Consider the following 71693-nt stretch of genomic DNA (forward strand, 5'->3'; position numbering starts at 1 on the left):
TGTACCCACTGAATTCAACTCAAAGAATAGATGAGCTAGCTGTACCTGTAACTTTGGGAAAGCATTATCTTTTGTTTGGTTGTCTGGAGCCTATGTAAAGATAAATGTTATTTTAGTGACTAAGAGAAAATACTTTTTGATTTGATAATGCTAGTTTGCCCATTAAAAAACAAATAAAATTTCTCTTTGAGACGATGAGTGGGAAAACTTGATGACTTTTAAAATTTCTTTTGTGTAAGTAATGTTTACCAAAACCTAAATGCCCTAGTAAATTTTAACGATCATAATGTGAGGTACTTATAAAACAAAAATATTTTACCCTTCCAGTTTTACTTTTAAGAAGGCAATATAATGACAACAAAGTCCAAAGTGTACACAATACAAATATGCCATTAACTCGTTAAAGATATTTTCTAATGTGTGAAATTGAAACAAAAGTGAACAAAATTCAGCAGATCAAATATTATTGAATAATTTTTGGCATGATTACACGGTCAATTGTTTTATTGTACTGAAGAGTGTGCAAGATCCCTCACAGATCAGATAAATGAAAGCATGCAAAAAGCTTGTCACTAAATTTCACAGAGGGCAAGATGAGAAGACAGAACTGCAGGCTTGCTGAGTTAAAGGATTAGAAAAGGTTGTATTAATAAGTTCATATGAGTATTCAGCAAAGTCTGGCCACAGAATGATTGAACTGCTATTTTGGGGCGCAAATAAAAATGTTGTGGCTGAGTACCTCCCTGGTGAATGGCAGAGAGGTGGGTTTTAAAGTCCATTTGGGATGGGAATGCATGCTTAGACACAGTGTATCTCTGAGCCAAAGCTTTGTCTGCCAGCAGCCTGGGAGGATTGGGTCCTTCTCCATTGCATGAGATGCCCTCGCTGTAAAAAGTTATCGGATCCAATTCAGGGCTGGCTGTATTACTCAGGAGTGAATTACACATTTCATCCCAAACCTGTGCCAGTGAATCCTCTGAATCTGAATTGCCAAGAGGTAGTCTAATGGCAAAACTGACATATACTTGATAGCTGTAACCTTATTTACATTGACTCTGACAGAACTCATCACATTATAGAGCAATATTAATGAAGTGTTAATTGAACTACTAAATACCATCAGCAATTAAAATTACCAGTTGTTGCTGTAATCCACTCATAGAATATTTACTGAAAACTAAAGGAAGAAATTATTTTGCTTAAAATACTGGTAAAAAAGCTGAAAGAATAAAATTAAGTTGACCTTTTGATAGATGTCTGTTTATTGATTTAAATTCACCATTTTATGAACAATGTCAAAGAGCTCTGTTAGAATAGAAGCATGTATAATAACATGAGCTAAACAATTTTTATTTCTTTGTGTGTCATTACAGAGAGATTGAAGCAAGCTTCACCTAAGTGTAGTGATGCAAAAAAAATAATAATACCCAGTCTGGATGTGAAAAAGCAGAGGAAAACAAGAGCTTCATATTAAAGTGCCTTCTAGGTAGCTGACATGACGCATCTAGTCAGACGTAAATAATGACAGACGGAAACTATCATGAGGTCTGTGAAGCATCAACATGCTGCCATCATTTTCTTTCTAACCTTGCTTTGCTAGCAGCTCTCAGACTTACAGGCTGAGAGATCATTTAAAAAGCAAATCCTAATGATGCTGCCCACTGTAGCAACAGCCAGTGAGACTGGCATCAACTTAGCTCAGTTTGGGAGCTGGGGGTTGCAGCCATTGCTGGCTCCCGACACCCCAAATGGGAGCTGTCCCTCACTCCCTCCCTGGCTCCCCACAGTTTCATGTGCATCTTGCTGAAAATGATCCACTTGTATGGGCAAGGGGAAGAGCAGGCACTCCTCCTTCACCCACCTCCTGGCAAATAAGCCCTTCAGTTATTTTCTTTATTGGATTAGGTGTATTTGGGTGCAGGACATCCAGAATGATTTTTGTTGTACACATTTTATTTGTAGCACGTGTGTCTGGGAAAAGAGAGGAAGTAATGTGCTGGTATCCCTGTAGCTTCAGCAGAGCTGTGTTGTGGTTCAGATAAACACATCTGTACATGGCTGCCACAATCAATGTGGAATTGCAGAGCAGTTTTGCAACTGCAGCTTAAGGGGGGAAGAAAGGCAAAACATAAAAACCTCATAACAGGTCACCAGTCTTGTCCAGCTCAGTAGACTCTATTCATCAGAACAATGTCCAATAAACCAGTTGCACATTTAATTTAAGCTGGTGACTGCATTGCAAACCATTGGGAAACAAAGCTGGTGTGAGATAACGTAGTGGCATTATCACTTTGCAAATCATCATGTGGCTTTGCTTGGGTGCTAGCAGGGCATGAGGGCTCGAAGACAGATGACAACATGAGAAAAGAAGTAGCTCAGACTGCTTGTTTTTGATTGTAAACATTATTTTCATATACAACAATGAATTTCATCCTGTTTGGTAAACCTGACCTCAGGCTGTATAAATGTATTTCCATTGTTTCTATGTAAATTAAAACATGATAAAAAAAAAAATCCTTCTCAACACTCCCCATCAGAAGGCTATTTATGCTTCACGGATCTTTCCAGTATTTTAAGCACAGCTAAGCAGCTATCTCAGGTAAAGAAGATGCTATTTTTCCAAGGAAGCATTTAAAAATATTTCCCCACACACACTCCTGAATGTTCTAAATACTAATGCAGAATTCGTGACTCTCAAAGTAAATAGATGGCACTTAATTATGCTGGTGATGTCAGGTATTGTATAGGTTGATTTCCCAAGGCGTAAGTGAAAAATGTACTATTTGGTCTTAAATTTAGACTTAATAAATAGCTAATTTAGGATCTTGCTCTATATGCAAGGATATAATCACAAGGCATTCATTTTTAAAAGGTTTCATTTATTCTTGTGAGCTTAATTATTGCAAGGAAACTGTGAGCAATTTGTTTTTTTTACCAGTGTCTGATTTCTGAGAATGGTTATTAAATATTAAATGGATGCATAATTCAGGCAATTAAGAAAGTAATCACACAAAGTAATGTAATGGAAGTTAATTATTACTGCATAAGCAAATAGTTCATTAATGCTAGTAGTTGCTATGGCTGCATTCTTAATACATGCAGAACTGAAGCATGAATCCTCTGTGTATTCAGAGGTACCAGAAGTATGGTACTGCAGAAAGAGTGCTCCTAATGAAAGGCCCAGGCAAATAAGGTCATATTGACCCCTGACTTTTCTGAATGCTGCAGGATCATCATTACTTAAGAGAGTTTTATCAAAACCATGGCTACTTTAGATGCTTATAATACCTTCTGTTTGTAATACAGACCGTGGCTTAAATCAAGGAAGAACTTGGGGAATTCAGCTGTTTTAAAATAAATTAATAAATTGCCAATCCCGCTTCTCTTGTTAAAATTCTACCCAGTGGTGCTCCTCTTGTTAAAAGGCTATAAAATCATTATATGTAACTTAAAAGGGTTGTACAATTTTTCAGTACAAAAGCATAATAGCTGACAACCACCTTGTTAGATTTTGTTCTTCAACGACGAGAGCAAAATCTGACATTCCTTTGCTACCATTATTTCCCTAAAGCAAAGCCTTTCATAAAGACTATTTTAAGTCAAGAGACACTCGTGCAGCTACATTCCATCTAGTAGGCTGTGATGCAGTAATATTACCCTTACTGCTGCATGATTTAGCCAGGGATGGGAGGATCTGTGACTGAGGGGTGAATGGTGCAAAATGGTGCAATGGTTCTCATTGGAACATTAAAGGTGTGAAGACAGGACAGTTGCTTCCTTCATATGTGTCCTTAGAGAGGAACAGAATGTCATTTGTCCATTTTAGGCTATGTGTTTCTTTAAAAGGGGAAGAACAGGACAAGGCAGCAATTACCATCCTGGAGAACCCCTGCAGGTCATCACATGCCTGCTCCTGCCAGCTGCTGGTTCTCACATCCTCCTCCTCCCTCAAAATGCTGCCATGTTAGATAAAAGAAGGTGGATTTTGTCACTAATTGTGCACTGCAGCTAGGCAAGAAGTGCACTCGTGTTAGTTCTGGATAAAGACTGCTGTGAACTGCCTGGGCTATCTGTAGAACCAAATGACCATTTGACAGCCCAGAACACTGAGGTTCACAGTTTCTAATAACCTGCTCTCCTCTCTTCAGTGCATCCCACAAAAGGACAGGAAGCAAATGAGTGTGTAGAATCTAGCTCTTGCTAGTTCAGTACTTTCTGAGTTCTCTGGAGAAATCTTCAAATGATTGCTTTATGCTCCCAAGAGATCTCGGATTTGTGCAGACTGGGGGACCTAAGGAGGGAGTGGGGGGAAAACAGTGTGGTGGCAGCTTAGCATTGCACTCTGGTCTTCCCAAGGAATAGCAATCAGCTAGAATACTGATATGATGAATCTGGAAATAAAACTCTTGTAAACCCTTGTGACTGGCTAGGGGAGAAAAGAGGTTAGACCTTTGGATTGAAAATATGCCCATGCACACATGCACAATGACATGGTTTAATTTGTTTTAGGGCCATTCAGTCTATGAAATTGTTCATTATTTTGAAATACTTGATGCTGTTTCAGAATGAAAACAAATGTTGAAGGATAGGAAATTCCTGTGGGACATAAATTGTGTTTTTTACCAGCTCTAATAACCACCATTGCAACAGCATGAGCAGTCAATCAAACAGGAATTGAGCCAGCACAACCCCAGGAAAGTTCCTTTCATCCCTTCTTTATTTGAGAAGCAAACCCTTAGTCTTTTTGCAAGCCCTATTAAAAGTACAGCTTTTGCAGAATGTCTGGGGGGGCATGAGAGTTGTCTGCTTGGAGCTGGGTGTGAGGGAAAAGTACCAGACTTTCCCAAGCCCCACAAACAACACCTTGCAAATGGTGTTGTCATGTGAAGCTTTCTATGTTGAGTGCCTCTCCTGGAAGTGTCACATAGGAGGGTGGTGAGCCTCTCTGCTCAGCCACCTGGAGACCTCCTGTGGTACCCATGGCTGATAGCTGGATCCTCAGGTCTTTCTCAGTGTTACCCACACCAGATTTGGAGCTCTCCTGTCATCTGCTCTTGACAAAATGTCTTACTGCATAGATTGCTGAGTCAGGTGCAGCTTTGCACCCGGACTGGTTTCAGGGTACAGCCCTTTGCAGAGGGCAATGCAGCCATCCAGAGGGAAAACACATGGCAAAGGTGGCTACTGTGGTAGCCACTGTGGCTACTTGTGGGTAATGACCAAAAGGATGTCTAGGTGTGTCATACTGCCCTTCCTGCCCACTCCTGCTAGGAGGTGAAATCAAGAGGGAGTCTTTAATGATCAGGGTGATAGTGAGGTTGGCCAGATGTGATAGGACTTCCATATTACCCAGAAAATTATTAAGCAGCACAGGCTGTTCTGTTAGAAATGTCCTCTGCTGGTCTGCAGCCAGACCTCAGCTCCTGCCAATTCCTGATGCCCTCCAGCAGCTGTGGCTGGGATGGGCAAGCAATGCATCAGCACTCACAGCTTCCCAACACGAGTCTGCCCTCTAGTTCTGTCTGACGGCACTGGGACTGCCTCTGGGTGCTCTGTTGGTCTTCTCATTTTGGTGGGGTTCTATACCTAGTGTCTACATCTTTGGGTGCCTGCATCAGAAGTTTTGATAACTGCATTGACCGAAGTTTTATTTCTCAATATGCTGCTTTGTTTTTTGGCAGATGAATGTGTGCTAAGTGCACTTAAAGGTTTTCCTTGGAATGAAAACTTATTATATACAGAGAGATGTACCTAAATAATTCCTAATAATAATTTTATTTTCTTGCATCCCAATGACACTACTAAGAAAGTAAATTTTCTAGAAACAATTACACAAATAGAAAATATCCTATTAAAATTATAGTCCTCAGAAATTAAAGAGTAGTTCTGAATACAAAATTTAGTAACAATTTTCTTAATCCTATGCTTTTAGTATGCTGTATCTTTCTAATCAAGTAATTGTAATCATTTTCAGCTACAAATTTGAATTCTCATTTTCTGTCGTTTATTACAGAAATAACCCTCAAAACATAATAATTTAACAACGGTATTGACACTAAATATTTTTTCTTTTACTGAAACAACTGAGTCTTTTGTGAAAAAAAAATAATCAAGCAAAACCAAATACAAAAGCTGATTTTTATTTTAAACCACATTTTTGTAGCTCCAGGTTCTGGCTTAATGTGAATAATTGGCAGATATTTTGTTTTAATTTATATAGTAAAAATGAATGCTGAGAACAGGCCAAGACACTGACCTGGGTTCATAATCATACTTCTCTAGCTGGGGATATGTTGAAATTAAAATACTGGTAATGGCCACGTATTTTTACTTAGCTGCATAAATTTAAAATCTGAAGTAAAAAAAAGATAACTTTAAAATTCTACCTGTCTCTCAGTCTTGCCTATAAATTTATCAATTTCTAGGCTCAAGCAAAGCATGAAAAATCTAAATGCTTTGGCAGATGTCCCCTGTGTGAACAACTCCCTCTTGGCTTCCTATCTATACAGAACATGAGTGTTCCTTATTCTGCTTCCAAATGTGGCTTTGCATGGCAGGAAAGACTTATACCCTTGCTTTGTTCAGGAGGCAGAATCTTCACAGGAAATATTTTGGGATATTTTTTCTTAACTAGTTCTAAGAAGCTATATTGGGGCATCTTATTTTGAGTGATTTCTCCCTATTTCTGTAATAGTCCTGTTGATTTAAGTCAATATAGTCAAACAATAAACATTTCAATAACCAGGTCAGCATGTAGTATTCATAAATTCTTGCAGAGCTGCTCTATATCCATCATGCAGTATAGTAAAGGTTGAACACCACAGCCTTATCCTATTTTTCATTTTCCTTAAAAATATGCACATCCTTTAAAAAATCTTACCACACTGTTATTCATAGGTTCTGGGAAGCTGTCACAAAACATAACAAAAAGAAGTGTACGTATAATTGTAAGGACTCTAGCAGAGATAACAAGGAAAAGTTGAAGTTTCAAGTACTCATTCAAGTCCTGGTTAAGGAAAATTATTTCTGTTTCTCTTTGGTCTTTGGCACACAAGCATCGAAGTAAGGAGTGCCCAGCTGTCCGATGTCTGTCTGTGTAAGCATGGTGATGTTACTGTTATCAGTTATTCTTGCAGTGTCTGTTCACATTATGTTTGTTCTCATTGTGATAGGATTCCATGTAGGGATTCAGAATAGCTAAAGTGCTTCCACCTAAGTTTTAAGAGAGAATGCAATCAACTTGAAATGGGTGTGGGATGAAAAGTTTGAACAAAAGCTGAGAAAATTATATGCTTGTGATGGTTCAGAAACATTTGCTTATTTTGTGTGCAGCATGTTTTTTTTTTTTTTTTTTAATTCAGAAATTCTTCATTAAAGTATGACTTAATTTTCCTTCAGTGTTTTTTTTAACTCTGCTAGCTTGGGAGTTTCACTGGGTATGATGACTAACAGAAACCATTTTTGTTTCCTGTTGTTTGCCACTTCTTTATTTTTCAGCAAGTTTTGCTTAAGCAACAGGTCAGTTACCTGCTTCCCTTCTTGTATATATTGTCCTGGTTCCCATGGTACAGAGAATTGTTCCTCTCTCTCTCTCAGACAAAGATATCCTGGGAGAAAGTGGGCTTTGGCTGGGAAGCAAACAAGCTGATCTTATGGCACGTAGGTTGTGCAGGTTCTGGCCACCAGTCACCTCCCAGTTTCCTAGATGTCACTTAGAGCCAAAGGCCCCCCACCCCAATGCAAGGGGTTGGTTTGTGTGACAATGCTGTGTGCAGACACCGTGTGAGAGAGAGAGGTGCTGTTATATTGCAGTGATCTGGGAGAGGAAGGCTGAGTGTTATTCCTCACCAGACCTGCCACACAGAGGGCAGGCTCTGCTCCTCCCGTGCCAGCCCCAGCAGCTGCTCCTGCTGCTGGCAGCTGCTCTGCTCCCCAAGGGTCCCTTTGCTGGGGGTGCTGCGTGACCCCGTACGCTGCATGGGCTCCCTGGTTGCATGGATTGCCTCTGCTTTGAGGGAATGTTTGGTCCACTCAACGGAGTTACAACTGGAAGTTCAAAGGAAAGAAAGAATGAAACTGTACAAAAGTACAAACCAAAGGTGCTAAGCAGAAAGAAATGTCACAGACATTTCAGCTGAAGCTGAATGTGAGCAGGGTACTTGTTGGATGCTGGTGGGGTTGCAGTGGTGGGTTTGCATTTGTATAGTGGGAAGACATTCATGGCTGTAGAAATTTGGATGATGTTAATCTCACATCTCAATTAGCATTATTAGCATTACTTTAAGTTTATAAAATTGGCTAATGGGATGAGAGTAGAGCTGTGCTGGATAATTATCTCGCTTCCTAGTACCCCTATTCCAAATACAGCTAGAAATGCCTTGGTATTATCCTATGGATAGATAATGAATTATCAAAATAATTAAAATGTAATTCTTTTTAGTTATTGCTCACTAGCAAAAGGCACTGTGTGCTGTACAACAAACTGTCTGAAAAATTGAAGTGGACACAATAGGGTTCCAGATGAAATCAAAGGATACCCCATTTAATTTTATTTTAGCAATTTTCATTCCCAGTTTCTCTCACAAAAGCCTTGCAGCAGGAGCCAAGTGCCTTGCTATGCCTTTGGAACTGCTTCTCAACTTGGCTCCTTGTGAGCCAGATGTCTGCAAAGTTTGCCTGGTCCATGATACCCACCAGCAACAGTTAATTTCATGTGCAGAGACTAAAAAGGATGATGCTGACCTTGGAAAGGGACAAAGCTCCACTCTACCATTACTTGATTGCTTGCCCCTTCAAGTGGAGGGATTTAGGCAGATAATGATTCACTTTGAACTTGTGTGGACTGGTGCTGACTCCACAGCTGTCCTGCCAAGGGAATACTCTAATGTTACAGGTAATTCAGTGTCATGCTAGTAGGTAACATTTATGTACAAGTTGCCTGGACCATTCTTAGAGGTGGAAAACCTTGGAAAGCATTTTAGGACTTGTACTTGGAATATGCAGGTCAGTTACTGGGTCTCAGAGTTCAAGAGGTGTTTTATCTGTTTTGTGGATGGCACTATAAGTTTCCATAGGAAGTGTTTGCTAGATCCAGAACTCATTAGTGAGCTGTTAATGGTTCATCTCAGTGTTTGGCCCCGAACTGAGATGCTGATGGGCTGCCAAGGCTTGTTCAACAAAATGCTTCCAGAGGAATTCTCAGGAGTACGAGATCAGTATGCACTTCTTCCCCCATCTCCGTAAAAATATAAAAACTATTTCAAGGCATCTGATGCTAGAATCTGTTACTAAAATAAAAACAGTACAGGATTTTTTCCCACTCTCTAGATCCAGCCCTCCTTTTTGCAATTACTTGCTTTTCCAGAACAGTTCAGCTTCATATCTATGGCACCTAGCAGCCATGCAATTACTCTAGGACTATTCATACAAAGGAAAGATGTAGCTGAGCATTAATATTTTTAATAATATAAACAAACAGTTGCTGCAAGCCAAGTTTTCTGTCACTCCTCTTAATTGAAAAATTGACATTGAGGCAGATTCTTATTTTCAGTAGGGAATTAAATAGTTCAGGACAGCTTTTAAAAAGCCTTTCACATAAAATTTCAGTAGTGTCACTGAACAGAGGAAAAGAGCTATAAGATGTTTTTCCTCTCTGGACAGCAAGTCTCAAGTCAACTAGGACACAGAGAATTGTTTTACTCTTTTATAAAACAGTCATTAAAGTATCCAGGAGTGACTGAATCCACATGTTTTGGGTCACTCTTAATGCTTTGTAGATAAGGAGCAAAGGACAGCTGAAAATATGGAGGAGGTGACAGAAAAGCAAGGCTTAAAAATGCATTGATATGATCCAGCAGATGATCTTGGATAACTCTTGCAGATGAGAAACACAGGTGTCACTTAAGAGTCTGAGCAGCTACAAGCTTTGGTGAGAGGAAATTAAATGTAAGATTAAGAGCAGTAGTGGATCACAATGTTCTACAGGAGCATAAACAAGCAAAGGTGGTCCCTGCAAGATGCTGAGTGCCAGGAGAGATGTACAGGGTGTTCTCTTTTAAACACCTGTGAAGGGGTAGAATTAAATTTTTTGCCTCTAAAGCAAGCACAGGTCTTGGCAGAAGTGCAGGTCATGTCCTTGCCCATCCTGACCCTAATCTTGAACTCAGTGCAAGCAAAGGAAGATGATTCCTGTCAGCTTCAGAGCACTTTGGGTCAGATCTGCTGCATAGTACTTGGCAAGAACCAGGTACCACTGCTCTGATCTTTGCTCCAGCCAGCTACAGTGTTCAAATTAATTTGAGAACCACATAACCGGTGTGTTGCCATTGCTGCTTAGGGATAATAGCTTGTCCCTGCAAAGACAATAAGTGTGAAAGTCTCTGCAGATGCTGTCTGGGGCATTCCTAGGCAGGAGAGAGAGCTTGGCGCCATTTTTATAGTTATGCCTGTTAAGATTTAATGGATGGAAAGTTTCATTAGTCAACTGTGTTGCAATTAACTTGAAGGAGGTTCCAGCTTACTGTGTGCAGTCCTTCCTCAGAGAAAGTTATTTACATTTCCTTTTGGAAATTATTGGCTCTTCAGCACTTGATTGTTAGTGAATAGCAAAGGCTGTGATTTAACAAAAACCCACCAACAATACAACATGATTTTCTCATTACTCCAGCAGAAGATTGGGTCAGTTGTATAATTTTTTATTCCTTTGTGAACACCCCAGTTGCTGAAAGTCAAAACTGAGTTGATCCAAGGGCAAGGGATAACACAGAAATGCAAATATCCTAGAAAGGTTTCCTCCTTGGTAACATCTGTAATGAGGATTAATGGAGTAGTGACCTGGTTTTTGTTTGTTTTTTTTTACCAGTCCACCCTGAGGCCAGATCCTGCATGCTTCATGCAATAATTTCATTGCAAAATAGATTAGGATTTAGGCCTGCTCCGTCTTGTGGGTGACCTGCCATGAGAGAAGAGGCACACAATTCCTACCACCTTTAGAGCTGCTGCAGATGGATTTTAGTGCGCTTATGGGGATTTGCCCTGCGTGAATCCATTTGAAAGAGGAATATGTGGCTGCATGAACCTGATTGATGTTCATAATAACTGAAGATCATGTTCTTTGAACCTTCTGGGTCTTCTTGAGAAGAGCTGTATCAGAGCAAGCAGCGGCTGAGCCCAGCCCTGATGAGCTCACCCTCTGCCAGCACCCAGCTTGGCTGCAGCACAGAGCCCTTGCTGCCCTTGTGAGCCACGAGCTGGTGCTGATGAGATTTCTGGGAGAGGCTTCCCCCTTTGAGAGGCTCTGAGCATGCTTTTGCTGGCACTCATAAACATGAAGTGTAGGCAGACTGCTCTGAAAAATTTTTCTTGATTCAGAAAAAACTTCCTCCAAATTCTATGAGAGACCTTGTCCAAAGAAAGAAATTGATAGAGCCCATTTGGACAAGTGTAATGCTAGCAAAATAGGGAAACAGAGATCATGTACTTGACCATGAAGTTGTGGTGACCTGAATGAGGTCTGTGTGATGGCAGTTCAGAGCACCATAACTGGTGGTTACTCTTGTTTTCACTGTACAGACATTTCTTCTCCGTGTGAGATAAGGCAGAGCTGAAAAACTGGTGTCAACAGGATCTGGAAGGTTTTTGCATTGCTTATTGAAATGGGAAATCTCTGTGTGATGTCTAGTGTGTGATGTGTGACTTGTTCTAGGCCTGGTATCATAGCTTGAAAATGAATGAACAGAAATAAGGAAGATATTACACTATTTTATGCTAAATTAACCTATCTGTAGAGTATTAAATATCTGTCTCTGGAGAGATGTTATAAACCTAAGTATTTCCACTGTAACAGTGGTATTATAAGTATTTAATGTTTTCCTGCCAGGATGTAAAATTACTAACCAGTATTAAAAAAAAAAAAAAAAAAGAGGAAAATAGGAAAATGTGAATGAATCAAATGCATTTAATTTTGTTTTTAGTGAAAATTTCAGTAATTGTTTCATTTAGCACCAAAGATATATTTTTTTTTCTTTTAACATATTCTTGTGAAGGGCAAAAGCAGATTCATCACAGCTTAAATACTCTGTAGGAGCAGAGTGGCCTGTCTGAACTCTGCTGTGGACAAGGTTTGCAGGGCTGAGGGTGGAAAGCTCTGTCAGAGTGGACACAGTCAGGCTTATCAAATGGCCCATGTGAGCACTCACTCTGGACCACGTGGGCCTAGGTCAGGGCTGGAAAGTGCAAATTGCTCTTTCTGCCATTGCTAATCCAGCCAAGTGTCTTTTTCAGAATGAGTGCCTCCACCTGCAATGTCACAGATGAACCATTTTGTATTAAAGATTTAGGGAGGGCTGAGAATGGAGCAGCATAAATTACCTTTTAGTCTTACCTCAGGGACTGATTTATGAGAAGGGAAACTGGAGAGTCAGAAATGGGTGCAAGTAACCTCATATATCGGGTTATTGCTCCATGAACCCGTCTGTCTACTGGGAGACGCTTTCTCTTCCCTTTTCCTTCTCTCATGGTGACTTATTTTGGGAGGTCTTAGTATTCTTGAGGAAAATCTGAAAAGAAAAGAAAAATCCTGCCCTGCTTCATATTTGATTGCAGTTGAGAAGGTTAAAGGAAAAGTTTTGGACATGTACAGATAATCCTTTACTTCTTATTTTGATGGCTTTAGAGTGAAAAAGAAAGGATGAAGTGCTATACAGAGGAAGTGGATGTGGATGTGAGAGACAGGGCAAGGTGTATCCATTCAGAAAAACAAGTTGTGATTGCCATGACACATTGGCTGCATCACTATGATCCTGTGCAAGAGCAGGACATGGCAAAAGGGCACACATGCCCACACACACTGCCACCACACCTTAACAGGGAGGGACATGCCAGATTTTCCTCAATTTTGGATGTCACTACTTCATTTAATAAATGGGATATTGTTAATTAACACTAAAATTCCTAAGAGTTAGAGTAAGTTGAAGTGTACTGTGAGGAAAGAGGCAGACCCTGGTCAGTGTGAATAGGATGAAGAGCTTCTCCACAGTGGTCCCCAACACAAATGTTGAATCTGGAGCTATCCTGAGGCATGTGCTAAGGTGGTGCCCTCACTGTGGTGGGCTTTGTCACCAAATGTGTTTGAGGCTGAGTCAATGCAGTTGAGGCTGCAGAGCTGTTGTGGCTGCAGCTCAGTGGGACAGCAGTGCACTAACCCACAGCATGGGAGAACCTTCCAGCCTTCCCTGCCTCCACCAAATTATTGATAGTATTTGAGTAATCTTAGAAACAATACTTCCAAAGGCTTAAAAGACATGTCATGTAACCTTTATTTGTTTATCGCTACAGCAGAGACACCTCCAACTTGCTTTGATTTAGTGACACAACTTGTGGTTAAAAGCTTTAGGAGAGGCCACACACATGCAACAGTGACTAGTGATTTGGATAATTAGTAAGAATGGCAGAGCCCTGTCTCTTTACATGAAAGGTAGCAATGATAAGCAATTAAAAATGAGCTGTAAAAGGTAAAATCATGTGGCAATATGCAATAGACCAGGTTGAGTAAAGCAACATTACAGCTGCACCAAAAAAAGATAGGCGAATGAAAGGAAAATGCACTAATTTTGAGTGTTGTTTTCCATGAAATTGTTTCTAAAAGTGGAATGTGGGAGAATCATCAGCTTTTCTGACATCATGGGTAGGTCCATCACAACAGCAAGTGTCCTGATGCTTGCAGGATTTGTTTTCTCATAATATTTATAAGATGTTAATGGAGCACCTTGATGGTATAAAAAAAAACCCAAAAACACCACAATTAATCAGAAAAGTGTGAGGCACAACTAATGATTTCTCTTACAATTATTTTTCTACCTCATAGCTCTTGCTCTCTACTTGGCCCTACCACCTACTGCCTTTGCATTGGGAAGGTTTCAAAGTGGCCCCAGCATTATTTGCTTTGACAAATTTGGGCTGTATACCCTTTTCCTGCCTGTCTACTCCTCATTTGCCTTCTGAAAGTGGATTTCTGACACAGTACCATTTCCTTGGCAATAGCCTTCCAGTTATATATAGTGTCAGAGAAAACATGAGAATAGTTATCAAGTATTTATAAATGTTTGGCTCTATCATAGTACAGAAGTTGTGATCAGTAGAAGAAATTAGAGTATGATATGGATGCATTTGGAACTTCTTTTTGAGGGAAATATTTCTGTGGAAATGAGGATTGATGTGTGTGTATGATTTAGAATCTTATCTGGAAAACAAAAAAGATCATCAACTGTGTGTTGAGAAACAAGGAATTCAAATACTTCAAAAGTTTCAGAAAGATTTGGTATAGGGTTGGTTGGTCAGAAATAGTTTGAGACTTGCAGTTTTGTCATTCTCAGCTCTCTGGAACATTGATTGAATCATGCAGGGCAGAACAAAATTGCAGACTGCAGCAGGACTGTTAAATAGCATAGCTGGAAAAAATCCAAACATGCTCACACATCTAAAATCTGTTATTTTGAGTGAAAACCTTACCCAACAGTTTACATGTTGTGCTAGCTTCAAGGAAATACTGTATCAGTTTGATTGTAATGTGGCTCATAGAGCAGTATTATTCAGTGCACAACAAAGTTGGGTTTTCAGGGATCATTTCCTGATTTTCAGGATGTCTGCTGAGATCCGTGGCACAGAGTGTGAGGAGGGAACTCTTGTAAACCTTTCTCTGGTTGACACAAAGTGTTCTGAGAGCTTGTGTTAGAGAGCATTGCATGGCACTTTGGTCAATGGGAGTCCAATTCTATGTCTCAAACACTGGGGTGTTGCTGCTAAGATAATAGCTACAATCTTGGCTTATGGGCCTGGAAAAACTTGTTGAATCAGTCATTCAGATTTTTTGGATGATATGAATTCCTTAAAATGAGTTACCTGCCTCTGGTTTAGATATTTTGTTTTTAATGAATGGTCAAACAATAGTATAGGCGAGAGTTAATGTGAGAGTGAATCTAAACTTGCAGCCAGAAAGCCCTCTGGGATTTTCCCCTGTTTGCAATGGGTGCATCCAGACACCTCTCTCTTGGAAAGAGCACAGCTGTGGTCGGTGTCAAGGAGTAACGGCTGCTCTGAGATTGCAGTGATTACTTGATTTGCATCTTCAGTTGAAAGGAAATTCTAGCTAATCAATGGACTCAGCTACACTTGTTTCAATTTAAATAAGCAAGTCTAAAAGCCTTCTCTGCACCCTTGTTTGTTTAAGTTGGCTTTGTCTCTTTGATCTCATGTTAACATACCTTAATGACAGGTAATGATTGATAATGGTGTATTGTAAAGTTCAGGTAATAAATAGTGTTTTACTCATAATAATGCTGAATAATGTACTTTTTATGACCCAGTTTGATGGAAAATTTCCTTGTCAACTCTGCCTAATTGTCCAAACAAACCACCCATTACTTAAAGAGATACATGTCTAAACTAGACACATTAATTAGGGTCATGACTGAGCTACACAAAGGAATATAGTAACACTTCAGTTATCTTTAACTATGATCTTTGGACAGCAGTCCTAATGTTTAACTGAAGTTTAATGGGAAGCTATTGTTTACACTATCCTTTTGTAGCTCACAGACGTGTTGGAATCAATCCATAGTGGCTGGGTGATGGGAAAAGTGACATCTCCCTGAAGGTCTTTAAAGGTCATAAGCAATATTAGTTTGAACACCAAAAATGACAAAATTGAGTAAGACTGGGTGAAAAAGGAGGAAAAAATGATTTCTGGGTTTTATCCATTCAGCAGCTGAAGTCAGTAAACATCACATTCTATTGAGCTGAATGTTTAAAAAGGGCTGTTTTTTAGGTGTCAGCCTTCTGGAATACTGTACTTCTGAGAGCTGTGCCAAGCCCTCTGTGAGTGCTGGCACTGCCAGTGTCCCGTAGCCATTGAAGTTTTGGTAATGTAGTGAGGCCTCAGAAGGACCAGGGCAGACTTTAAATAAATGCCAAACTTCAAAAAACTTTATGCATAGTGAATCACCCCAAATTCTAAAGAGCAATGAAATTCTAATTCTATGAAAACATCAGCTTCCAAGAGTAGACTGGCCTGTAGGACCAAATAATTTTCTAATGAAGGGTTTCTTTGATGAGTTCTGGTCCCTTTAAATAAACAATGCTCACTTTCATAAGTACCATACAAACAAGTGTGAGATACTGCTGGTAGAAGAGAATTTGTATTCTCTGTCACTGCCCCCATGCAGCAGAGCATTTGCTGGGCATCGAAAGCAGCAGCTTCTGTGCAAGACTGTGTCAGTGTGCTTGGAATGAAATGAAAAACTCCTACCTGTCCCTTTCCTACTTCTGTTGTTTCCATTCAGTATAAAAAGTGTAGAAGATGTTATGCCAGAAGGGATTTGTCCTTTTTATCTAGGAAGAGAAATATTTTTGCTATTTGCATTTCTGAATTGCTTAGCTGCCCAAGCATGCTTTATGTGTGCTGCTTGAAATGTGTCATCAGATCACGTGTCCACTGTTCTCTGGCTGATGTTGGACTTTCTCCAACAAATATGGATTATGTTAAAGCAGGTTCTGAATTGACGAGAATATGTTAATAACTCCCAGATGGGCATCTTTGTGCAGGGAAATACAAGCAGGCTATGGCAGGAGCTAGTGTTTGGCAGGTCCATCATTCCGTCATTAAAGGCCACATTATTACTCCCAACTCTGCTTGCATGACAATTGCTTGCATAAACTCAGTCTCCCAAAACCAAATAGACACAATTTACTTTTAGAAGTACTTTATTCTAGCAAGGAATCTTTTTATGCCAGCCGGTGCTTCCTCTAGTTTATAATATGGATTTTTATAATTAAAGAATAGGGTGAAATAAACACTTATGTTCCACAAATGCACACCTAAGGTCATTTTTCCAGATGTGTGATATAAATATAAGTTCAGAATACTTATACTACCACTGTGAAGACTGTATTATTCAATGATGTGTTTATCTAAGTTTTGCTTGGAGTTACAATTGGATATGCTATTTTAAAAAATCATGCTCTTAAAAGGGTTTGAAATCTTCCTATGACTTGATAAAAATAATATTGCTTTCCACTTACTTGCATGGATCAGAAGGAGCTGTTAAAACTAGATAAATGCATAAACAGTATATGCAAGTGTGAATATCTGATAAACGTATCTTGATCACCACACTCATTCCTCATCTATTAATCCATTTTACCAAAATATTCCAAACTCTGTCCATCCAGCAAGCATTTACAAAGCATTTACAAATGGGTGGAAAACATTATTTTCTTCTCCATCCAACAGTTTTCCTCAAACTTAACCCACCAATTATTGAGTTGTGAACTTACAAACAAATGCAAAAGCCATGTTAGGCTTTTTGTGATGTCTAAAAACATATAAATTGTTAACAGATTATATATTTTGGTGCTAGCTGGAAGTGAAGCGATTCTGGGAATGGGAAACTTAGAGATTATTGGTTCTTGGTCTTCAGTTCTAGAGCCACGTATCCAGGAGTTGAATCCTACAAAGCATTGCCTATACTGAAAATCTGAGGAGTAGCTACCAGGTTAACACTTAAACACCTTCTGAAAATAGTAATACATTTTTTTGTGCAAGGACCCAATGATAAAATCACTGAATTTTCTAGATTATTCCACCACAAAGTCAGTGATCTCTATACCCTATTTAATGTAGTCTCAAAAGCCCATATATATATTTTCTCATGCACCTATATTTAAACATGGATTTTGACTGACACATCCATGATAATGATGACTTTATTGCTCTTAACAATAAAGAAGGTAAAGTATACATTTTGAAATAACATATTTAAGTCAGCTGATGAAAATTTACATTTTTCAGCACATTCTAGGGAATACTACTGTGTTGGGGCAGTATTTTCTGATGATAACCCAGAATGTCACTACTATCAAATATTTGGATCTGATGAAAGCATCAAATACGTCATGAGGGGTCCTCTTAGTTTTGTGCTTCTCTAGTCTTGTTCTGCATGTTCTGATATTATTACTCTCAAACTGGCACTTAATTTTCTTGGCTCTTAAAATGAGTGTTGTAAGAGTAGTTGAATATAATATGTGGTATTTTAATATTGTGACTCTTAATGCTACATAAAACCTTTGTTTCCTACAGGTTTATTGAGCTGGTGTATTAGATTTCCTGCTGCATGAGCAAGAAGATTATGGTGGCTTACGTCTAAGTATACTTTTGGGAGGCATTTTGTGTTTTCTCTATAAATAGTCTTTCTAAAACACAATTGTGAAACTATTAATGTTTATATCACATTATACATCTCTCTAAGTTTACTGTGATGAGTATACAGGGTGGTAACAAGAGGAAACCTTTTTGCCTAGGAAACGTGCTCAGAATTGTTATTGTTAGAAGCCTACTAAAAGGCAATTGTTTTAATATTTATGTTATCTGTAGGATAGTCTTGCCTTATTACACTGAGTCATCTGTGTTTCCACCAATAGTAAAATTACATCTTTTATGGAGTTAAGCCCTTCAATGGAGCTTGCAAATACACTGCTCTGAGCAGAAATTTGGGTGCTCTGGCTAGTCCTATTTTTGTCAGAAAGCGGTGAAATGAGTCAATTGCAATTATAAGTTCTTCACAAATACAATTTAGGCTTGGGGATGAGAATGTGTGTACAGTAAAACTTGTATTTTGTACTGGATAAATGTTCTTACCTTAAGCAAAATAATGCATTTATTCTGGACTTTTAAGATGCGAACCCTAGAAAGATCCTTCATCTTGACACACATGGAAACTGTTTGTGGGGGGAGGGATGTAGAGGCAGCTGTATTGCTGACTTCCATTCTGTTTCAATGAGCAATTTCTTCACGATTTAGGAGAAAATGCTGCAGGTCTAGTTCTGTGAGCTCCCCTGCAGCCATTTTTTCATCTGTATATGAACAGCCACTTTCATGATATTTTGGAAATGTAACGTGAGTGAAACAAACGGTTGGCGTGTCCCCATCCAGCGAGATGAAGATCGCTGTCTCCAAGCGGAGCCGGCTGTGTGGATGAGCTCCCAGCGAGCCCTCTCGGGCTGGGGAGCGGAGCGAGCTGTGGGTAATCTGCAATTTGCTGGGGGCATCGTTATCGCGCTCTGCCTGCGGGGCAGGATTGCAGGCAGGCCGGGAGCAGCTGCCCGCCGCGCTCCCGGGCAGGTGGGACCCGCAGCTCCCCGCGCTGCCACCGCGGGCTCTGCCGGAGCCTCCGGGGACACCGAGGAGCTATTAGGTCAGATGAGTTACATTAAGTGGCAAGTGATAAATTCAAGATGACAATTCAAAACAGCAGTGTTTCTTCTGGTAATTAATTCCAGTGGTGCCTGAGGCAGTGCTTAGCTGCTACAACCAGTGTGGCCAATGCTGAGCAGCTAATGAGAAAACATTACAGCAAGGATTAGGGGCCGGTGCATTCTGGCAGGATGAGGTCACTATGATTAGAAAATATTAGTTCAGGCTTAATGTGATAAACTGACTATGACAAAGAGACTTTATTTTATCTTGAGTGGTTAAAAGGCAAACATTCTTCTTATTTATTTCTTGTTGTTTTTTTCCCTTCAACCAGCTCTGACTTTCTGCCTATAGTCCAGTGGCACCAAGCGTTGCTTTGGTGCTGTCACAAGCAAACCCTGTCAAGGCTAGTTACCTGCTGCAGTGAGACACAAATTCTTCTCTTTATTTGTTTTAATTGCTTCTGTCAGGTAACAACACTCAGCTTAGAGGAAGGAGCTGTATGGTTGTTACCTATAAGCAGAAAGAATGATGAGAAAGTAACACTGGTACTTTCCTACTGCCTTGGATGAGCGGCACTGATGGAATCACACGGTTTTGTCTCATGAAAGACAATCCCACCTCAAACTGTGATGATGTTGGGGATGTGGAAATGTGATACAAGAACAACCCTCCCCTGCTGGACGGCATGGCTCTGAGGGGTTACTTGTGAAGAAAGAGCTGTGCCCAGTGGCATTTTAAAAAATATTTCTGTGAGTTTTTTCCAGGCTGTTACGCTATTCCCCTGTTATAGTTGCAGGATCTGTGTTATTCATAAAGTATTGGTGCTGTGTGCTGGCCTAATGGAAACCTGTGGGTTATAATGTGCTTGCTAAGCACTTCTACCAATAGAGATGAAACAAAGACCGCAGAGTGAGACTTCTTTCCTATTAATTCCAAGGATATAGATGAGATGAGCTGCTTATTATGGCACTTGGATTCTTTTGTTGTCTAAAGCCTGAAGTAATTTCCACATTTTTGTTTTCCTCTTATCAAATTTATGTAACAATAATTTTTAAACTGAAATCATTATAAGTACTTCAGCATAAATGTTTCCACAGAGCAGATAAAAAGTGTTTAATCACATCAGCAAGACTTCAACTGGTCCCAAGTGTCAAATAACATAATTAATTGGCAAGCTTGTAACCAAATTCTTAAATTATCTCAGAATAGATTGAGCAATCAGGGATGTTCTTAGCCTGTTTCTTATTGGAGTACATACCTTCTTTTTAAAGAAAAACAAAAAGCTTTTGTTTTTTTTAAATTTCATCAAGACGTAAGAGTGTGTTTTCTTCTTTATTTCACCCACCTGACTTGTCTTTTAGAACTACTCCAGTATACTTACTGAAGAAAATATACATTCCATACAATTTTTTATTCTAATTCAATAATTTTTGAACACAATTGAGCTAGTATAGTAAAAAAATATGGTCTCCAAAGCAAAACTTGGAATGGAGTTTGAGTTACAGCAGTAGTTAAAAATATTTGTATCAAATACATTGACTCTTTCAGTAATTTCATAGACTAGCAATGACACTAATATTATTTTTCTGAACAATTAAAGCATCATTATGGGTACTGTGCTGCAATCTGATAAACGACATTTGTTTGCATGGTACTGAAATATTTTTTGACATCCAAGACTATTAAATAAGCAGAAAAAGAAGTATGTTTGCTCAGGTTTTATTAATTTCTTCTCATAGATGCATGTGGAGAATTATTTTGCCTTCATTTTCAGGTAGAAGAAAAAATATACTATAGTTGAACCCTACAACCCTGCCTTAGAATTTCCATTAATTGAAAAGTTGGAAACTATAACTTAAGTATATTATTGTATGCAACAATTATTGTATGCAACAATTGGACTTCAATCTTACTGCCATTTATTTTTAATGTTTGTATTTTCATATAGACAAAGCACCTTAAGAGCAAATGAAACTCTCAAGATAGTTAAAACACATGTAGGTAGGCTTTGGAATTTCTGTAGAGTCCAACAACATCATTCTAAATTGTTTCATTGATACTGATATCAAATAAGATTTCAGTATAACCTCCATACTTCTAAGTATGACCTTTTAGGTAGACATTTAACGTAGTACACAGTAAAAAATCATAACTGGATTTTCAGCATGGCTGTGGGAGGATAGCTAATAAATTTGGATGTTAATCCTGATATAACCATAGAATATCTTGAGCTTGAAGGGACCCACAAGGATCATCAAGTCCAACTCTCAGGGCTTCTCTCATTTAAGTCCTAGTGTGATTTAAATACAGGCTTCCATTTAATCATAGCATCAGAACAAATATTTTATTTCAAAAGTTTGGCCATGGTTTTGACCAGTCTGTGAGGTTTTCTGTCTTCAAAGCAAATGCACAGAGATTTTATAAATAGATTCTTCCTCAGATCCTGGTGCCAATCCTGTGTGGCTGTTAGAAGAGACAGATGCTCAGAAACTTATTGCTTTGCTCTTACTAAACGGAGTATAGTTTATACTCACTAATATCTGCATTTGTGTATTCTTCTGTTCCTGAAGAGCTTTTTAGTGCAACGAGCGTGGAGTTGGCTGAACACACAAACACTGAGAGATGACAGGGTTTTGCTGCAGTTGGAAACTTGGAGAAATATAATTGCATCGTTGTCTCTCACTGTGCTCCCACGTGTAAGTTGCTTAAATGTCATTTGATGCTGCAGGCTCTCACTCTTCCCTTCCCATAACCCTTGTTCACCCCTCGCTCAGCCGTCATGATCGCGACGCCTGGGCCGGAGCGCGCGGCGTTCCGGGGGGATTGCTGAGCAGGCACTGCCGATCATCGACCTGGCTATTGTTGTTTGTGGTACTTACTGGTAAACTTCTGCAATCAATACAACATGAGCCCGCCTAGCTCCTGGGAATGCAAACCTCAAGCAGTGCACTTAATCTTGAGGCTGGCTCTTGCTCCCTGCTCTGCTGCTAAACCGGGTAGTTGGCTTTCGTGATGCGGCATTATTGCTGCAGGGGTCAGGTGTGAGCCGGCTTGGCAAGCGCTGATGAATGGCTGTTTGTGATGGAGCACCTCTCCTGCCAAAGCAGGGACATTTCATAATGATGGACCATAAGTGTGCACGCAAAAAACCTCATAGCTTGGTTGTGAGCTCATACAGTGAAAGCTAAAGAAGTCAATGTGTTAGTTTGGAGCAACTAGTTGGGTAAAAAGAATGAATGAGGAAAGCGATGTCTTATTAAAAGTTAAAGAAACCTTCCCCTTTGTTACAAAATTGGAGGAGTGGCTACAAATACATATATTTTCCTGCCATCCTACCTGCATTGGTTCCTCATTTCCTTGTAGGTTAAAGAAAATCTCTGGCCTTCAAGATTATTTCTTAACACAAATTATCTCTTCAGGAATTTATTTTATTTGAACTGTGTTCTCCAACACAAGGTATTAAATTTTGTTTGAAGCTGATAATATGGGATGAGACTGGGTTCTCAAATACATCTTGCAAATATTTTCTTTTCTCTAGAGAAGAGAGGAATCTTTGTGAATGAAACAAACTACAGAAAAGTTCACCTTAATGCTGGTGAGAGCTTTCCAGTCCTTAAATGGTTTCTTCCTTAAAAAGAAAAAGCTGAAGTAACCAAATAATAATTTCTGGATTTATCTACTCTGTTAGCCTTTGGTTCCATAGGTTTTCCCATCTTCTCCCTGTCTTATGGACGTTGATTATAATGTCCAAACAAAACCCAAAGACAGATCACCCACACAAAGTGCAGCACTGGTTCACCACTAAAACCACAGGCTAGCAAGAGCTCTGAGATGGGCACTATTGCTCTGTTCTACAGCTGGTTCAAAGTCAGATGATTGTGTTTATGGATCCAGATATTCATAACTATGGAATCACTTGTTACAGGTGTAAAACACTCCAGAAAATCGATACAAGAACACCCGTGCATTGTGATTTAAGATACATTAACCAGCCTTGTGTGAGCAGCTGTCGTAAAGTCTGTACTGAGGAGGACCTGAAAGCTGGTAGGGTAAGTCCTTTGTGGTCAAAATCACTCCTTAGCTTGTGGACAAACATCACTCTTGAGAAAAATGTGTGTTCTGCCTTAGAAATTCCAATCCTGCATGCTGATGCTTTACAGTAAAAAATTCAGCTGTACAGTGAAGTGTCCACTTGAACCCTAATGCTCTTTCAATGTGAGTGTTGCACATGTTTGAAAACTGTTCTGTAGAAGGGAAGAGTTTTGCTCCATTTGCCTATTTCCTAAACCAGTCCAATAACTGGATGAGTTGCTGTGCAATCCACAGCAATCTTTCTAAAGACAAATTCAGTGCTGACAGTTTTAAAATAGTATTTGCATGATGTTAGTATTTTTCTAGCCATAGGCCTTTGATTGCTTTGTGATAATTAACACAATGCTCCCCAAAATCTTTCCTTGTCCTTTTTTTCCCCTCAACCCTAAGACATGGAGATGAGATTCTCACTAGACCATTAAATTTTATTACATAAGGCCTGCATTTATATAAATATAGATTTAGGGAAGGATGTATTGGAAGGCAGAGTTAGCTGATGAGAATAAAAACTACCCAAATAAGGCTCGTTGGTTTTAACTGAGTGTAAGACACATTATTCCTGATCATGACTAGACTTCAGAGTTGTGAGTTTCTGGCCTGAGTCCCTAGAGTGTGAGCCACTGTGATGGTGGTTGTGCTGGAACCTTTAGTGCTTGGCTCTTTGATTTTGCTGTGCTGCATGAAGTTGTGTACAGGTTTTGCAATTAAAAAAAGCCTCTTTTGTATATGCAAGCAGCTCCAAACTACTGCTTTTCATTTTCGCAAGGAGCAGCTAGATGCAGTGAGGGATTTTTGTTTCCTGCTGGTTCCATTTTCTTGTACAAAGGCAGTGGAGACCAAGAGAGGTAAGCTAGTGTGTTAGGTCACCCTGGGCAGCCTCAGAGGAATGAGTCCTAATTTTGTGAACTGGTAGCACAAGCTGATATGTTTTTACAGGTAGGGGAGTCAGAAAAAATAGTTTGGACCAAGAAACAAGTAATTTACAAGAAATATTATTGAGGAAGCTGATAATTCAGCAGCCCCTTGTAGTCTTTCATTGCTTGTTCCTCCCACTGCAGTGCTGCCCCTTACTTGTGTGTAGTTAGTCTGAAATGTCTGAAAATGATCTCTTGCGAAAATTTAATTCACTATTTAATTCATAAGAAAACCCCCATCCTGCAAAGAGTGTGGTTTTGTAAAGGAGACCCCACTTATTTTCTTACTGAAATGCTTTTTTCCTTGGTTATAACTGTGGCAGGAGGCAATAGCATGAGGTCAGTATGGAAAGCTGCAAATGGTCCAAGGTACAAGGCAGAGATGAGACATAGCTTTGTACTCAGCCTTTCTCACTGTGCTGGGACTCTGGTGTCCAGCAGCAACAGCTGCAGGTTTTAGACATGATGGCCTTACTGAAGAGCTCTAAATTGTGTTCTAACAGCTAAAGCACCTACATGGGAGAGGGCAGAGTGTGCATTTCCAACTGGTAAAAGAAGTGAAAGGGTGTAATGATTAAGGATGCAGGAAGTAGATATGGTCCTTAGGGTGAATCAAAGAGACCCAATTGTAGTTAAACTAAGTATTAAAAAAAATTAACTAAGTGTAAGGTCTATTAGATTAGGCAGCAATTGTAAAAATAAAAAGTCCTGAAAGCCCCATTCTGAGATTTTTTAAAACCGAGCAAGTCAAGAGACCAGAAAATATACTGTAGGTAGCATTATATAATGATAGGAGGATAGACTCCAATGGATCTATTTAATTTCTAATTCCTCTGAGTCACTTAAGCTATATATGCTTAATTTTACATAGTTATGACTATAGAGTATAATCATCCAAATTGCAATAAAATCCTTATAACAGATTAATAAAAAAAGTGATGTTACATTTTGCTTCAGTGAGCTAACATGACTCAGAAATTAATGACAATCCGTGCTGCTGGGGCAGCAGCAGGGTCACCAGTGATGCATTTAAGTTGTTAAGTCTTATACTCAATTATAATCTTGTATTTTGTTTTTCCAGAAGTAAAAGCCACAAAGCAGAGGATGCCAAGTAAAAGTATGAAAAAAGTAAAAGTAAAAACTACAATAAAAAGCTGTAAAAGTATGAACTACAATATGTACTCCAGAGCTCCTTCCTATTCAGCTCTTAACCCATGAGGAGGTGATGCCCTGGCTTTGGCTCAGTTTTGGGCTGGTGCCCTTAGCCACAAGTCCTGAGTTGTGTGGTGCTTTTTCTGCCTTGTCCCTGTGACTGTTGGGTCACACTTCCTGCGGGAGCAGAGGGCAGCAACCAGGAGCCCCTTGCTTTGCTCCCTGGGTGGGCAGGGATGTGATGAGTGCCTGTGATGTGCCGAAATCCCCAGGCACGGGAGGGAGAAGGGGAAGAGGAGGCTGTGGGCCCAGGCAGGATGGGGGCCACTGTAGGCAGCACCCAGTGCAGACTAGCACCAGGACCAGCATGTGCAGGTACACTCAGTTCTTCATTTGACTCCTAACATACTTGTTTCATGACATGGCTGTTTCCTTGAACATTGTATGACTTGGTTCCGGTATTGTAAAAACAATTTGAACATCAGTATTTCATTTGCACTTTGTCTAACACAACCACTAGAAACTCTTCTTTGGAGTTATGTTTACAGCTATTTGTAGAGAATTATCCTGATGACGTTAGCTTTGGTGCCTGGCTCTGACATTTAGAGCCCATCTCATGGAGGTTTTGTGGTGTTCTCTCCCTGCCCTTCCCTACCCCCCTGTGAAAGTATGTGCTGAATTTTCTATAAGCAAGAATGAGCTGCTAACACTTAGCATGGCAAAAGATGCTCTGAATTCTGCTAAGAACTGTTTTGGTGTTTGTAACTGGCACATTGCATATTTTTAAGTTCTATCTAGCCAATCATACTGATACACAAGTTGTGTCATCCTGTGAACGGTCACTAAACTCAGCACTAGGACACCTGATTGTGACACAGGGAATTTTGAGCACAATAAACGTAAGTTGATTGGAAACATATTTATTCATCACATTTTTTTAAATTAGAATGGAAAGTGATGTGAAAGTTCTATTTTGCAAAAAAAATAGAAACTGTTACCTACTAATGGGTTAAAGATAAACAGAAGCCTTCATATAAAAAAAAAAAAAAGCAAAAGAAACAGAGAGAAACGGTAATGACAGTTTTGAAGTATCCAGTACCTGTTGTGACAGGAATAACAAATTAATTGGGACTATAACGGATTCTTTGTAAAGGTGAAGTAAACACACTTGACTGTATATTTTTCACCATCAGTTAAGTCTCAATTGGTTCTAAAAATAAACAGAAGACATTGAACAGTTTTAATGGATTTTGACACCTAGGTATTATGCTGTCACTCCAGTATAAATGAATCATAACTTTAGACTGCGCCAAGGAATTACTACACATTTGGAGAAAATTTATGGTGCACTGGGCTTTGAATCATGATGTGATATCAAAACTAAAGTCACAAGAGGAAAAAAGTCTGGCATAAATTATTATTTACCCAAGCCACACATATCCATGTGAACGCAACAAGTATGGTTTGCAGGGTTAGTTAGAAATGCCACTATAATTTCTAGGTGTTAACACCTCTCTGAGTGGCTGTTCCGGCAGAGCTCCCGAGGAGCTGCATCCAGAGGGGAGCTGAGCACAAATGCTGGGCAAACCACTGCAGCTGCCAGATGTTTGTTGCTTCTCAGAATTTGACCTAATTAAGAATTTATGAAGAATTAAGAATTTTATGAAGAAGCTAAAAAGAAAGAATTTCAGCATTTGAATTTGCAGTTGTGTTAGGCTTAAGTTTACTTATTTTAATATCTAATGCAGGACTTGCAGATGATCAGTTTCTTACTTTGCGGTCAAAGAGACCTTAAGTTTTTTGTGGTTGTGAACATCTGCAAAGTGATGAGTTGCTGGGTTCAAGCTGGCTGTTTGTGGTCATAGAGGTAGGTAAGCCTTAAAATATACAGACATGCATAATAACATTTGCTGAGTCTTTTTCTTGTAATTTATTTGAAAAACATGGTAGTTTGTGCAGTCACTTAGACAATGAAAACATGCTTTTTAATACTTCTAAAGAAAACAGGTATAGACAGTTATACTTCACAGGAGGCTCAGTTGTGTTCAATGCACAAGTGCAGAATTGTGGTTTTTTTTGAGTCCTCATCAAAATTATCCTGTTTTTAAAAACACTTGTTTTTCAAAGCACAAGACTGGTGGTTGTAAATACTCAATCTACAGTACTTTTACAGCTTCCTCAACAGCTCGTCCTGTTTTTCAAGATATTCTGAACTCATCTTTTCTAGGATTTTGGCTTAAAATCTGACTGTTTCTTCAGAGGTTATTATAAAATACTAAAGAGAAGATATCCAGTTTTAAAGACTCTTTTGAGCAAAAAGGAGTAAATCCAAAAAAAGATTATAAGCAGGTAGAGAAGAGGTTTTGTCCAGAAATCCATAGTGTATTGGTTTATAAAGCTTTCACACATTCTGGCTGTAATGCTTTACAAAAAGTGGATTGATTCACTATTTTTGACCTACTGGGAGGCTAATCATTTGTTTAATGACTTTGGTAATCTTCCCTTCAGGTGGTGGTACGGGTGCTGAACTTGCTGCTCATGGCCGGAAGGCTCGAGGTCAAATCCTTAACTGATACAAATACTCTGTTCCTCCTCAAGCCAAGCCTGGCAGCACCGCCTGCCTGCCTCTCCTGCTCTCGTGTTTGTTTTCCAGGCCCCATCCAGATGTTGCCCTTGTGTGGTGCTGGTGCCAGAGTGGGTGGGCATCCATCACCCTGCTCCACAGCACCAAGAAACTTCCAAGATCTGTCATGTGACTGCAGCTGTAAAAAGTGTCCTGTTTCTGCAGCTGCCACTGCCTCTTGCTGCAGCTATTAATCTCGTAGAAGAGATCAGTGTGATGTTTGAAAGTAACTTAGTATCATCTTTTGTTAACCAGGTGAGTGCCGAGGGGCTGTCTCCAAGAGGAGAGCTATGCAAATGACATAAAGGGTTTGCCCTATTGCTGGACTGGGGGAAAGAAATGGGGAAAGAGAAGACGGTTAGGTTTGTTCCCTGGAAAACAGAAGAAGGAAGAAGCATCCACTGTTGAAAAGTCTAAGATTTTTTTTTTTCCTTCAGTTTAAGACAATTTAATGTACTTTATTCTTTCTTCCTTAGCCTGATATATGTTTCAAAGTAATTTTTAAAATGGGAAAAGCCACTTCCCTCTCCCTGAGGGCAGTGTAAGGATGCAGTTTAGACTTTGCTATGGGGAAATGGTACCACTGGCATTATTGTGCTCCAAAACTCACTTGAGTGGCCTGCTTGATGCACTGACCCTGCCCATTTTCTCTTAAAAATAATCTTGGCAGCTGCTTACTGTCACCTGTTCCCCAGCAGTCACTAAGGTCCTCACATGCTCTTCAGGAGGGGTGCAGAAAAAGTAAAGTGTTCCCTGTGAGAGATGGTGTTTTCCAGGGCTGATGCTGGCCTGGGTGTGTTCACCACGTGCCTGTTGAGAGAAGTCACAACAAAACCTTACCACTCCAGTCTTCTGTAAGTATGTTTTTAAGCCACCTGCTTGGGTGTAGTGGATAGTTTTAAAATGTACAGCAGCTATAATGAATTGGTGAATAAACACTTCTGTGATATCCACCTCTTTCCCCAAAACTGCTGCCAAAGCTTTGCCAAACAGTGGTAGCTGCACACAGCTCTCCCTTGGGAGCTTCAAAGGAGGAAAGTCTCAGCTAATCAGAAATATGGACGTGTATATAAAATATGCATTATTCTAATCTGGGTTGTTATGGGAGACACTGCATCCCACTGTGAACATAGAGTCTCCTCCCTGGTTGCAGCTGGTGTGTGAAAAGCATGTGGAGAAAAACATGGGGAGGATGTTTACTGTTTGCATACTGTGTGGGTTTCAATGCTTCCTCAACCTGTATAGGGAAATTTCCTGGCCAAAGTGGGAGGCCTGTGCGGAGCACCCTGAACTGGGCCGTTGGCAGGACTGCTGTAAGATTCCTGAGTTTTTCTGGTGCTGACAGCATCCATCCTGAAGGGGATACTGCACAGTGGGGGTTGGCATCCAAACATTTTTTATGCGAGTTGTGAGCAAAAGTACTGGTACCTGAGAAGCTTCGAGCACATTCATCTTTATAGCTTATCCAACCAACACAAAATGAAAAGGTGGAAGATACACAACACTTCATGACATATTTTCCCCTTTGCTTGTTTCTAATATGTGCAAATGACATTTTTAAATATTAAAAAATGTTCACCTTGAGTTTAAAATACTTTAATTGTCATCTAATTATATCTTATTTCCTCTGAAATTATGCTAATTATTATAGCAATTTATGAATGCAATTAATTTTATAAGGGTTTTCAAGTTTATTTCCCTGTAAAGAACCCCAAAGCATTCTCACAGCACCATTACTTTAAGGTTCTAATTTTAGGTCGTTGTCACTTTGTTTATTTGCAGTGTGGCAGCATTTCTGTTTTTTCACTGAGTACATTACTTAGGCATTATCAATTAATTCTGCATGAATGTATCAATCTAACAGGTACATTTCTCTGGTTATAGAGATAAACAATTAAGATATTTATCTCATGGGCTTTTTCCTTAAAGGGGCTATTCTAAAAATTTTCTTCTGGTGTTCTGCAAACTCTAAGGTATTTTGTTTTCATAAATTATGAAAGGAAAATGTCACAAGCTATCACTGTTTCTGTGCTCTGCCTTTGCTGACAGCTGTATGATGCTCATTCAGTGCAGCAGATTGGGAGCTGAAAGTTTCATCAATAAATATGACTCTGATGGCTTCATGTCAACGGTCAAGGTAATGGCCTTTTATTATCCTGGAAACACACTTCCACAAGGAGTGTGTATATTTTTCTTAAATTCTTCTGAGGAGATTTTTTTTTTTTTTGCTTTTGCATACAATTTTAGTCATTGTCCTCTATAACTGATATATAAGGCATTTGAATAAAAGAAGAATAATATATTTATTTTTATTTATCACTTTGTGCTGAGGAAGAAAGAAATTAAAAGAATGCTGAATTGTCTTTCTGTAAACTTTATGATGACTGTAGAAGTATTTTATAATATTTTGAAATATTTGAAAAAGGAAACATGCAACTGACCTATTTGTAGAAGTACAAAATGCAGCACTGAGAGGTTTGCAGTGTTAAAAATCACAGAACAGCTTTATTCTGTACTAAATATGGATGAGACATAATTTTGTGTTTCATTGAATTTTAAAATTATTATTATGGTTAAAAATAATAATTTTAAAATGGAATTTTCTAGTCCGTTGTACTACTGAAGAAAATTATTGTGACACATGTATTTACTTCCAGGAATAGTATGCATCCATATGAGAAAGAAATGAGCATTGTAATATTTCAACTTTGCATTGCTCTTTTGTAGATTAAATACTTTGTAATATTTAAAATGTTTTTGAAAGTTTTAGCTTTCCTTAGAGCTTTTTAAAGTGGTCTAGTAAATGTATTTATTGTTAATTAGATTTTAGTAACATGTTTAGATATGTTTCTCTGTCTGGTTAGTTAGATGGTCAATACTTGGCCCTCAAATAATAACTTGTAAAAAAAAAATTTAGGGAAAAAAGATACCTACCTCTACAAAAATATTTCTTATTCAATGGCTGTACTGTGGTTTTATATTTTATCCAAGAGTTTTAACTTATAAGATTTTTAGAATATCTAGCTAGTTTTAAGGGTATATGATTCTCAATTATATCTGATTTGCGAAAACTTCTCATTAAAGCATATATTCCACAAGACAGAAGACCAGCTAATTTTGGTGAATTTCAGCATATCTGGAAGAACTGACAGCTGCCAAGAGATTAACATATTAGTGAAACTATTACTGGGAGATGCTGCTCTGGCCCTAATAATGTGAGGAATGTGGCCCCTTTTCATGTAAAAACTGTGTTCATTTGAGTTTAAAAACAAAAACTTTTCTGCATGGGGTTTTAGCTTCCATCTGTGTTACAGCATTTCATGGACTTTCTTTAATAGAAACTATAGTAAAATCAAGCTGGAATTCCTTCCAGATATTCAAGGAATAAAATAATCTCTACAACTTCCATGAAAACAAGGAATTTTTTATCATGTGTCTTAGTCTCATCTAGTAGTTTGCATATGTAGTTTGCTGAGAAAATAAGCCATCCCAAGTGCTGTAGGTGTGGGGTGCAGTCCCACTGTCCCTGTTGGAGACACGGCCACCAAGCCCTCCTGGCACAGGGCGTGCTCTGCTCGTGGAGGTCCTGGGAGCTCCAGGGAAACTGATGGATCAGCTGCCCTGCCCAGGCTGTGCCACAGGGATGGAGCCCTCAGCCAGTAGTGCTACACAGGAGCTCCATGAAGAATTTGAAAGCACTAATTAAAAGTTGTGCTACTAGCAAGCTGCTGACTCTGGGCACTTAACTGAATTGATGTGGATTGCTGAGGTGGGGAAGAGGACCAGAATTAGGTGATGTGGCCCTGATCTGCAGTAGAGACTTGTCCTTGTTTTGTGGCCTCCTTTTCCTCTGCTCCTGGTAGAACTGCAAACTTAAAATTCTGATCCTTGCATGCTAGATGGCTCCAAAAAAGTAGAGATATGAAGCAAATAAAGCAACATTTTACTGAAAGTTCATTCATCAAAAAGCTGCATATTTTGAAAAGGGTAAAAGTACTACTAGGCCCATCAGGGATAAGTAAAGGCTATATACTATAGATTATTTTAATCCCCTTGCTAGATATAAAAGGGATAATTACATATTTGTGGTTGAAGCCATGTGGTGGAAAAATCAATACAACTTTTTTGTATGACACTTCATTAGTGTGAAAAATTTTAAAAGCTGAAAAGAACTGCCTTGCAATTAAATGCCTCTGCTATTTCAGATTCAGTAATGGGTTTGTATTATTATCTAGTTTATTTGAAATAGTGGTTGCACTATAGCAGTAATTGGAAAACATTGATTATGCACTTGTATATAGAAAACCTGGCAAATCATTACAGGGCATAGCAACAGTTAGTTAGCCTTACTAATGAAGCACTAATTGCTGTAAGTAGGTTAACATGTTAGTGAAACTACAGGGAGATAGAGCTTTGAAATCTTTTGTCTGTTCAGCGTTATGTATCTTTTTTTTTAAATCTTATTTTAAGAAATCTCATTTTGCAAACACAAACCACAAGACTTTCTTGATACGATATTTGGAATAATTTTGTAGATTTGGTTTGTGTGGGTTTTTTCATTTAGATAGAAAGTCTGGCACACTTTAGTCATATCTATGCTACTCCAATCAACATAGTGACTTTAATGTATGTGAATGGTTAGTTGGAGTGAAGGACTGGCTGGCTCAATTGATTTCCTTATTCTAATGCAATTATGTCATCCATGCTATATGCTTCTTGAACATTTTTTTTTTTTATTAGACTGTTCTATGTTTGATGCGGTAGTAGCTAAACTGCTATATGACTACTTGGGATACAATTAAAAAAAAACCCTTCACCCTTTGGAAACCTGAAGGCACCAAATCTCTCTAGTAAAATGTATTAGAAATAGAAATGGATTATTTTATTATAGCTATTGACTAAGAAAGACATATTACGATTTCTTTAATTGATTATGCTACATTAGTACATTTTGCAAGCTTTTGAATCAGAAGTAACTTGAATTTTGCTGTTGCTCTCTGCTTAAGAACACATCTTTAAGGCGTGGCTTAATGAACAGCAGGAGGGATGAAATCATGACCCTTCCTGAAATCCAGGGCATTTGCTGGCCATCCTCCTCACAGCCCTGCCCTCCAGGAGAGGGTGGCATGGCAGCTCTCCCATGTGCAGAGGTGCTCCTGACCCCACAGCAAGGGGGGCCCCTGACTTCCCACTGCCCTTGCCTTGGCCTGCCCCAGACTCCTCCTCAGGAGGGTGAGTGCAGGGGTTGGCTGCATGGGGCAGGTTGCAGAAGCTTCTGCAGCTTTTCTTCTGCCTCCCTCCTTCCCTCCCACCATATGGCACAGCAGCTCCACTGCATTTTGATACTGCCTGGCTGCAAAAGTGCAGGACCAGGATTTCCTTGTTTTAAATAGGTGTTAAATTCTCTCCCAGATTCACAGGAATAAAGCATGACCCCCTAAGAAGTTGCATAATGACCCTGACTTACATTACAGAACATCTTGGAACAATTCTTACATTGAAAAGTAAATGAATAACAACACACAAACTTTACTAACCAAGTGTTAGAAAATGTTAGTTGTGATTCTTACCACATTCCAATTTTTAAAAAATAACCGTGTGTGGTTTTTCAAAAGATTTTAAAGGGTAGGAGGGATGTTTTAAAGGGAAAACTGCTTTCAGTTCAGAGCTAGCCTCAACTAGCTCTGCTTTGACTCAGCTTACTTAACAATATTATACCCCTCTGTTCATAATAAAGAGCTGTTTTGTGCAAAGCAGCTCATTATTATGAATGTAAGGGCATGTTTGGACTAGTAAAGCAAATCATAAAAATTGCTGCCCATGTCACGTTTTTCCTTTGTCAATAAAATATTTTCCTCAGGGTCAGAAACAATTATTGACCAGAGAAAAATCTCAAGTTCTGTTTGGAAATTTTACCTGATGATTCTGGAAGGATGTGAAGTTTTCAAACTAAAAGTATGCGTGGTGAACATTATCTGCAAGGTCTTTTGTGTTAAGGAAATCACGACATCTGCCAATCTTTCAAATTCCAAAGGGTAAAGAATGAGGTCTGTTAGGCTGTCATCGAACATGACAGGCTTAATGTAAAGTTTATAACAGAAAAAGGGCAATCTTATTGTGGTTTATTCAGTTTTATGTTGCTTGTTCAGTAGAAAAGCTCATTTTTTTATCTAATTTATAGTATTTGAAATACCAAACAGATTTTTTTACATATCTCCTGAGCTCTCAGCTCTTCTTGGCTACCCCTTAGTCATTCCTTCAGGGAGCAGTCTTAAATCCTTCCAATTTAGCATCTATGTGAGACCAGACAATTGTTTTACTTGAGCATATCTTTCAGTTGTTATAGAGCTATTTCTAAACTCCAAACATTTTAGTTTAATTACTGCTTAGAATATTTGCTATATTTTTATCTAGGTTGCCTCTCACTTGAGCCCATTGGGCTGAAGAAAGAATTACTCCCCATGCTTTCTGTAGCCTTTCTTGTTCAGATCTGTAATTGGCCCTGTGTTTTTGACTTTTTGCTAATAAGCAGCTTACTTGCTCTCCCACTAGACTCAACCCACCACTTTTGTTTCATGAATTTTACAAAGGATTTTAATAGATGCTTTAGGCTATGCAAAATGTTATATGAAGGAAAGCATTAATGCTCTAGCCTTGACACAAAGGATGTGTGAATGGCTGCTTATCATTACCGTCAGGTATCAGAATTTTCATTAGGAGTTCTGGAGGACAAAAGGGGGAAAAGTGTAGCTATATGAAAGAATATTAACCTATACTGTGCAACCAACCACAATTGCTTAGCATTTTACATTAACTCTCTTCAGACACTGGCTCTCATTATTTTCACACATACATAATAACTGCTTATTATAGCGGTACAGTTCACACTGATATATTGTAGATAAGGTTGTGTCAGCACTTCCATTATAAACCCTATTTTCAGAGGTTTAAAAGGCAGCTGTAAAAATTTACTCCAGACAGAAGATTGGTTTTCCAGGTTTCTGCCTCGAGCAATTTTTTTTAAAACCAATTAAAAACAATTGGCTGTTTTTTAAGCTACAGAAGTAAACAAAACAAATTAAGAGGTTTAAAGCATTTTTGCACTTCTGTAACTCACAAACCTTTATTAAAAAAGAGAGAAAGAAATTTAGAAAGCAATCTGTTAATGTTATACTCACCAGTGCTGCTCTGCAAATGAAATATACACTGGGCATTGCTAAAGAGCTGTAAATCAGGATACTAAAGCTTAAAATTGACTCCTGAGCACAGTAGATGATTCTTAACAAAATAATTTTTTTTAGCTCTAGAATATAAGCCTGGTCCTTGCTGTCACCAAAGAAAGAAATGATTTTTCTGAAGTGCTCACTCCTCCAAGGACTGAAAAGAATTGTTTCCTCTTAGGCTTCTCCTTGAGCTCTTTGGGAAGCCAAGGTGTGATTTTGCCATCCTGTCTGTGGCAGCAGCAATCCCATTCACTGTAGTGTTGGGGTCTCTCCTCAGAGCTTTCCACTCCTACAGGAAGATGATCAGGAAGTGGTAGAGGTTAAGAGAACTTCTGGAGATGAGGTGAGAGCCTTCCTGTTTCTGTGTGTGACCAAGCCTGGCACTGCACCTCCACAGAGACGGTGGAGGTCAGCTCCCTTGCCGCTTTGCATTCCATGGATGCCTGTGGAGGCAGCCCTACTGGTGAACTGCTCCGTGGGGAGAGGCCCACTCATCAGCCCCCAGGTGACCTATGGCTCCAGCCGCTCTGTGACACGCTGGCATGGCACACTTGCCACCAACTGTATTGTGAGTACCCGCAGCCCCTCATCCTGCCCTGCCACAAATTCCCTGAAAGTTCTTGAGCAGAGAAGGGACGTGCCTCCAGTTGAGTTTGAGGGCTTGTCATACAGGAGATGTGATACTTCCTCACCTCACATCTGGAAGGTGAAGGTTGAAGGTGTGGCTGTCATTTGCAGTGCTCTTTCCTTTAGTTAATCCTGTGAGTATTGTCCAGGTGCCAGCATGGACAATGGAACAGCACTGTTGGATTTTGCTCTCTAACTGTACCTGGCAGTGAGAAAGAAAAATAACAACACACCCATGGTTATGGAGGTTACTTGGGAGGTACCCAAATTATTCAGCTTGATGTCCCAACATTTCAGCCCATCTGTTCAAACAGGGATTTATCCACAACTGTGAATTATGCCTTAGTATCTACTGGGTAATATTATACGTTAATTTCTGCAAATAGATTTAGGTATGACATTTCTGACAGTTGTTCAGCTGAAATGAATTAATAATGCATTTTTATGATCTTCTTTTCACTTAAAAATACACTACAGTGCAGTGTATTGAGATAGCTTCTAGTTTTAAAAGAAATATTTAAAATATATTTAAATTCAGTTGGCTCATTTGGGATAGACATGGGCAAAAGAAAAACAACACCCTATGCATGTTCTTGAACCCTTGTCACTAATTTGGAGGTATTTTCTGTCTTTCCCCTTAAACGATTTCACAGGAAAATGTCATGTGCCAGAAACGTGGCTGGGAAATGCCAGTACTCTATCTTTTATGATAAGAACAAAGGACCAAATCCTGAAGTTCTTCCTAGGTATTGTGTTTGTTTGCAATATGGCAAGGCCCCCATCATAGAACTGAGTAAAGTGTCTACAACTTGGGAAGAAGTATAAAGGCACCTGGAACAATGGCAATATTTGGAAATTAAAGCCTATCAGTTGTGTTTTGAGGTGGCAGCTCATACTAATTGGAAAAGGATGTGACAAACACAGCAAGAGTCTGTATTTGGTTGCTTATTTGTTTTTGCTATATATAGTGATAGCAAACCGGAAATCAGTCTGTTAACGAAAGCGGCTTAGTAAGATATTGAACTCCTGACCCTATCAGCTTCCCTCAGTTGCCCTCCTCACAAGCAGACTGCCATTAAGTTCCACACAGATAATTAGCTGTATCCTCGTGGTTGCCACGGCAGCTGCCCACAGGGCAGTACCACCCAGAGAGTGGCTGGCCCGGGGCTCGCCTGTGCCAGCCCTGCTGCTGCTGATCCAGGCTGCCTCGCACCGAGGTGGTGGCACTGGTGTCTGGATGATTCACCTCCTGGCTCCAGAGAGAAAACCATTGCTGCCATTCTCTCTCTCCCGGGAGAATCTGGATGATTCACCACCTGGTTCCAGAGAGAAAAACCATTGCTGCCTGCCTTTCTGAATAGCGAGCTTAGATAAGGTGTGGAGTGTCCATAATCTCATCTGTCTGCCTTGCAAGGCAATAGCTACACGAGCATGAAATGTAATAAGAAAGAAAACACAGAAAAGAAATGTGAAAAGGTAGCAAAGTTCATGCATCATAATGTAGTTTCTATCTAAACAAAAATTCAAATTTAATTGTAAAATTGAAGTGGCCTTGCTTATGGAGGAGCTAATATTATCTCTGTAAAGCTCATTAGGTATAAGCTATCTTATGTTTTAGATTTTACAAAAAAGAAGCAATTTGTGTTTGTAATCTTACAGAAGAATTGCAAATTAAAAATTGAGACAATGGATCAGGCAGGTTTCATTTGGGCAAAATAATTCATGTTGTGTTCCAGTTCTCTGATCTTTCTTGAAAAAGCTGTTTGGTTTGTGCTTATTCAGCAGCTATTGAAGATATCTCATTAGTTTTTTGGGGCAATGCACCCAAGCGTATTGAAACTGCAAGAACCCAAAGAATGAATGTGCAATCAGGAAGAATGGAAATGGGAAGAACAGTGTTTATATATAGTCTGGATACTTTCCATTTTATGTATGCTAAGATATAGGTTACCCCACAGTATTTAGTGTTAATGATGCATCACCACATTTTCTCCACTGCATGGAACTGTTTCCATGAGATTTGTATACAAGGAGATAAAAATATAATGGCTAGGCTTAAATGGCACATTGCAATTATCTTGAAACAAATAACTAAAAATATTGTTGAAGAGTTTGACCCTTTCTACAGAGAAGTTTAGATTTTAAATATAGGCAAGGAACATCTGAGTACAAATTTTGTCGAGCTTTCTGTCTGTGCTTTGATCACAGGATGGGCTCCTAGTCAAATCTTCTTCCCTTCAGTTCTCCATAAGCCTACAGAGGAAGTATTACAGGTAGATGTTTCTCTTTGAAATCTAAGAAGAGAGGGTAAAACCAGTCTTCGTGTTAGCCTAGTTGGCTGAGATCAGCTACAGGCAGAATATAGATGATTTATCCTGGTGAGCCATGGTTAGAATGGAGCTGTAGGATTTGTCCCTTGGGAGGTGTAAGAGCAATGGAACAAGCTCAAGCAAATTAAATCCCTCAAAAGTGAAGACACAGCCAAGAGTGTGAATTTATTTCTGATCCTAAATAATGTAAGTTTTGGTGTGGTTTTTGTTTGGTTTTTTTCCGCTTAATTCTAGTTTATCCTCTAAAAGTAGGAGAAAGGTATGTGTCAACTGTGGAATATGAAACACAGGGCAGGTTCTATAAACAGTTGGTATAATGCACACCACTTTAAATAATTTTAAACTATTCACAGAATTGCATAGTCTGTAACCTTTTGAGAGCAGAACTAAAGAAGCATTGAAAGAGCAGGGTGTTGAGTACATTTAAAATATGTGGAGAAAACTGTAAAAACTCCCCAACACCTTTGACTAAAGGTAGATAGCAATAACCAAAATGCCCCCAAACACAGAGGCATGATTAAAAAAAAAATAATGCTGCTAACTTAGAGACCAGTGAAAATTTATTTTCTCCCCTTATAAATTAGCAACATTTTCTGAAAAACACTTTGACAGTGTTGTCTACAAAAGACAAACCAGGCTGAAAGCGGAGTTGGAGACAAGAACAAAAGTTAGTTTCCTAGCTGGCTGCAACATTGTTTAACTTGAGCATAGAGGATCCACCTTAAGAAAGGTCCAAGGAGCGAGATGGAAACCAAATACAGTCAAAGGAAGTTGGGGATGTGGGTGTCAGGTTGTCAGTAATCTGACAGCTGTGGTAACTACCCTCTAATCCAGCAGCTCCAGCCACGCTCTCGGCTGACACCGCAAGGACTGACTGACAGCTGAAGAGCGGGCACTTTTTACAGGCAAAAGTGACATCCAGTCTATTAAGGCTGACAAGCACAAAGCAGAGATTTGCCCTGAATGGTTTGGTACTGAAGCCTAGTAAAGGGGTTATTTGAAAGGTCTTAGAGAAAGTGTCAGACTCAAGCTCAGATGATAACAATATTGTAATGATAGCACTGGACAATGAAGTGCTATGATTGCCCATACAGGCCAGGAAGATTGCATGTGGATATTGTGCTCCAGAAGCCAGTTTACAGCAGTAGATTCTCAAAGCAAACTTGCAACAGCTGTAAACACACTCTGTGTCAGAAACATAAATATATATATTTTTTTCCAGTGGATGATAACCTACTCGTGCCTTTGTTACTTTTGCTCTAGTGTATAAGGAAAAAAACTAACAGAAGGGTAATTACTGCCCACCCAGTAAAAGAGAGAAATAATGACACACTCAGCATCTTACAGTTTAAATTAAGAGTGTTGTCAATATTGAAAAACTACATTAATAATTGAAATTGCTGTATCCGAGTCCAAATGTTAACTAAAGGAGAAATCTGGGCATGATACTGTAAATTCATACATAGATGTGCTCAACAAAAAGGGCTAATAAGTAAATATAAAAAGGTATAGCATTGTGTAGTAGTTAAGCACCTGACTGGTATTGGGAGGCTCCAGGTGTTACACATGTGACCCTTGGTTATAGCAGGATCTGAATCTGCTATGGACTAGCACTTTTTAATATTCCTTTTACTGTTCCCGAGATGTTCCTTTTTCAGCAAAGCTCTTAAAATTTTCTTCTGCTTTATTTTTCTTGGTTTTCATATAAGATACAATATTTAATCAAATGATGAAGTGAATTTTTCTTGTTTACACAGAAGCTTAATTCTGTAGGCAGCTGCCTCTTCATTCCCACTCTCCCTAGTACTATCCTTCAGATCCCTCATCTGGCACCCACACTTAGCGGGTACTAGAAACCACACGTATTAGCTGGCTTTTCAAGTAGAAACAACATCATTCAACAGTTTAAGGCACCCTGTACCATCTAGTCATTATTAAAAAACCTATGTAATTGTTTTCCCAATATCAAAGTGGTCCTGCAGTTAGGTTTTCTTTTGTGTTTTTTGGGTCTTGTTTTGGTTTTGTTTGTTTTAGTTTTAAGTCTTTTTCCTTGCCGTCTTTTCTTCCAGATACTTTCAGGAAATCGCCTCTTCTTTCCATTAGGTTACTTTATGTAGCTCCTGTCTATGAACTGAAGCTAGCCTAAAAGCTAAGACTGAATTTTATGTCTCTTCTGCTTGTTGACTACATTTTCTGGGGAACAGATATTTACAAGCAAAATTATGGGATCAGGTTTAAAACAACTCAGATTCTAATTTCCAAGGAAAAAGAATGGCCAAATAATGGTCACTGACTGAGGAATGAAGAGTTCACAGGGGAAAAAATCTGCAGGTTTTTTCAGTTTCAAGAGTTTACAATTTTAAAACCTGCACATGGTTTGATTACCAGTAAGTAAATAGTCAAGGCTTGGAGTAATTTTCATCCATTTTTACTCATTGTCCAATTATTGCCTTTAAATAGAATTTTTGTGAGGATGAAATACCGGTGGTGGAAGCACTTCTGTTTGAAGACAGAGGCATGATTGCAGGCTTTGCTCGAGGTCTGTGGAAGAGCTTGTGCCTGTAAATGGCTGTAGGAGTGGGCACTGCTTTCGGCTGAGAAGCCAAGGCAGAATAAATGTGAATGTGGCCAGTCCTGCCCAGCCCAGGGTGCTGTGGACCTCACAGATGGATGTGTTGTATGGGCTGGCTTAATGAGATCTGTGGATTCTGGAGGAGTTTTTGGATGTCATTGTGAACTGACAACATTGTGACCTCTTTGCTGAAGTCCTTTATGCTGCCATGAAATTTAAAAAACATTCTACTCTGACCTGTACAAATAATTGTTTTCATTCCTCCATGTGTTTTGGATTTCTTGAACATTTATGTGACGTAGGTTACAATTTTTTGAGCTGCTGAGACCAATGAGTAGAACTAAATGTGTGAGTTGAAAGTATTCTGTGTGAAGGTCAAACCTCACTGTGTTCAAAAACAGTCAACAGGAAGTAAGTGAAAATTATATGAATATATTAAATGTAGTTAATAATCCTGTAAAATATACCGCATACTTTCCCATTTATTCCATTATATATATGTGCCTGCATATGTATAGATATATGCTGTGTTTTCCACTGTGATTGTTTGGTTAATTTGGGGTGGGAGTGGGTTGATGTTTTTGTGTATGTGGTTTTTTTTTGTTGTTTTTTTTTTTTTTTTGTTTGTTTGTTTTTTTATTGGTAAGCTAGGATCTGATTTTATTTCCTTGCTGCTTAGTGTTTTATTTCAACAACTATTTAACGTGACTTTTTCAGCACACTAGATTTTACTTAGGGCAAACAAACCTGCTTACGGATCTTTGTTTCTAGAAGCATAACACAAATACATAACTTTTGGCAAGAGTTCAGTAGAAAGAATTACCTGAAACTTGGTGCCAATGTATTCCTGTATTTGCTGTTCTAAACTAAAAACCTGATCACTAACTCTGTTGTAGCCATCTGTCATTTACAAAATGACACATCCAATTTAAAACCACTAGGAAACAAAATGTTTAATCAGAATTTTAGGAATACTTGCTAACCATGAATCTTGAAGGCTTAACTACTTAGCTATTACTGTGCAATTTATCTGACAAGGGGTGTCATCTATTGCAGACGATGTACAAGTGCAAGTCAGCATCACCTTGAGCAGGTTACTTTATTTGTCCTTTGCCCCAGTTTTCCAGTCTGTGGAATGGGAAATAGGGATTTTTCCTATTTATAGGAAAGGTATTGACAGGAGAGAAAGTTCAAGTGCGTTTCTTACATACCAGTCTTGCACAAAGTTTTTACTACATGTGTCTGCCAAAGGTATTAGAAAACACTGCAGATGTTTTGGATGTTAGTGTGAAGCTTTATGGTGGAATTATGTGACTGGGGGATTTGATAGGACAGGAAGCCTGTCTTAGTTGTGTGTTTCTAGAACATAACTAAAAGACATGAACACAGAGCACTGAAATGCAAAGTTTAGTGATGAAAATCTGCACAGAAGTTTTATACAGAGGCTGACTCCTCCTGGGTCATCAAACTCCCTCCCTTTGTACATTAAATTTTGTTAGACTTTTTTTACTCACGTTATGCTTGGTTTGTACTACTTTGTAATACTAGCACTATAGATTCTTAAGTTACAGAGTTACCCTGCATAAATATACAAAGCCAAAGAAAACCCCTGTTCTGAGGAGCTCAGCTTTAACAGATGAGACAGATGTGAAATGATTCACCCAGGATCACCCCAGAAACAGGAGGTCAGTCACAAGGAACTCCAGGAAGACTCAAGGTATTAGGCTGCCCTGGCTAATTCTGGCTCTTCCTTGGATTGATGTTCTCCTTCAGGCATTGTCCTGTTTTTCTTCTTTCACATCTCCAAATGGAAATTTAAATGCGTTGCAGAAATGAAATTTTAAATATAAGTTATATTGGGAAATAGAAATGCCCAATGATAAAAACAGAAGCAGCATTTCCTGGGTGTGTTTCAGAAGATGGAGCTCTGACAATGATGTAAGCTCTTTAAACCAGTCATAGAGCCAAGAGAAATTTAAATCTTTATTAGCTTCTGTGCTTTATTATACTTTATTATACGTCATTAACAGTTATTTTAAAAATATGGTAAGTGGATTCATTTTCCATACAGTAGTTGTGAAAGTGTTGCAGATGTAAAGGAAAAAAATTGAGAAAATGACCTCTGAAGACGTGAAAAGAGAAAAATTGGATAATAAATGTTCAATCAGTCTGAGGTATTTTGTAAATCAGACAACTTTTATTTGGATATACTATTGTTTAACAGCCGGTTTAAATTGGGACCAGCATCCTGATTCTGGACAGCATGGCTTTTATTGGAAGTCCCTGCCACTTTTAAACATCTTTAATACATTTTAAAAATAGAACTGTAAAAACCAGTAACCAGACTTCAAAGCGAAGACATGTTGTGCCAGAATTGCGAAGCTGGTGCCGATTTTCACTGGTTGTAAAGCCCTGGGAGCGCCCTGTGGTCTGTCCCGTGGTGACAAACACCAGGAGCGCAGGCGGCTGGCACGGGACACCCGCCGAGGGGGGAGGAGGGAGGGTGGCACACAGGTCACTGGTGTGGGACTCAGAGCCCTGTCCCCCAGCCTCAGCTGTCAGTGGTGCCACTGCAGCATGGCCTGGCATTCAGGAGGGAATCAGGGCTTGGGGCACAGGAAAGCAGCTTATTAATGGTCACCGAGAATGGCCAGGTTCTTCTGGCTGCATTTTGGTGGTACTTAATGGCAAATAGGGGAATTCAAGAGCTACCTGTATGTAGTGCTCTGTGTGGGGCCTGTCCTGTCAGATTGTGCTCATTTTATACCAGCCATTTAAAAAAAGGATTTCTAACATGGTTACATACTTCTCCAGGAGTGGGTGGGTAGTGATAGAACAACTGCCTATATGATGGTGTTGGGAGAAACAGCCAAGAGGGGAAAAAGAAAACGCGTTGATTTTTTTAAAAAATTTTTGGTGTTTCTATTTACCATGTGACACTTTTAATATACTAAGATGAAGGGAGAGGCTCTGCTAGGTTAAACTGCTTCACCATCCTGAGCCAAAGACTGCCCTGGAGCTGGAGTTGGTGTCATTTAGTTGGTGTTTGTGGGGGATTAGACCTGGATGTTTCTCAGACGAGTACTGGCAGAGTGCTGTGGTGCTTCAGCCGCCTTTAATGGGACAAGCAGGTCCCATTAAAGGACCATCATTAATCAGTGTCTTTGCTTAGGAGCTGATCCTGTGGCTACACCTCTCCTCCCAAGAAAAGCACCACAGCAGAGTGCATCCTTTCCTCTGTAGCTTTCTGCAGTATTTCAGAGCTACTAGAGTGCTACAGGAAGGTATTGCCACAATATAGCTCCAGAGATCAGTTTGAGATGAGTAGGCTATGAGAACTGGTTTATTGCCATCTTCAAATAGGCAAAGATGTGAAAGGGATCTCTCCAGTGACATATCTGCAGAGAATGTTCACCTGGGAATAGGCTAATTGAACACTTGATGCCACTGCAAACCTACCTATGCATAACTAAAATGAGCACATATTTGACAACTACACTGCATTTTAAAAGAAATTTTAAAATGCAATGATTATAGAGCCCCAGGATTTGATGTATATTTGCTTAACACAGGAGATTTTATTTATGAAAGATAGGTTCTCTATCAATATTTTGGAAAATTAGGGCCAAAGATATGTTTCACTGAAAATTCAGGGGAAATTCTTCTGGCAGAACATGGATTCAAGACCATGTTATGATTTTCTCTGGCTGTAGCTTCAGCATGAGATCTTTCTGATTTTACTGTTAAGGAAAAATAAAGCTTTTGTTATGTATTAGAATCTTATTTTTAAGTCCGTAAGTGTTTGGCATCCTTTGCAGAAAAAAAAATTTTGGGTAAGTGATCCCTGATATAAGTGAGCTATTTGATATTTACACATAACCATCATTATGGTTTCAGATCCTCTTACAAAACTTAAATAAGGTGTCTGAATACCCTACAGAGGGCTCTTACAGGTCTCTCTTTCTTTAGCTGCCATGTCTAAAGGAAGTCAGGATTGGTTACAGCTGAATTTCTTCTAATATTTAGTTCCCAGCAGTGCTGTATTTGTCTAAGGTTTCTCCATCTTAAGAGTTTTAGAGTTTAGTTAACTCTGATGCTGCTACTGTAATTCTGGAGAGCAAGTTACCAACAGTGCCCAAGAGAGCAGCTCTCCTCCAGATACACTGTGTGATGTTCTCTGCAAGGAAAGAGGACCCAAATTTCCCCACAAAAGGGAATTTTGTTACTGATGGTGCTGACCACACACGCAGCCCTGTCCCTTGCAGGCTCTCCAGCTTACAGCCTGTTAGAGCTGAGTACTGCTGCCACACACAGTCTGCCTAAATCTTGGCAGGGATTAAAAACCCTTGGAAGAGATTGCTGACTGCACACTTAGCAAAGGAGATTTTTTGGGGAGGCAGGTGAACCTCACCAGGTTCCCTCCTGGTTTTCTTCACTCCTACACTGAATTACTCAGGTGTTCTCTATATGGAACTAATCTAGAAAGTAGTGTGGAACCTCTGGCTAATATAAGCAATTGCTGTCTGCCTGCTGAGCAGCTTTTCCTGCTTGTATTGTGAGGAAGACCATGATGCCCTCAAACAGGACATCCAGTGGGAAACAAAGCACCATTGCTAGGTTTCCACATTCAAGAGCAGGGGGCACATTGTGCAGGGTTCTGGCTAAGCTGGTGGCTGTGTGCCAGGGAGGAAGCTCCTTGTGGCAAGGTCTCAGTTGCCAGTGTAGGAGCTGAGGTACTGAGTGTGCAAACCCTACCTGAAAGGAGAGGCAAGGTAGTCAAACTGCTTTGGGGGGTTTTGGCTGCTATCCTGGACATAAAAAGCTTGTTGTTTAGCTAGGATGTGTATAAAGAATAATAAAAATAATGAGAAAGGGCAGATAGGGGACTGTGTGTGATAGTTTTGAATTTCTCTGTTTTTGAGTAACAAATGCTTATTTTTCCATCACATGTTTCTTACAACCCCACTTTATCTAGCTATTGGATTTCTTGTAGGCGTCACAGCATGAGCACAGAATCAGAAACATAGTGAGGACCTCAGGAGAGTGCCTAATCTGACCTTTTGCATAGAGACTAAATCAAGATGCTTGATTGCCTGGCTTGCCCTTCACAATGATACCAGTGCATAGATAGTAGCCCCTGGACTGCCTTCCACACCTGTGGATATGCAGGTTAAGACTCTCTATCGGTTACAAGCAAAGTGTAAAGGGCAGCAGGCTGAACAAGGCGCTTGGGAAGGTCTCTGGAGTTGATGTTTTCACTGGCATCTATTAATAAGTTGGGGCTAAAACCTCTAGTTTGAGGAAGAAGCCAGCAGAGAATTTTATAGCTGTAGACAAATATCTAAAAGGATTTGGTTCATTAAGCATTAGCAAGAAATCACACAGGAATGCCTGAATATATTTTAAAAACAAATAAAGTGTAAGTTAAATACACAGAAGGCTTTCAGAGAGTAAATAAAAATTTTCTCAATTTTTTCTAAAGGTCTTCAAACAGGAGCTTTAATGGAGTTTAGAAGAAGCATCCCAATAAATGTATGCGACCATTTCTTTCACAAGCATTTAATTTCTGACAGGATTCATTGGCTTAAAAATTCAGGAGAGAAATTAATATTTTCCTGGGATCTGTGGGTCATCTCAACTCTTTCCTCAATGCCCCTGAGACTCTGCTACCCATATTTCTGTTTTGTGAAGAAAGTGGTTATATAACAAGTGATAAGCTTGAAATCATTCCAGCCAGTAAGTATTCAGAGTTGAACTGGGAATGATGGGTCTTGGTCTCCTCAGTTTGTTGCCTCTGCCCTTTCTTCTTATAACACTCTCTACTATAAACTTATATTATTACTATATGGCAGAAATCTTACCCTCATTAAACTGAGAGAAGTGTTAAAATTCTCCTCTGATCAGCATCAGAGGAAAATACCTGTTTGAGGAAGAAATGGAATATCTGTATGAATTGTGCTTATATTAGAACAACTAGAACATTGAAGTGGCTTATTCCTGTATATATGTAGTATCTGATATCAGGATGCTTGTTGTCTGGTAGACTTAGAGCTGAAGTTCTCAGCTTTCTCTCAAAAGTTCCCTTTTGAGCTGAAGTTCTCGATTGGTTCAACATCAGGCAAAATTACAAAACAACAAGTCTGTGTATGATATAAATGCTTGGACACCTTTGATGAGCCTGGAGAAAATAAGCAAATAATGCTTAGTACATTTATTCACAGTGCTGCACATTAAAAAAATTAAGAAATGTGCAAATTTAGTTAATTGTAAAAAAATCTGAAGAAAATAACAACAAAAAAGTAGAAAAAAGCACCTCCCTGCAATGCTGTAGTCAATGGAGTTAATGAAGTTCTGCAACTGCATTATAATGTTCGCTTTACAAAAAGAGCATCCCCTATGTTTCTTTTACTTCATTTAGACTATATTTCTTTTATTCTCAGAATAAGAAAGAATTACAGCTTGTATCAGTAAGTGCTACTTATTTACACATTGGATTTAATTATATATTAAATAATCCTTCTGGCTTTAACATGCAGCCTTAGAGGCTGAAAATTTTATCTGTAGACTAGAATATTGCCAGTATAAACTCAGTCAGAAGACTGAGTCTTGGAATGAGTATAAAAGTTACGCTTCTTCTACAGACAAGCACATGAATAAATATGAATGATTTATCTCAGCATCTTGGTTTCTTTATTTTATTAAGAGTTACAGCCCTCTATATTATACTTGCTTTGTTTCAGCAACATTTTCTGGAATGCTGCCTAGCACTGTTTTTCTTACAGCAGATAGAAATTAAAAGAATAAGAAGGTGCCAAAACTAAATAGTATCAATTATTCTTTTTCCAGCAATATAATCCTTTCAACCCCAAACTTTTAATTCCTAGCATCTTTAACCCGTTGGGCTAAGTAGTCTAAACTAAGCTTCTCTTTTATGTGTCAAAAATGAGCTGGAAACTACTAACAAACAGTTTCCTCTCATTTAAATGGTGAGAAACTGCTGACTTGGCTTTTCCATAGAAGAGATCTTGACTTCGAGGAGAAAGTATTTTCATTGCATTTAGGAGGCTCAGATATGATAAAGTTCCTTATGTGGCACATGAAACTGTCACAAGAGAATTAATCAAAGCAGAAGCAATATTAATAACAGCATTGTTATTCCTTTGTTGTGGTATTTATCTCCACACTTAACATTTTACATCCCTTCAGATGCTCATACCAGGGAAAAGACAACCTTTATCTAGGGCAGTTTATCAATCCTTGTTGGTCTGGACTGTAAAGGAAAGCCTTATCCTTATGCCCTTTGTTCTCTTATTTTCTCTTTTTTCTGCTTACATCAAAAATTTGCTAGATTTGATGGTGATATCTTGCTAGCTGGGCAAAGCATAACACAACTGATCAAGAAAAAGGCACAAAAATGAGACCTGAAACACAGTAATGACAGGATATAGTCTTTAATAGGAGTTACCCTATGGGGATAATTCAAGCGAATAAATCAATGAGGAAAAAGAAAATGTAAATAAATGTATAAAACCAGGGAGATTTGTTAATAGAGTATATGAAACCACAGAGTGATACCCTCCTAGCTTCTACTTTGGTCTGCATTTTCTTATATGTTTTAGAGAGGCAGAGAATACTTTAAATAAACTGCTGTTGTCAGTGTGAAAAAAATTGTGTTTTGCCTTTGTTTTGGAGCCTGCTTGGTGAATTTCTGTGAAATCACTGAGGTTTGTGTAGGTCACTAATCTCAGATAATTAGTTTTGGAGGTAAGCCAGCTAAAGTGAAGCTCATCTTCTTCTTAAAGTAAGTGAGCAGTGCAGCATGACAAGGGAGGGAAAGGTCTGGTGATTTGTGCCCTAATGCTTGCTTCTGAGAATTGAATTTTGGATGTGTTATGTGACAAAAGAATATGAGTCAGAACTTGGAATGCAAAGGACAAATGTATTGGGTCTTGCCACTACAGTGGGCTACTGACACTGTCCATAAATTTGGACTGGGATGAATAAGTGTGTAAGAGAAAAGTAGGGGACAAGTTTGAGAAAAACATAGGAAGTTTTTCAGTTTAGCTACATCTAAAATTTAGATACTTAACTGCATAATAGCACAAAGAAGAAAGAAAATTTTACAAAAAGCAGCAATGCTTTATTTTCCAAGATCTGGAAATAGCCTGTAGGAATAACCTGTTTGGAATGGCTCCCATGTCCTTCTGCTTCTGCTCTTGTCTGCAAGTTGTTCATGCATAGGCAGGTAAAGATGAGTCAAATATTCCTCCAGATTTTTCTCAGCAGAAATAGATTCTGATATCTGCAACAGGCTGAAGAAAGAGCAGTTATGCATGTATTGACTTTCATTGCAAAACAGGATATACTTTTGCCAATTTACAGTGGCAAAACTGGTGGTGCCACAGATAAAAGGACACCATCTGCTGAGTGCAGAGGGGAAAAGGAGGCAGCAGCAGGGCCATGGTTGAAGGGAAAAAATATGAAGTCTTAGAACCAAACCAAAAAAAATGCTTGCCTGAGTGAGGTCTTCTGGACCGGGGCCTTTGGGAAATGCACACTGATGAATGCTCACACTTGGTTGTAGAACAAGATCAAGGCTTGTGCTACAGCTTTTATTTGCCCTGTAGTGGATGTACACCATGAGCCTTTTTCTCAATAAAGCATCTGTGATTTTGAGTTTCAGAGTTTGTTTTGACTCTCTTTTCAGAACTACTGTACATCCTTAAATGCCATTAATTTTGGATTAATTTGTACTTATTAAAATCTAAGAATCTCTCAGGAGATGCCAGGTAGATTGCTAGAAAGTGTGTTTCCAAAATAAAACTTTCTTTTTTTTTTTTTTAAAAGACTGCTGAGAGAAGAATGTGTGGTTTTTGTAGAAGTTCCACAGAAAGCCAGTTCACAAATGAAATTGTCATCAGATGCAGTGGATCAAGAAATCATATGTACAGCCTTCTACTGCTGAGCCAGGAAACCTGTTGTTAGTGACAAACTTTAGTGGTAGGCCCATACGACAGGTCTGTCTCAAATTGGTTTACTTACCTTTAGTATGATGGGTGTATTTCAACTGATGGAGGCTCAAAGTTTTTTGTTAATGTTAGTAGTGATACAACATCTGCTGTACCAATCATATTTTCTATGTTATAGAATTTTAAAATATTTTAATTAATATCTTGGCAGAAAATGCAGCATGGAGAGCTTCTGCCACCCAAGGACCCTTGTGGGATTCTGTTAGTTCCCATGCAAACCTAAAAACTAAGCTACAGCCACGATGGGTTCTGGTAGAATAATGCAAGACTGCTTGCCTAAGTAGGCAGGCGAAGCAGCATCCTCTGTGCATCTCTGCTGTAGAGCTCAGAGTCTCTGTTGTATCAAAGTGCAGCTGATGTGCTGGACTTTAAGTCACTATTTTCTTCTTGCAGAAGAGTGTACTCCATGTGCATGGCTATGTGTTTGCTCTCATAGTTGTGGTTTTCTCACTTCCAGTCATTCTGTTTGTGGTAGGCAATCACTTCTCGGTAGCCTGCTGGTGACCCTGGGATAATCACCTTTAACAGTTAATTACTTCGGGGAGCAAACATGGGATCAGGTCATTTGTGAGTGATTAGTGGGTGTGGAAATGCGAGGAAGCCGCTAACTTTGGCCATGTGTGCAAATACACACGTGTGGAAGTGGGCAGTTTGTTCTGCTCCTCTGTATCACCTGTTAAAATGTTTGACATCGCTGTAGTGGAAAGTGGGAGTTTGAGATCAGTGTGATGGGTCAGAGTAGTTGTGATAATGGTTTCAAAAGGAATCGGACTAAAATCACTAAAAATCTAGGTCAGCATCTCAAATCACCTTATGAATATCTCTGCTGCTGTTCAGCAGCTTACAATATCTATTTAGCCCAACCTGAGGTTTATTTAATTAGTGTTTCTTTTAATGGTTTGTAAGTACTAATGGATGTGAATTTTATAAATTTTCTCACATGTGGGTGCATAGAGTGTGCACTTTGTGTGCCTGCCAATGCAGACCCATATGCTATTTTTTAGATTCTTGATTATAGTGCGCTTGCTTCTGCTGCATTACTAAATGATGTTTATTTCTGTATGATCAGCATCACTTTGGGTCTGAATACACAAATATGCAAGTTTAAAATTCAATTTTTTTACCACTTGCTTTCCAAGTAATGTTTAATAAAAAGTCATCAATTAACAAGAGCAGTAGGCATGTTTAGGTTCAAATATGGGACATTTGATGTCATAAAAAGAGTTACAAATGCTCTTTGCATATAATTAGCCTTGTGCTCAGGCCCTAATATTTCAAACACTTGGATACATATTAAATCAACGGAAATATTCATCTATGAAATGTTAAGCAAATGCATAAATGTCTTTGCAGGATTGGGAAGTAATTAAGTGGAACGTTAAAAAATACCATTATGATCTTATCTAATCTAAAAGCATGCAGTATTAATGCTTGCTGTTTTAGCTGGTTGTACAAGCACCACTTCCACAAACGTGTATATGAAACGGGTATTTTCAAGGAAAATACTCAGAGACTGGTTTAATAGATTTTACATTTTTGGCTTTCAGTATTAAAACGTGCTGTTGCCACATTAATTTCCATCTAAGTGAACAGCAGCAACATGCTGCTGTTTCAGTGTGTATAAGCTTGGTGGCAGATTTTTTCATCAGTGGCCAGGAACTATTTCCTTGTTATTACACAAATTAAAAATGTATTAAAAATGAAGCGTCGCTGCTTGCTGTAGAGAGACAGTTTGTCATGCTACCAGTGTTAAGATAGTGTTATTTATTCTGAAGAGCAAGGAATTAAACATTCTGCAAAAGAGGTCTAGGGAAGATGGCCAAAGTTACCCTGTCAATAGCAGCAATATATCCAGGACAGCCGTGCTACTCCACTGATTGGGCTTGCAGAATTTTATCTCCTTTCTCATCTGCTCAAATGTAATTTTTTTCACCTGTTTTAAATTTATTAATAGCATCTACTCCCATTTTTCTATTGTATGATCTTTGGTTAAATAGTGCAATATAAATGCAATCTTGAATTTCAGATGGTAATAGTAAGATTTCTTTTAAATACTTTTTAATTGGCTTCTTGATATATATAAAAAATACTTTTTAAATGGCCACCTTGAGGATGCATCCAGTTGTGTCTGTTAAGTGTAGTAGATCAGCCATTGAAAACACCTCTTCCTGAAAAAGTGCAGCTTTCGAGTTTTAGCAGTGGCCAAGAATTTGGTTTATTTCTTCTGTTTTATTTTGTTAAAAAAAAAAAAAAAAGGTTGCACTGTCTCTTGCTAATTCTGATTCAAAGGGATCGAGCAGAAGTCATGGCCCGATAATTGAAATGCCTATATATTATAGTGTGTACACAGTTGTCTTTCTACTATTAACTGCACATGTTAGAAATATGATATTGCATTTATATAGTTAAAAACAGGATCAAATATTTTCTAAGTGTTCTGTATTCAAAATAAGCTAGCTGATGATTGCAGATTTTACCATCCAATACCTATGACTATCACTGCATGACACATCTACACTTGTTCAAATGAATCATGCCTTTTTAGTTTTAAAAATGTGCCACTTGTGTCTGCATTCCTGCTACTAACAACATCATTAAAGTTTTTTGCAAATCTTGTAATAAGGAAAAAACCAATGTTCAAGATGCATTTCAGATATTCTGTGCTGTATCTTCCTGAAAAAGGCATTATTCCACACAGAGCAGTGTAACTCTTCTGAGGAAGTTTTCCCCTAAATCACAGCAGTAAACACTCCTTTCCATTTCCCATTCCACCAGCACTATTCCATGAGAGCTGGTGGTAAGCCCAGGCTTATTAGGCACTGAGCAGAACTGAAATTTTTCTGAGACACTGCCCATTAGACAAACAGAGCATCTTCCCTGAGAGACATCAGGGTCATGGCAGTAGCTAAAATTCATTCTCTTACTCAACATTATAATTTTTTCTCAATAACGATCTGGTTGACTTCAATAATGTACCTAACTAAAAAAATCTTTTATTCTTTCTGATTTATTCCAAATAAACTCTTTTATTTCAACTAAATTTAAAATAATACAGATGAAAAACAATTTCTAAGGTTCAGTGTCTAAAAAAATATTCAAATTGTGAAAGTTTTCTGGAAGTGTCAGTAAGACTGAAATAGCTAAAATGAAAATTTTCAGCCAGCATGAATTTACTTTATTTACAAAATCTGCAAAAACTAAGATGCAAAGGAATGACTCTCCAGATATCACTTGTACTCAATAGATATATTTACCATTGCTTAACACTGTAAGTACTGATTTGAGAATGCTCAGTATATTAAAAAGGTTGTAACCAAAACCCAAATCCTACAAGGATCTGAGAACCCATATTTAGTATTTTGGTTTTAAGTCCAATTTGCACAAAGGGGAATGTATCCTGAATTGATCAACGTTTGTGTTGTTGACAAAACTGATTTTTCTATCAGAAGTTGACAGGTCATCAAAACAGATTTTTTTGGTTAATAGAAATTTTTCCCTTTGATTAAATGTTGCCAAAAAGATTTTCTATGTATCAAATGGGAAATTAACAGCATTATGAATGAGATGCCCATTTTGGGAGTTAGTTATCAGTTCATGTTTTGAACAACTTGGTTTTTGTTAGGGTTTATTTTAATGTTGAATAGCAAATAGTTTCAAGCCCTCAATATTTTTCACAAAACACTGCTGTTTTTCAGCCCTCTTAAGGTTTGCAAGGCTCTGAGTAAGTGCAAAAGGTATTCTTAAGCTTATAAGACTGGAGTGAATGTGTTTATTGATGCCCTTGAGGATCACATTGTGCAGCAAGGATTGGTGAAGTGAATAATCAAAAAATAGAAACATTTGAATGCATAGACTAAAATCTGCGTACATGTCGTAAGACCTGCTTAAGGATTTGACTTGTAAGTATTGTAAACTAACTAATATTAAATGAAATTTAAACTTGATTGAGTCTCAGCATGGAGATGCCAACATTCAAATTGATTCATTAGCTGACTTGAATTCTCTGATAAAATTTACTAGCAGGCACAGTCAGAGGACTTCTCCTGGATGATGTTCATGTCGTTAACAGGAACTACCACTGGCAGCATACACAATGTCAGCCCACAAAAAAAGAGAAAATAATAGAAAATTTAAAACACTACAGTTATTAAAAAAAAAAAAGAGGCAAATCTGACACATTAATATATTGTTCTTTTTGCTTTACTTATCACTTTACAGCCAGTGTAACAGCCAGACGGCGACACAATGGAAGTTTTTGTGGAGCAGGGCATGCTTGCTTCAAGGAGCTAGTGTGCCAATAGAGGCACACACCAAGTGAAGCTAACATACTGGGTGAATTATGTGTCCCATCACACCAGTGGCTGCAGAGCAATAAAACCACCCTAAGTGTTCTAGTTACAATCAATTACATCATGCTTTAATCACATTTTAATGATGTATTAACCAAGATTTCAACAGCAATTAGTTTAATGGGTGTTTGCTTTTTTAAAACTATTTTAACTGTGGTTATATCCAGTAAGATTAAGAAAAAAATAAAGCATCAATTGTGACCTCCTTCTTCTGCAGCAATTTTGCGTGATGGGACTGAAGAGGGAGATTTTTCAGTTACTGAGTATTCATGACTGTTAAGTTAATAACGTGCTGTGCGATTATATACTGCAAGATTCTTCTCATCCACAACAATGCTGCAAAATATAGCACACTAAACTGGAAATAATTATTGCATTTCACATCCTTTAGGGCAGAAAGTAATACACTGGTTATTGTTATCTAGGCAAAGATAAAAAAAATCAGAGTAAAATTATTAATCATACTAATCTTTAATAGAAGGGTTTAGAAAACTTCTGTGGCTGCCTGTAATTTTCCCATTGATACACATTTTCCATATAGAAAACTGACAAACATCTCTGGGAATCCAGCTCCCCTTAAAGCACTCCTAAGGATATTAACAGATAAAGAAAAGAGATTTCACAGCAAAACCCACATAAAAACCAATATTAGGAATGATACCAAACTTAAAGAATGTTGTAAAATGAGCATGGAAAAATGTACAAAATGAATTCATGCCCATTTACATGCTTTCAGTCAGGCTACCAGATAACAAAGCCTCTGTCTTTGTGTTAACACTGCAGATTAGGTCAAGTTTTTACCCCTCTGAGCTCTTTTCCTGTAAATGACGGGTTTTGATGTGAAACAAGCAACATGTCAAAGCAAGTTGAAAGATGTAGGCATTTTATGCCATGTCACAATGACAGGCCGGTGAATATTTGGGCCATTAGGGGCTTATTAGTGAATAAATGACCAGATGGTTCAGTGATGCACAGAGATGGACAGAACTGGATGCTACTAATCAGCACTGTCTGTACTTGATGTCAAATCACATGACACAGTAACCCATGGATACCGAATAAAAGTTACCATTAGCAAGTCAATTTGATATCTGTGTGGTGTAAACAGACTTATAACTGCACTTCAGAGCTGCCTGTTGTTAAGAAGAAATAATGGTAGGGTATTTAAATAAACACACTCTATCTTATCAAGTTATGATAAATATAAATAGAATTTCAATTCCCAGGACCTCTTTTTTATTTTGAAGAAACTGTGGAAGCATTTACATATTAGCCTATCTCCACAAACAAAAAGGCTGGGCTGGAAATGCTGTAAAAGAAAAGAGGCACATTCTTCAAACACCATGGTTAGCAAGTGATGCTTTGTGCATTTGTGACAGAAATGCAAACTTTGAGAACAGGACCCATTTTCTGGGGGGAGGTTGTTTGTATTTTTGTGCATTCATGCTATCATTTTTTTACTGATATTGATATATATTTGTATGCTGCTACCTTAGATTTTTACCACATGCTTTTTAAAATTTATTTTGACAAACCCTTGTAAGCAATTAATTTCTAAAGCATTGCATCAGGGTTAGAAGCTTTGGGCATTTGGTAAGGACCAGATCCTGAGCTGATCTTGGACCATTCTGTAGAATAAGCAGTGCCAGTCTGAATGGAAGGGGTTGAGCTAAGGCTGGTGTTGGGGGAGGCTTCATTGCTGCACTAAATCTCCATGAGCTTAAACTAAAAGGAAGTTTTCCTCTGAATTTGGGGAAGTATGTTTGAGGATTGTAGAGATTTGGGGTGTATCCTCATCTCCAAGCTCATGACAAACACACCTGTAATGCACTTCTTTGATGTAGAAATACTTGCACATCTGAGGGACGCTTTACGTCTTTCTTATGGCTCTTTATAGCAAATGAGAACCAATGTGCCATTAGGACTGATGATTTTGATGATGTACTAATGTGGTTGAGAAGGTGTTTGGAAATGGTGACTAAAACTTCCTTAATTCTTGTCTGAATTATCAGATGTAAATGTACATGACCCCTTTTCTATGATATTCACATAGGAATTTTACGTAGTGAGTGAAAAATGTAACAATATTTTGTGGCCCTTGTTGTGTTTAACCGTGTGTTTAACTAGGTAAACCTAGTTGTGTTTACCCTTGATCCTGATTTTCTCTCTTGCATATCCTTTGGGAAAGAACATGGGAATAATTTTATGGTAGGAATGGTCATGAAACTTGTTGTTCTCATGATTAAATAAGGAATCAAGTAAGAATTAGGCAAGTCCAATAAAAGAAGTACTTCCATGCAAGCAGCCAGAAATATACTTGCATTTGTGAAAGTACAAAATTTACTAAAAACTTGGATTAGCAAGAAATACAGCAGGATGGCTTAAAATTGTGAAATGTATTGCCTTTTCAAAAAATCCCTGTTGTGGCATGAATGTGTTTTTATATAGAAGGCACAAAGATAATAAGTAGTATAAATAAATTACACAATATTGTCCTTTAGGAACATAATGTTCAAGTGCTTGTATTGCTATTGTAATTGTTGCAATACTGTATAAAACCCTGGTGTTTTTACTGCATCTGGGCCAGTGATGATCTGAGGGTGCCTTGGGTAAAAGTGAAAGGAAACAGGACACACAATGAAGGGATTCATTGGCTGGAATTTAAAGTTTTGTGATGTTACAGAGGCTGAAAACCAAAATGGATGAGAGAAGTTTATGGGAGAGCTCAGCAGCAGTTATTAAGAACAATGGACTAAGGTCATCCTCCAGCTCATGAAATTCCTACACTATCAACTGCTGGAGGCTGGGAAGGACAACCATTCCAAATGTGCTCTTAAGTTGGTCTTGTTCCTTTAATTTTGACCTAAATATGCTCTAGCCATCATGACTTTTGGGGTTTTTTTTAATATTAAATTTGCCACTGATGTAATTTTAAAATCCCTCTATATTTGGAGGAAATGTTTTATACTTTATCTGTTTCTTATTCTTTTTGATACTAGACCTGGAAATAAGATATGCCCGCAAGCTTTACCAAAACTTTGCTAAAGGCAATGGTTTACCCAAAATGTTCAGCTGGCCATCCCTGAAAACTGCATTTCAATCTGAAGAGAATCTTATTGGATCTGGAATAACTTCACTGATCTCAATAGAAACCAGTGCAATCTTAGTAGTTTGAGCACAGACTGAATTAGAGTTTGTGCTCTTCTTTTAATTTAAAGAAAAATCAAAATTGAACTCTGTAGTTAAGAAACTGTACGTGGAGCTAAAAAGGAGTATTATGTAAACTTATGTAAATACTGTTTTAGCAAAATTCATGTATTTCCTGAGGGTTTTATTTCAAAAGTAAATCTGATGCACAGGAGTTACTGATCAGCAGGTACTTGCTGTTAGGGGCTTTCCCATTCCAGTTGTGACAGACGGCTTCCACCAATGTTTCTTTCTCTTCATAGTTGGTTGACTATGAGCTGTTGGTACAATATAACTCTTGGTAGATGCCATGACATTCGGAGAGTCTTCTTTTCCTGAAAATAAGGAGTTTGTCATTGTGTTTTCTTGCTTTGGTGACAACAGCAAAAGAAATGCACCTTCCTTAGAACAGCAATACCTTAGAGAAATACTTCATTTTTAGAAAAATTGGTTTTGGATGGAAAGAATTGTTTAAAGTTAATTTCATGGGAAATCTGCCTGTATTGCTATACATAACATTTGCATGGCAGTAATAAATAATTTTGAGAAGAGACGTAAAACAGTCGTTGTCACTTACGGTGGCTGTCATGCTGGGTAAGGGTTGTTCAGTGGAAATGGTCAAAAACCCTCAGCCAAAGAAAATATATAGAATGTTTATTGCTGCATAGAATGTATTGCTGTAAAATAGTGAGAATCTAAGTGTCTGCAGCCTCACTGCAAAATGTAGTGATCTGACAAACATATTGTAAGAAAGGATTAATGTGGGTTTGCGTGCAAATGTGATTGCACTTTCTACCCTCTCACTTTCACGTTTGAAGGCACATGCTGGTACCTTATTGCTGGCTGGAGATTGTTTAGAGTCTCTGAAAGTTTTCCCCCTAGTGCTCTGTGGTGTCACCTTTCCACCTGACATCTATAGTTCAAACTTGCTCTGTAGCTTGCTGGACCCTGGCAAGGTGATGCAGAGGACACAGGCAGTGCAGGAGAGCAGGTTTTGCCAGGCCTTTGGATCAACACTGCCTTGCTGTTCTTCAGTTTTCTTAACTCACATAACTCAAAGGTAAAATGCATCAAATAGTATATATTTGTAAAAATAAAAAACTTGAAAACATAGTTTACAAATGTTTACGAAAGGCAGAAGTTATGACCGAAAAAAAAAAGAGAAAATTATGTGCAGATTTGCTTAAACTAAGATCACACCTAATGGCTTATCCTTGTCTCTGTGAGATCTGGAACACTGATTCCATGGACAAAGATGAAATTCAGTTCCATGTAATTTTCTACAAATTTTTTTGTTCAGTTGTGACTATTCTGAAGCAACAGGTCTCTGAGCCGTTTGACTGGGGTGAAGGTGAATTCTAGCAACCTTCTGGCTGGTGAGAGGAGGAGGAAGAAAAAGAAAGACTATCCAAAACACACCTCCCAGGAGTCCAACAGTAAAAACACAGCCAAAAAACACCGAGAAGTTGAAGACACCCTCACAAAGCAGTAAGTTCAAAATTCGACTGTATATTTAGCAGTATCTACGTAATAAATGTCCAAAGATTAGATAAATATTTTGGAGGACAAATCTCATGGAACACTAATAGCTCTAGAGAAAGATTATAAAGAATGTATTAAGTAATTGTGTGGAGATGGAGAAAAATCTGCCTGCCTGCTTAATGCCCATTTCTGTTCCTGTTGCAGTCAATTGGAGTTTTGACATTGCCTTTTGTGGAAAAAGCTTGACCCTGTATTTAGTGCATTACATTGAATAATTGCTACATACCTGCAGAATGACAATGAAACAAAAATGGTTTTGACCTGCTGCCTCTGGTGGCTTTGTAAGTTTGCTGAGGATGCAGCAGCTTCATATAAGCTGCTGCTTATTTACTAATTAATTTACCTGTGACTATATGAATAGCTCTTATGCAGTGGTTTCCTAGCAATCCAGTTCTGATATGCATCCTTTGTTTTCTGTGACAGGATGCGTGGGTGACTGGGTGTGCATGACCACAGGCTTCCCTGTCATCAAATGTGGGGATAATTTTCATCATTACCTGTTCTTTTAGCAAATTAATTTGAGCAAGTCTCCTATTTGTCTTATACCTTCAGAGGTTTGGGATTTGAGTCAAACTCCTATCAGAAAAGCAAAGCAGATGATCATTACATCTCTATTCCATATTTGAGTTCATTTTATGAAATTTATAAAGGAAGGATTTTTTAACACTTAAAGAAACATGATGACTTAATTCTACCTTGACAGAGAGGGTATTGGTTAGTATTACTAACTAGCAACCTCTTTCTTCTAACCACCAAATTCTAGTGAGGAAATAATTTCAGCACCAAAATTTGCAAGTGTGTGTCTGTTTTGTAAATGCGCACACGTGGATTAGGTAAACGGCATATAGGGAATTCTACTGGGTTTGTGTGGCAAAGTTTAGGTAGTGGTGGGGGGGGCTACAGGGGTGGCTCCTGTGAGAAGCTGCTAGAACCTTCCCTGTATCCAGTGAAGCCAATGCCAGCTGGCTCTAAGACAGACCCCCCACTGGCCAAGGCTGAGCCCATCCGAGATGGCAGTAGCACCTCTGGGATAACTGATTTGAGGCAGTAGAAGAAGTTATTACTCAGAAGCAATTGCAGCCAGAGAAGAGAGGAGTGAGAGTATGTGAGAGGAGCAGCTCTGCAGGCACCCAGGTCGGCAAAGGAGAGGGAGGAGGTGCTCCAGGCAGGTTGCCCTGCCCCTGGAGGACCCCACCCTGGAGCAGCTGAATTCCCAAAGGAGGCTGTAGGAAGCCCATGCTGGAGCAGGCTCCTGGCAGTACCTGTGGACCAGTGGAGAGAACAGCCAACACAGGAGCAGATGTACTGGCAAGACTTACTGACCTGGTGGGGGACCCATGCTGGAGCAGCCTGTTTCTGAAGGAGTAAGAAGTTTCAATATTAAATTTCACCTAGGCTGGGGCATGAGCAGCTACTTGAAAATACCAATTTTATAGTAAAAGACAAATGAAGTATATAAAAGAACCAAATGGGAAACAAAAAGTTCACTATTTTGTCTTTCTTATTCTGTTGTTTTTCTCTGTCCTGTTCTTCAACCCCTCAGTCTTGAATCTTTCTTCTCAACTGACCAGGAATTATGAGGAAACAAGCCTGACTATGGAAAGGTATCCTTTTTTGCCTTCTTCATGTGAACAGACAAACTGTGACAATCTCTTCTTTTATGACCATGTGCAGGTGAGAACCCAAAGCACTAACAAAACAGACAAAATATTTTTCCATTATTTCCTATTCACGTTGGAGACAAGTTCTTAGTCATCAGCTGGTGAAAGAGAGGAGAGCTGAAGAGACCCTGCTCTCACAGGAGAAGAGGAGAGGGAATTTTTCTCCCTGTTAGCATCAGAGATGCTGTGGCAGTGCCCTTTCTGGGTTGAACACTAACCCTGAAGCAATGCATTAGGGCTTTGTGTAGACAGCTCAGTGCAGGAGAGCAAGAGGCTTACTCAGCTCTTGGTACCAGCTTTCCATCCAAAGGAAAAGTAACAGGCTGTTCTGTAAAGGCTGAAAAATTAGATGTAATATGAGTGTTTCCTTCAAGCATTGCTGCTCTTGAATATGGACTGAGCCAAAAAAGGCTCCTCCCTGTACACTCAATTATATTTTTATTTTGGGTCACACTGCTTTATGATTTTACAGGCACGCCACTTTCAGCAAGCTCTTTAATAAGAGCTTCAGGTGCTTCACTTCTTCCTAAATGTGTTAAACATATGAAAATAAATATTCAGATTATCCCAAAATGTTTAAACATCTCTGAATTTGTTGTAGGTTTGAAATATTCAATATTTGCAATTTGGGAGTAGTATTGATTCCCGCCTTTAAAGCTTAAGCTTAAGCTCCATGGTTTAAAATAATTAACTGTTTCTGAGAAATCTCAAAAAAAAAAAAAGTGAGACTTAATTTCTTATAAAAAACATTTATTTTATATCCAAAGAAATATTCTTTTGCATTAAGTCTTGTGAACTTATAATATTGTTTTCACTGGATATGACTTGGCTCAAGAATATGAGTTGTACCATGTTCAGAAACTAGCCTAAAATTCTGATTTACAATGAGCAAGGCATTTAGATTTTAGGATGGATGCCTGTTGTAATAAATATCTTTAATAGATGACCTATCAAGAAATACAATAAATCTAAAATAAAAAAAGCAGCCACACGTGTAGCAATAACTCATCTTAAATATGTCTAACAGCAGATAACTTCAGCTTTTAAAAAATTGCTTTTGGTTTTCTTATCCAAATGGATGCTTTCATTAGTCTGAGTCGCAAAGAGGTCAAATTATTAGTTTTTCATAGTTGGAGATGTTGCATAGTTAGTACTGCTGGTAAACAATCTTTCCCACAAACTGACTATAACACCTGTGTTTGCAGAAATCTAGACGTGGATTCTGCTGGCAAAGTTTTTTTGTTATTGGGACAGATTGAGAGGAGGAAAAACACCATCTCTTCCACTGATAATGATGATGGTAACATGGAAAACAGAAAATTCATTGAATGTTGTTTTTGCTTAAGTTGCAAGGTATGGTTCCTTTGCCTGAAGTGTCCATTTGTTGTTCCAAATGCATAAAACAAGTATGCTCATAATTCAGAGGAAAGTGCAAAAATTATATTTATGCTACAACATTTTGGAAAGGCAAATCTACATACAGCTGCATATTCCAGTACTCTGTTCAAAGCATCTAGGTTTGTTCAGAGCCCTTTGCAGACCCCAGGCTCTGAGCAGGGAGCCTATCTTCCTGCACAGGTATGCCAACTATCAAAAGAGATGGGAAAAAACCCTCAAGATTGCCCGTGCCAGGGTACTGCTGCAGAACAGGGTTGTGAGCCTTGTCCATGATCCTGGATGATTTTTTTCACTTGACTAAAATGACTGGAAAATAGCAAAGAAATATTGTTAGGAATTAAAATATGTCAAAAATGAAATCATGGTTTTGCTGAAGTGCTAATAAGACTCTTCTACTGTAATGAATTCTGTTTTGTCCTGCAGTCACTTGAACATGAGTGAGTTCTTACAAGTCCTTAAGTTTTCACTTTATTTTTTTTTTTTAGAATCAATAGGTGTTAGCAAAGTTATTTTAACAATATACTTGCCTGGGGTATTTTGGTCAGTCACTGTGGGCAGGCAAATAACACCAAAGATTGTCTCTATGGTAGGAGAAAAAAAATCCCTTCCTGTATCTTTTTTTTTTTTTTAAGAGAAAACATGGAATCTTTTTTAAATTCAGAGGGATTTTGAGACTGAGCTTTAAAATCCTGGGGTATATGTGTGAAATAATCTACCAACTAAAAGCTATGGGCTGGTCAGCTGACCTACAACCCCTGCTACTCTGATACTCTCCAGTGTGCAGTAGTACATGATTCATATGCACTTATATCTGACTGTGTTCATCTTCGAAATAATCACTTCATTCTAGATAAATGTATTCAGTGCTATGACTACTCCATCCATCATATTAGGTAGGGTTGTGCAGCTGAATGCAGCTCTATTCCAAATAATGATGGTCTCTAATATTTTCCTGAAAATGTGGGTAATTTATTATCATAGGCTAATTATGCCCAATACGGCTGCAGGCTGACATTTATTGCAAGAGGTGGGCTGAAGGGAGCCAGGAGGTATTGCATTGTCACCAGAGCAGTTTCTGGGAAGAAATTTAGCTGCTTGTCCAGCATTTCTGTCAGAGCTCTGGGAAGCATTTCTATTCCTGCAGTGTGCTGGATGAACTTGCTTCTCCCCTGCTTCAGGCAGGATTGATGGTTACCCATAGCTTCCCTTGGTTAGGGATCACAAAAGCTCCTTCTCTCCCCACATGTGCTCCTGGTAGGAGAAGCACAGCTGCTTTGTTTCAATGGCAGGCACATTCCTGCCTAAATCAGCCTAAACAGTGACCTGATTTGCAGAGCCCCACTCCTGTGGCCTTGGTTTCTTGTCCAAGTGGCAACATTCAACAATTTCTCTTCCCCATCTCTGAATGCACAGACAGGGACACAAAGCAGTAAACTCTTGGTTTATAGACATCTGCTTCTCATCTGTGAAAAATACAGCTTTCTGTGCCTGTCGAGGAAAGCTCAGATCCAGAAACTTTCTTCAGTATGTGATCTCCCAGGCAGAAAGAAGAAATGTCACCTGTACTTTCTACTGTAATTTAACCATTTCTTTGGGTTGTTTCTCTTTTCCAGTGCTGCTTTTGCTTGGAAATTAATAGCTGAGGAAAACATTTTAATGGCTGTGCAATAAGTTTTTGTTCATCTTGGGAATTTACTGCAGGACAGCTCTACCTCATTCAGATCAATGATAATTACTCATTGACTTCAGTGGACATGAACACTGCCTCTATATTTTATTATCTATGCATGAAATAGTTCTGTTTGTTGTATTCTTCTTTAATTCCATATTTTTGTTTATACTTCTCTTTTTGTGAGTGTCTTGCCACTACGACCGAAGTATCCCTAAGAATGTTATCAGAGCCTTCCCAAAATTGCTAAAATGGCTTTTAGGTTGCACCTGTGGCTGTTATTTTCTAGGCAGAATACCTCAACCTCCCATGGCTTTTCTTACAACTGAGATTTTAGAGACCTGATATCATCTTTGTTGGCCTCTGGTGCACCCTTTGCGAGGCAGTACTGGCTTCTGGCAGCACAGTTCTGCAAACAGGCCTGGGTGAGCTCCACATGGGTTACAGCTATGAAAGATCTTCTTCTGTAGAAAATCAATCACCTCCTGCTTATTGCTGTATTCCCTTGCTAGTGCCACTTGATGTTTGCCTCTGCCTGCTGCGGTGCACTAGGTTGATGGTTCCAGGGATTTTTCTACAATAGCTCCCCAAAATTATCAGCTGTGTTAGGGTGCTTCACCCAGGAATGGACTCAGCCATTTTACCACCAGGAAATTGATGCTGGGTAGTCCTGAGAAATAGGGAAAGCAAATTAGTTAAAGTGCTTTGTGAAAATACTGCTCTTAGTGAAAGCAATCACTGCAGAGTATGCAATGATTCTGAACTACGAAAAGATATTTGAGGCCAGTGAATAAAAAGACATCATTTTAGCCATTCATTTTGTCAAAAACAAAACTATAGAAAGCTTTTCCCTTTATTTTTGTCTTTGTGGAGCCATTCAAAAGCAGCAATAGCATCAGCAGAGTGTACAACTGCGTTATTAGATGTGCTGTTCAGAGGTGTTTGATTTTGAGGTTCACTTAAGGTGAACAGTCAAGACAGTAGAGACCATCCTTTGATCTGTCAGATTGGAGAGATGCTCAGAAAACTACACAATCAGTAACTTCTGTGCCAGTGATTAATTTGCTGAGACTTTAGACAGAACTGTCTGTTCTTTAATTATCTTTGAAGACCAAAATAAGCTTGGGGTTTATGTGTGTTTGGAGTGAATTAAGGGGAAGTGTTCCTCCTTGATTTCATGATTTCTACTGGGAAACAAAAAGCAGATTCACTTTTTAGCCCAATTAAGAGTGTTCATGTAATTATTAGAGTTCACTGCTGTCGTATGTGGGGTTTACTGGAGCACCTGTGGTCCAGCACTTGTGTGAATGGTTCTCTCCAAGCAAGGCAGTACTTTCACCTCTCCACCTCTGATAAATGGTAAAAACCACACAACTCCTTAAAATCTTCTGAAGTCTTGGCAAGACAAAAGAGCTTTGTCCAGGCTAAGTAAAAGGGAGAAGCAATTATCTGAATGAAGAAGGGTGTGTAAGTGAACACCTGGGATGAATCTTCCTATTTATAACATATGATTGTCATATGTAGGAGTGAAGTTTAGCACTCAGCCATTGATTTGAGGCAGGGTCACTTGATGTACTGTCAGCCAGTGGCATGCACACAAGACTACTTGGGATGGCTTTGGTTTGCCTTATTAGCTGTAGGTATTGTTGCTCCTAGATATGACTGAAGAAACAAATAATTTATGTTCAAACCAGTGCATATCCAGCAATTTTTAATTTTCCTTTTTCAGCCTCAGCCGCATCCAGTTTCATGAACCTACAATTTAAATTTCAGGGGAAGCACTGAAAGTCTGTAGAGGATGAGTTGAAAGGTGCTGTATGGCTGTGTCAGTGGTGGGCAGCTGTGCCATGTGTGTCTCCTTGGCCCTGAAGACACGGGCTCAGCTGGAGGTTGAGAGAGCCTGTAAGCCTGGAACTGCGGGAGGTAAGCAGGCAGCCTGGGGGGCACTGCAGTTTGGGATGGGAAATGGGGTGTCCTGAGAGCTGGTTGTAGCCCTGTATTTACAGGCCATTTTTCTCACTGTAGGGGTAATTTTTTTGATTCTTGGCTTTCATTGAAATAAGCAATTGTAAATATTCAACTTTAAAGTCCAGGCAGAGCTGTGAGAATCCTGATAAAAATGTGCAGTTTCCACATGATCTGAAATACTGCACACAATCAACAGATTTATATCAAACCACACAACACAGTAATCTTTAAACCTTCCTGCCTGTTTAGAAGAGTAATACATTTTGTTTCTTATTGTTTGTGTTGTGCTCTAAACTGCAAAAGGGAAGGGATGTACGAATATGTACGAGCTAATGGCAAACTTTAAGTACTGTATCAATAAAGACATTAAAGAGGTGATAGAACATAAAAAAGCAGGGTCCTTTCTATCGATTTCCAGACCTGGGGATGTGGGGTAGCTGTGGGCATTGCTGTATTTCACCACAGCCACTGTCCTGTGCACCCACTGCACTGGCAGAGAGTGAAGTGATGTGGAGCTGTCATTGCTGATCCTGAATAAAGTACTGGCTGATTAATTAGAAAGTTATTATTTGTAACCAGCATACTATTGAAGCAAAAGCTCCTAAATATTGTTATTAGTAATAAGCACTCCTTTATATTGGTGCAGAACCATGCCTTTAAACCACACCCTCCAGCTTGTCCCAGAGAGTTTGCAGTCTGCTCCTAAGCTTACAACTCAAAGTCTCTACAGAAGGAAGGGAACGTAGGAAAAGTGTGCCAGGCCCAGGCTGTGTTTTGGGCTTCCCAGGTAGAGATGGAACTGTGGGGTCTTGCTCCCAAACCTTCCAAAGATATTGCAGCCTGTCCAGCACCCTGGCCAGACTCAGAGGTGCTTGGGATGTGACTCTCAAGCTTTACTAAGGTATAGGATAGTCCTTGAGCAAAGCTCACAGGAGCTAAGAGACAAGCAGTGTTTTATTGTTTTTGTTTTGTTCCTGTTCCTCCTTCTACCACCCTTCTTGTCTTTGTTTCTGAAGTGTTGAGAAAAAACCCCAAAAGATGCTTGGACTTAGGTGGGCTGGGAAATTTATTCTTTTCCTGTCTTTGGTCCTCTATATTATTTAATGGGCATAAGAAACACCAGTAACCATTAGACTTGCTGCTCTTCTGTTAAATTTTACTTTATACTTTTCTGTCAAATTTTCTCAAAGTGGACTGTGAAACCTAATAATGCTTTCTTTTTCCATGTATCTGTTGAAACCACTGGAAATATAACCAATACCAGAACTTCTCTGTAAAGACACAGAATAAAAATGCTTGCTTGTAGTAATTCCTTACATTGGGGTGGCAGGAGGAAAACTTCTCAGTTAGTGGCAAGTAACTTTTCTATGTCTATCTTCAAATTCTAGGAATCCGGTGTTGCTCCTCCTGTACGCTATTAAATAAAAGACCATTAAGGAAACCATCATTACTGCAGGTAAAATAAAAAATCATTAGACTTACACCAACTCCAAATGTGATAAAAATTGAGTTAATGGCTTTTTAGGTGACATTGTTTACCAAGAATTATAATTTACTTGTGTTTTTGTCAATTTAATTAATTGAGTAGTTAATTAAATATTGTCTATAGGAAGTTGCCATGCAAAAAAATCAGTTTACTGCAATCCCCCCTTTTTTAAAATGAATTTCATTGCCATCAAATAAAGAATGTGTTTGTGTTTGTTTCCTCTGTTTAAATTCTGCTTCCTCCTTGTGAAACTGTTAATATGGTAGAGCCCTGCTCTGAAATTGCCCACAAACTCTTAAAAACATAGCTAATTACAGATAGCCCAATTTAAACTTTACAGCATTCTTGGTACATTAGAATGTATGGAAGGTGGTTTATGCCAGCCAGCAAGCAGGAACACATTGTACTTCTGCAAATCTGGAGATGAAGCAAGAAGGACTCCTTCTGCTTGCAGAAAGTGAGGCTCACTAAGGACAACTGGGAAGAAAAAAAATAAATAGTGGTGTTAGTGGATTAAATTTTTTGTAATAAATGCTGGTCTTGGTTATGGATATTCCTCTGCTATGGAGTGCAGTGCAGGGCTAAAGTGATGAGCAGAGAAGTGCTGTAAGCACATTGTATCATATTCTAGCAGCATCAGCAAGTAACTTGCACCTACCTATGGTTTGTTTGCATAATACTTCAGGAAAGTTCTGGGAGTCGTTCCTGGGCATTTTGTGGAGCTGGGCACAGACTGGAGAAAAATGGAGCTGGGAAAGCAGCAAAACTGGACCACGCTCTGGATGTCTAGCAGCCTTTTGCAGCCTTTTAAAAAAATTCCACTCTATAAAAGAAATGAAAATGATGTATCTTTACTGCTTGTAGGTGAAAAGACTTCTTTGTCAAGTATCACTACTAAAGGCTTTAGTGGTGCAGAGATGCTGTGCAAAGAGCGTGGCAGGAAAGTGCTGTGTAAAGAGGCAGGATCTGGCAGCCAGCTTAGAGCGCACTTCTGTCACAAGAACTCAGGATCACAGGAAATTGTAGTGAATGAGGATCTGTAAGGACATTACATTTATACTGAGATCCTACTATTTGAAGTTGTTTTCTTAATTCCATCAACAATTTAAAATTGCTTAGCATTTCAACTCAGGAAAAATGATGTAATTTTTACAACTCTTCCCAAGATTTGCCAAAACTGTAGAATGTGGGCCTGCCAAACTGGCCTGCAGCAGATGTTTATAAGGAGAAGTGCAAGTGACAAAAAGCTGTTGGCTGAGGATTGCTCCTGGGTGTGGGGTCTGCACAGAGCAAGGAAGTGCTGCCTTCTCTTATTGCCCTCACCCACACACCCAATCTCATTTTTCTCTGCTCTCCTGGGAAGGACAAGGAGACTTCCTCCAGCCCCAAGAAAGCATCCCCAAGGACAAGAAGGAAGTCCTGAAACTGCTGAGCTCCTGTGCCATGTCCAGCTGTCCTGTGCTCAGATCATCCTAAGATTCTGGAGGAGGACTGGGATGCACAAAGTCTGCCACTCAAGGGAACATTGAGTGACAGCCTGGAGGGAAAGAAACCTGGGCATTGAATGATACTGTTTGTTTTCCAGATAGAAACAATTTTGGAGAGATGCATTTTGCACAGGAACCTCCTGATGTTTTCTCTTGACCTCTCAGAAGTTCTGCTTAGGAAATGAAATGTAAAACACCTTTATCTTGTTGTATGTCATTTCGTAAGTGACAGCTGATTACATTTTAGGAATGTTTTCTCATTTTCTGAATTAAATCAGTTTGGCATTCTGTAGCAGACAGTACTCATTAACCTTTTAAAGATTGCCAAACTAGTTTGAAACATTCAATGGAGGAAAAAAAAGAAAAAACCCCTCTGTTAAACATCTTTTTAATCTGATGCTTCTGAACCAACAGGCAACAAACACTAGGTATTCTTGCTGTAATGTGTTAGATGTGACACTGGTTTACACTCTACTTGAGCAGATTTGAAGAGGGTACAAAATATGAACCAGCTTGTGACGTATAGTAGGAATGTCATTTATCATCTTATCAATGTTTGATGTTTAGAATGATACTGATTTTCATGATTAATGATTCCATATAACTCTTCTAGACTGTTGAGAAGGAGAAAATAAAAGTCCACTTGCTAAGCCTCACTAAGCACACATGGCAGAAACCAGGAGATAAGGAGTTGCAAGATCTCAAACCACTGGTGCTGATGAATTCATGAATATGTAAGTAGAACTAAATGAGAAACTTAATGTGATTCTGCAGGTTTTTTGCTTCCCTTACCTTCCCCAGCCCTCAAAATACATTATGGATAGTGACTGCATAATGTTCAAACCATGGCTATTACTAAAAAGTACCTATTGAGTTGGTGAGTGAGGGGAAAATTTTAAATATGCTGGTACTGTATGTATACTTAGAATGTTTGTGTGTCTGAGCAGCATCTATGATATTTATCTTGTTAGTCTCTGCAATAACTCTTGGTCCCTAATTCTTCAGTCTGTAAAGACTTTATAATATCCCTGTTTTGGGGAGGCTTGGAAATAAACTAAAACTACACAAATTAATCTGTTGCTTCATTTATATCTTACACAAGTACCTTGTAAGCCACATCCCCTGATAATGTTGCTCTTCCATGCAGGGCATGTGTGTGCCATCACAAAATGGCATCTGTACATGTTTTGGTGGGCTCTTTGGCTAATTAGGTTTTAAGACAGCATGGTTAAATCCCTGGCACAGCCCTTCTCGCAAGAGAGGAAACTGGCTCAGATGCATTACTTTGGGGACCAATCAATAGGGATCAATTCCTGCAGTGTGGGGCTAGAATGTTCCCAAATCCAGACTTCTCACCCAGGGGGATTTCTCCCAAATCCACTTTCTGGTAGTTTTGCTACCTTGTAATACAATGAAGGCAGCTACTAGATCATTTGGCTCACGAGGAGTGCAGTGCTTAGAGATGAGTGTGCCTTGGTATCAGCCAGCTGGTCATAATAAAACCAGCCAAGGCAACTGGAGGCCAGCTGAGAGAAATCACCCTCTTTTCCACAGCTTCTGGCAAGATGAAGAGCTGTCCTCAGCAGATCCATGGCAGGAGCTGTGCCATTTTAAGATGCTTTCCTTGCTGTACCTCCCAGCCCATTTTATCTCTTCTGAAGGTAAAAAAAAAAAAAAAAAAAGGCAAGTAAAACCATGAAGATGTTAAAACTTGTTCCTCACTTTCCCCCCAAAGCAGCTTGGAGTAGAAAAAAAAACAATGTAAAGGATACCAGTGTTCCATCCTTTCAGCATTGCCAGAGTAAAGATCTGTCCTTTGGCTTTTTAGGAGGCTGATATTTAAATAGCAGCCATTATCACCAATACTTATTTAGAGGGTATGGTGAGATTTCTTTTGTGCTGCTGAAAGAGTCACACTACACACTGGAAAAGTAGGAACTCTTGTAATTAAAGGAGGTTTTATGGTTCCTTTAAATTGTGTCCTGGTGAACAGTTGTGTGGAAAACCCTAAGACACGGAATTGCAAATTAAATCTTTATAGGAAATGTCCCTGCAAATAGAAGATGTATTTTAACTTGAAGCAAGCACAGTATAACCACAATCATATGGACTGAACATCAGCAAGGGAAGTATTGCTGGGGATTGTGTGCTTTTCAACTCTGTTGTAGGTAACTTCTCACACCAGTAGTGAGTCATGCCTAATATGCATTGGATTTAGATCAAATTTACTGAAGGGAAATGTGGTGCACACACCCCACCCCCACTCCCTTGTACCTGCATATTGAATGCTTGGCCACCACAGAGGAAAAGAGGTGAGGGCAGACTCCTTGAGGCTTGTTTTCCTGCCTGATGGCACAAATTTCACTGGGTTGATATGAAGGTCCTGTCAAGCAATGACTCTTCCTGAGCTTAGATGGAGTTTCTGGCTACCAGAACATGTCAGCTAACTAGTATTTAAACATCTGTGTAGCAAAGGCCGTGTATAGGTATGAATTTAATGTTACATAGAAATTATTTTCAACTCATAAAATTTAGTTTTATATTTTTTTCAAGAATTTATGATCTCTCAAGACAAGTGTTGTTTAAAAAATACATATATATATGTAAATATACATACACATATTATATGTGTATATATGGATATATACATACACATATTACACACATACATATATTATGTAACAGGAAGATACATGTTAGAATTTCTCTCCCTGTCTTAAAAACCACAAAGGAATGGAAAAAGTCTTCTATATGTATGGTTTTACTATGTTTTACATAGCAAAAGCAATTAACAATTTAGAGCATTTTGAGGCAGAGGAGGCCAAAATGGAGCAAGAACTGGGGAAGAACTGAAAAACTGCATCCAGCATACACACAGGCACAGCGCCTGGCACAGCTCAGCCCACGCTGTGGGTGCCTGCTTGGTCCCAGCAGTTTGCATCCCCACACCTTCTCCAGGGACAGAGCTTGCCTAAATAAGCAGAAGGCACACACAGTTATTTATCCAGAGCATGGTTAAGAAAGCAATCCATCCTCTGATGTTGTTTTCTAATTTGTCCCATCCTAGGACTAATGTACAGCAACTGTGCTATATCGGGCTGTCCTTCCCAGTCCCTCTGCACTGGGGCTCAATGGA

At 38.9% G+C, this 71693-nt stretch overlaps 3 long non-coding RNA genes across 3 annotated transcripts; 1 reads left to right on the forward strand and 2 right to left on the reverse strand.

The window, feature by feature from the left end:
- Positions 1-21629: 21629 nt before the first annotated feature.
- On the reverse strand, positions 21630-22189 carry LOC128790456 (uncharacterized). The gene is made up of 3 exons (XR_008431760.1): positions 22129-22189; positions 21784-21898; positions 21630-21712 (listed from the first exon to the last, which is right to left on the reverse strand). It is a non-coding gene; the product is annotated as an uncharacterized LOC128790456 (long non-coding RNA).
- Positions 22190-35303: 13114 nt separating this feature from the next.
- Positions 35304-35729, reverse strand: LOC128790779 (uncharacterized). The gene is made up of 2 exons (XR_008431858.1): positions 35643-35729; positions 35304-35542 (listed from the first exon to the last, which is right to left on the reverse strand). It is a non-coding gene; the product is annotated as an uncharacterized LOC128790779 (long non-coding RNA).
- Positions 35730-35871: 142 nt separating this feature from the next.
- On the forward strand, positions 35872-38274 carry LOC128790778 (uncharacterized). The gene is made up of 3 exons (XR_008431857.1): positions 35872-36139; positions 36534-36626; positions 38089-38274. It is a non-coding gene; the product is annotated as an uncharacterized LOC128790778 (long non-coding RNA).
- The last annotated feature ends 33419 nt before the right edge of the window (positions 38275-71693 follow it).

The sequence above is a fragment of the Vidua chalybeata genome, chromosome 7 (genome assembly GCF_026979565.1).
Source record: "Vidua chalybeata isolate OUT-0048 chromosome 7, bVidCha1 merged haplotype, whole genome shotgun sequence".
NCBI classification, from domain to species: domain Eukaryota; kingdom Metazoa; phylum Chordata; class Aves; order Passeriformes; family Viduidae; genus Vidua; species Vidua chalybeata.